Below are 68972 nucleotides of genomic sequence, written 5' to 3'. Positions count from 1 at the left end.
TGCGGCCGCCCCCAGGATCGAGGACCCCTCCGTCAGCGAGGGCACTGCTGCCGGTATGGACGAGGTCTCTGACGACGGCGGCATCACGACGCTCTCCTCCATCGATGACCTCTTCGATCGCCCTGCCTCTCCGGTGCTGGTTACCCCTGCACCTGTGCTGCCGCCAGCGCCTGTTGTGGCTCGCCGTCGCAGCGCGCGGCTCTGCGCTAAGCCACGTATCCCCGCGGTTGACAAGGCCATCGGCGTCCTCCACAAGAAGCTGGGCTTGGAGCGCCCGGGGATGCCACTGGAAGCTGCCCGTCAAGACTACATCAACTTGTTCAAGGAGCCCCTGCCCCCTACTGCTATCCAGGCGCTCGGGGCCCTGTTCAAACTGAGCCTCCCTGCCACCGGTGAGATCGATGACGCCCTCATTGGGGTGGGCACCGACGGAGCGCTCGAACAACAGACGGCCCCGGCGGCTCTGGTTTCCTAGATGCATCGGCTTCCCCCTTGCTGTGTGTGGGCCTCTACGGCCAGTGGATGTAAGCCTTCTGGGCTGCGTTGTATCGTAGGTGTGCGTCTTTAGTTGCGTTGTTTTATTTGTATGAGAACTGGCCCCGGCCTCGTCGTCACGGCTCCTTCCGTTTCATTCGTCTGCACTGCGCCTTTCACGGCTTCGACGTCTGCCAAGTTTCCATGATTGGACCAAACCTCAACATCCTTAGTTGGAACGTCCGCAGACTTAATGACCCATCGCGCTCCGTCCACGCCACATTGGCCGCCATCTCCCAAAGCGACGCCAACTACATTGGTGGCTTCCGGCTTGCTAAGCACGCCCACCTGCCGGCCGAGGGGACAAGGGGCAGCATCCTCCTGCTTTGGGACGAAAACATCGTTGTCCTTTCCGACATCTCCTTCGGCACCTACTCGGCCTCGGCCACGGTAACCATCCTCGAGTGTGGCACCTCCTTCAAGCTTTCTTCAGTCTATGGCCCGTGCGCCGACAGCGCGAAACCTGCTTTCCTCGGTGAGATCGGGGCTCTTGCACCGGCCGCGGAGCAAAAATGGCTCATCCTCGACGATTTCAATCTCATTTACCGCACCAGCGACAAGAAGAACAGGAACCTCAACCTGCGCCTCATGGGCCAATTCCGCCGTGCGCTCAAGGACTGCAATCTTAAGGAAGTCAACCTACAGAACCGGAAGTTCACATGGAGCAACGAGCGTGAGTCCCCCACCTTGGTCAAGCTTGATCGCGCCTTCTGCAACAACGTCTGGGATCTGGCTTTTGACAACCACACCCTTCACACTCTTTCATCCTCGCTCTCCGACCATTGCCCCATTCTCCTGTCCAACCAGAGTGGCCCCTGGCGCCCCCGCCAGTTCAAATTTGAGAACTTCTGGATCAAAATGCCGGGCTTTATGGACGTCGTTTCCCAGGCTTGGAATGAGGCCTCCTCCCACACTCAGCCGATCCACATTGTCAACCACAAGCTCAAGCTCACCGCCTCCCGCCTCCGCTCTTGGAGCAAGCTTCTCTTCTCCAACTCCAAGCTCCCCTCGACGTCGTCTTCTAGCTCGACATCGCTCAGGAGGATCGTCCGCTTTCCCCAGAGGAGCGCGGTCTCCGCTCGGATCTCAAACGCAGGATCCTGGCGCTCGCCTCCCTCGAGCGGGCGCGAAAGAAGCAGTCCGCCACCATCGCCTGGCTCAAGGAAGGGGATGCTAACTCCAAATTTTTCCACATTCGAGCTAACGGCCGTCGCCGAAAGAACCACATCCAGAGGCTCTGTGTTGGAACGGCTGGGTCTCGACGCACGACGATAAAGTCACGGCGATCTTGACGCACTTTGCTTCCGCTCTCGGAAGACCAGCGCCTCGCTCGCTCGACCTCAACTGGGCGGCCCTCGACCTTCAACAACACGACCTCGACGACCTCGACCTCCCTTTCTCGGAAGAGGAAATCCTCAAAGCCATCGTCGAGTCCCCTGCAGATAAGGCCCTGGGTCCGGACGGGTTCACGGGCAATTTCTTTCGTGCTTGCTGGCCCATCATCAAAGACGACATTATGTGCCTCGCCAACGCGTCCGGGAGACAAGAAACCCACAATCTCCACATTTGCAACACGGCCAACATTGTCCTCATTCCCAAAAAAGACGGCGCCGATTCGATCTCAGACTACAGGCCGATTAGCCTCATTCATGCCATGGCCAAGATCCTCTCTAAGGCGATGGCGCTGTGCCTGCACCCCAAGATGCATGAGCTGGTCTCTCTTAGCTAAAGCGCCTTCATCAAAACCAGGAGCATTCACGACAACTTCATGTTCGTCCGTGGCATGGCCCGCAGACTTCATCGGTCCAAGTCGCCCGCCCTCCTCAGCAAGCTCGACATCGCCAAAGCTTTCGACACTGTTCGTTGGGACTTCATCCTCGAGCTCCTGCAGCGCCGCGGATTCCCCAACCGTTTTCAAGCTTGTTTGACTGGCCTCTTCGCCTCTGCCACCTCGCGTGTCCTCCTCAACGGGTCCCCGGGTGAGGCTTTCTGCCACGAGCGTGGCCTGCGACAAGGCGACCCGCTTTCCCCGCTCCTGTTCATCATGGCCATCGACCCGCTCCAGCGCATCCTCCAGCTGGCTACGCAAGAGGGCCTGCTTAGTGAGCTCCCCGGGCGCCTTGCCTCGCGCCTCCGCGTGTCTCTCTATGGCGACGATGTGGTGATCTTCCTCTCGCCTACTGCCCCTGACCTGGCCAACTTGTCAAACATCCTCCAGAATTTTGGCGAGGCTAGCGGGTTGCGGACGAACGTCGCGAAGAGCTCCATCGTCCCGATCCGCTGCGACGCCGCCGTCCTGGATGAAATCCTCGTAGGCTTCCCCGCGGTGAGGGTTGACTTCCCTATTCGATACTTGGGCCTCCAGCTTTCTCTGGGCCGCCTGCGACGATCGGATTTCCAGTATATCATTGACAAGGCGGCCGGAAGACTGGCTATCTGGAAGGGCAAGTGGATCACCCGTGCGGGCTGCCTCACGCTGGTCAAGTCTATCATGACCTCTATCCCCATCTTCATGCTTTCGGCCATTCACCCTAGCAAGGGGTTCTGTCTGACTTCGATAAGCTCCGGCGCAACTTTTGGTGGAGCGGCGGCGACAAGGCCTACGGCGGACAATGTAAGATCAACTGGCAAGGTGTGTGCCGGCCGAAGAACTTGGGCGGCCTGGGCATCCTAAACCTCAAGAAATTCTCGCGGGCGCTCCGTCTTAGGTGGCCGTGGAACTCCTGGACTTTGCCCGACAAGCCGTGGGTGGGCCTCGATCTCCCGTGCGACAATATCGACAAAAGCCTCTTTGATGCCTCCACCAAAATCACTATCGGCAACGGGTGCACAGCTTCGTTTTGGTCCTCGGCCTGGCTCGATGACCAACGGCCTAAAGATATCGCCCCAAATCTTTTCCGGGCCGCCTGTCGCAAGAACCGCATGGTCCGGGAGGCTTTGACTCCCAACCAATGGGCTACCGACCTGAACCTTGCTTCATTCACCCCAACCCACATCGGGGAGTTCGTTGACCTCTGGAGCAGGCTTCAGAACCGTGGGCTGCTTCCGGATACGCCGGACAGCATCGTCTGGACCCTCACGCGGAACAGGATCTACTCGACCAGTTTTGCTTATAAAGCACAATTCTTCGGTGCCACGGCTTGCAACTTCCACTGCCTCATCTGGTCGTCTTGGGCTCCGCCGAAGTGTCGCTTCTTCGCCTGGCTTGCCATCCAGAACAGACTCTGGACTAGCGACCGTCTTGCGGCCAGGGGATGGCCGCACCAGCCTCTCGGCAAGCTCTGCGGGGCCTGCCCGGAAACGGACGCGCACCTCCTCTTCAATTGTCGCTACTCCAGGCGCATCTAAGCTGGCGTTTCCACCTGGATTGACGCCCCGGCCCTCCTTCACCCGGGCACCGCGACGGCGGACTCGGTGGCCTCTCGATGGGTTTCCCTCGCGTTCCCTCGTGGCAGACCTCGGAAGGGCATCCAGACCACCCTCATGCTCGTGACGTGGGAAATATGGAAGGAACGAAATGCCAGGGTCTTCAACAACATGCACACGCTTCCTCACGTTCTCATCGAGCGGATCAAAGACGAGGGACGCGCCTAGGCGCTCGCCGGAGCCAAGCACCTCGCGAGCATTTTGCCTTAGCTTTGTCATTTTTTTCTTTCCTTTTTCTTTGACTTCGGTCAACAATGTTTACTCTTTTTGATCCATATATAGGCAAATCTTTTGCCTCGTTTCAAAAAATAAATAAATCAATCTCTAGACCAAAGCCTCGATCTGACTAATCGGGCCGGAATGACGAAACACCTCGGGCGCATATACGAACTAGGCTTTCTATCGGTACCAGTTCCTACTCTGAAAAAAAAAACAAAAATCGGTACCAATTCCGGGGCACAGATGTCCGACCTGTTTGGTTCAACCCATTTTATTCGTCGTCACAAGAGTAGGTGAAAATTAGTTGCTCTAAAAAAAAGAGTAGGTCAAAATTGTTCAGGCTTTCCTTTTGGTGGCAAATCAAACACTACCCGATGTTGGTACAAAACCGGGCAGATCGACAAATACAAACACAAAGACACGACTGATAGATCAAAAGAGAGGGAGCCAAGAGACGTTCCGCCAGTATAGATAGTAAGACCACACGATAAATTTCATTCCATGCAAACACGTACGGACTCACATACAACCCGAAGCTTAACCACTGGATCAGTAGCCGTTACACGGGAAACACAGAGGGATCAAGACCGATCGCCCTTTCCAACTGTTAATTTCCCTATGCACAAATTAACCAGCCAATTAAACTTTCAGGGTTTTTTGCACGACCACGTACGTGACAGACATAGATCGACACACAGACACATCAGGTACAGCACACTTTTTATTGTCATAGCTTACGCCGCGCCACGTGCGCACGCATCAAGCAGACACGTGTGCTCGTGGGTTAGCGTAATTAAGCTGGGGTTACTAGTAGTGTAGTACGGGTAGAGGCATCAGAGGCTGCTGCTTCAGTGGCCGCAGGTGCAGCTGGTGCAGGTGCAGCTGGTGCCGCACTTGCACTTGCCGTCGTTCTCCGCCGCGGACTCCTGCACCTCGAAGTGGCTGTAGACGTGTGTGTATAGAGTGAGAAGAACATTCTTTGGGAATTAGTAGGATTTACAATGACGATCGAACAGGACGTCGATCAGTAATTCGCAAAAAAGAAAGAAAAAAAAGGATGTCGATCAGGACAGAATGTGAGCTTTGTGTAGCGAGTATTAATCAATAACACATGCAGCATGTCGTGGCGAATCTATCGACGAAGGTGAAGAAGCAGGACACAGCAGTAGTATACCTCTTCTCGGTGTCAACCATGACGATGCCGTAGCCGTTTCCCTTCTTCCTGCACGCACCACAAAATAACACGGTTCATGCATGGCCGTCACAGACTAGTTATAAACACAGGATTTCCGTTTCATAAAATTGACACGGTTTTGAACTAGCTCTAATTTAAATCCGTGCCAATATTTAAGGAACAGAGGAGTAACCCAGCCACAGAGAGGGAGGAGATCCGTCATATGATATGGATATATAGCAGAACCAGCTGATCGATCGATCGATGCTATATAGTATATGAAAGAAGTGATGGATCGACAGCAGATATAGCTAGCTACATACACACACTGGGTCTTGTCAGCGCAGTCGCAGTTGCCGCAGCCGCTCGACATGGTGGCCTTAACTTGCTGGGGAGATCGAGTACACGAATCAGCTGTGTTTTGCCTGTGTGTGATAGCTGTGGTGAGGAGCAATGGCCGCTGCTCGCGGTGGTATATATAGCCTGCCGGCCGGGTTAATTAATTTAATTCGTTCGTTATTAAATGGACGTAATGAGCCGGAGCGTTCGCGCGGGCCCGGTGGAATCAAAACCGATCGTCAATAATACGCCAGCGCGTACCGGCTGTCTTCTTCTACCGGCCGTGTCCGTCCGTCCCGCCTTTCCCAGATACCTCTCCATCGACGGCCATGGGGCTACCTAGCTCCCCGGCATATAATGACCCTCAGCCTTCATTATTTTCATATATTTCTCTTTTCACAATTGACAAAATCAGACACCAATAATCCCTTACCTCATGTGTCATGGTTTTGGGCTTGAAATTGCCATTTCGATTTAGTTTTTTTTCGGTAACAAATTAACTCAGAGGCTAAAAAGAAAGAATGGCATCAATTTGGCAGGCTGACATGGCGGTTCTGGACCCAAAAAACATGACACGTTGGTGTTGAGGCCGCTTTCGATTGTGTGATGATCCATTGGTGTTCGGTTTTGACAGTTGATGGGTGAAAAAAATAAAAAAAAGTTAAATGACTATTTATATATTTTTCAATATATTAAACATGGATCAAACAAAAGTTGAGGCAAAACCTAGAGCCTTTTTTTTGTTTCATACAGGGATTTCAAAGTAGTTATCCTACTAAACCACGGCAATATTATAGACCAATATGATTTACTAAGTATTTATGCATGATCAAGATCTTCAATGTCAAACTAAAGATGAGGCAAAACTAATTACGAGCATGTTTTCGTTTCTTACTTGTGTTTCCCCATAGTTTTTCACTACCAAACTACAACAAGATAAAGTAAAGTGCGGTGAAAAACATTAGGCATCTCATAACCGTGGTGAAAAGATATGGCAAAAGGCCAAAAGCACAAATGAGCTAGTAGTTTATTTTCTGGAAGAAAATGAACCAGGTTTGAACTGGAGAAAACATAATAGGCCAAAATTTTGGATTTTGAAATTTCTTTAGGGCCCGTTCATTTCATCCCACCCCGGCGGGTATCAACGGGGATTAGCAAAATTATAGGGCAATTTTCCATGATTCCCTGTCAATCCTCCTCAAACCCCACCAGTATTTTGGCAACCGAGCAAGCCCTTATGTGGCACTCTAACAGAACTGGTTATTCAACACCTCATCTTTGGAATCTCTTCACACACTTTTTTTTTCTTTTGTGGGGAATTTCTTTATAACCGCTGTAAAAATATTTGAAATTTCCTTTTTTTTACCGTAATCTTTGAAATTTCTTTATATGCCACTAGTACGGAACATTTTAAACCCCCTCACCACGTGCGTACGTCTCTTTCTCAGTTGCGGACTCCTTGTGTACGAAGTCTTCGAGGCTTCCTAATGTGCATATGTCCATCTAGGCCGATGTGCTGACATATGGACTCATTGGAAAGCGGAAATTAGCTTCCCGGGACCATTTTGTGCTGGCATATCTAAATTTCACTGTATAGGTGTTAATAGATTTTTCTTCTTCTCGTTCTTTGCTTGCTTGGCCGGCCACGGCCAGAACTCATCCTCCTGAAGTAGCCATCATAGTTAGTTACTAGCTTCACCGTTTCGTGTAGAGGTGCAACATGGTGATCTTCAGAATACCATTTTATTCTTTTTAGTTCAAACAAATGAACTCCGTGACAAAAGAATAATATACGGTGGCCGCATATTATCCCGGCGCGACTTACTTATCACCTTTGGTCGCTAGCCAGGTTCTCAGAGCTTTCTTTTACAGTACTGCTCTCCTTGTGCCAAGTCCCTGTCCATCTATCCCCCTCTATCCCGCATTCCCGCCACTAGAACGACCTAAAGCACTCTGGGTATCGACCGGATCGATAGACAAATAATCAAAGGGCGAACTTCTTTTTTCGGTTGTTGTAACGATCTCTTGTTCTGAGTCAAGTACGGGGATAGACAGAGAGTAGAGTGATGCCATATCCTTCTCCAGCGCGGGTATCTGTGCCTTATCTCCGGTGAGGTCGATGGATCAATCGCACGGGACAAGGGATGGAATCAGTTCGTGCCTCCCACGCGTCCATCATCCAATTAAGGACCGGTGCCAACTCCTCGCGGGTTCTTTCCAGAGGATGCATCGTTTTTCCTTTTCTTTTTTGCTAAGGGCTTTCCGAGAGGATATATATGTGCTGTCGTAGCCCATCCTTGCCCCGTTTCCCTAAAGGCCCAGCAATAGCAACAGTTTAACGAGCCCATAAAGCCCAGTCCATCTGGGCCAGAGACAAAACAGGCCCATCGCACAGATCTTTCCCCTCTTAGGCCGGCCAACTAGGGATCGATCGCTACTTTTCGCTGCTTACTGCAGAACACTGTACTCTTGCAACTGCAAGGATCGATTAAGATCCGTAAGCATGCGATTTGTCACCCAAAAAAATCCTCAAAAGACGGTTCCCCGTCTCGCTCCTCCCCTAGCACCAACGCCCGCAGAAACCCAGGCGGAGGGGAGTTAGCGCTCGCCGGCGGCAAGGCCGCGGCTCTCCCTCACCTCCGTGCGTCGTCGTTTTGGTGCCGGCAGGTGTGGGGGAGTCCGGTCTTCCGTCCGGTTGGTGTTTTCGGTTCTAACTTTTTCTAGTTTGTTTCCCGGCTGTGACGGTGAGGCGAGAATGACGCTGCTGTCTTGGAATAAGTCCCTCCGGCTCCTTCCTCGTGCCAGTGTCTTCAACTCCGGCGGCGTTGGCGGGCTGGTGAGGGCGGGCTGGTTAGGATCTGTGTGTTCTGCTTCTTAGCACCCTGGTTTTGGAGTGTCTCAATGTTCGTCTGTGGCTTTATGCGTGGGCGACAGCATGTTGCCCGGGGAAGAAGAATCTAGCCGCTTGCTGAAGGGCGGTCTGGCTTCGTCCCTAGGTTCGGAGGACGCCTCCGGCCGATGCGTTTGAGAGGAGTTCATCCTACTCATTGGAGTAGGTGTCTACTGCGGTTCAAGAAAGCTTTTGAGCGAGGGACTTCTCCAGTGCCTGGTGCGTGGCCTACGAGAGCTCGTTCCCTCTGCCGACGACTCTGGCAACGACAGAGGGGATCAGATTTCAGTGGCGTCGGAAGTTGCAGAGAAGGCTTTGGTTTTAGTCCTAATTTTAGTTTCTTTCGGGTTTCTCTGTTTCTTGATGGAGGCTGCAGTTCCTTCCGTACCCTTGTTTTGACGTATTTGTATGTGTATGTTTTCCTTATTATATAAAGTCGGATAGCGTTTGCTGTCAAAAAAAAAAACATCCAATTTGTCCGCAGTTGCTTAAACCATACTAGCACTACTAAATAGTGCATCCATTCATCCAGTGATTTCACAAAGCTAAATCCATCCAGCAGGCAGCAGCTAGCAGCAGACAAGACAAGATCAAACGAAAGACCAGCCGAGGAACGCGAAGCAGACGCAGTGCGCGGCGCCGCCGTCGTCGAGCACCTTCCACGCCACCGCCTTCTCGTACGCCGCCGGCCGGCCCAGCCTCGACGCGCACACCCCGCCCTGCACGCACGCGAACCCCTGCTCCATGATGCCGGGGAGCTCGGCAAGCAGGCTCTTCCCCGCTTGGTCGCCCAAGATCTTCTCCAGGGCCATGTCCTGGAGCGCCGCCAGAGTTGTTTCCAGCATGTCCAGCCCGGACTGGTTCGCGAATGTCAGCACCGGCATCGCCTGCAACACAAACAGTGTTCGTCACAAGCTCAGGGAACAATCTTCAGTGAGGTTTGCAACAACAAAAAAGATGGAATCAACATATATACCTTCAGAGAGCAGCAGAGTATTGCACTGGTATGATGCCACAGGGATTTAAGCACCGATTCGCCGCCGTCTGCGTCTCCAGATTTGATGAGTTCAGCCCCAAAGTGAAACCTGCACAAGCCAACACACCATTGATCAGGACTAACCACACAAACTAGCTACCAACACAAGCACCAGTTCTAAGGTAACTAACTATCCCAAACCACAGACCTGTAGCTCTGAACAATCCATCTGGACAGCGTGGCTGCCTCCGGCGTAACATGCGGGAGGAGGCGAGGGCTGCCATGAGACACGAGGCGCGACGACGAGAGCGCCAGCGCGATCCTTTGCACCGACGAGATGATGCTTCGCATGTACTGCTGCGCCATGGCTGCCACGCTGTCTTGCAGGTGGCTCTCGAAGGCAAACTGGAATGCTATCGTCATCACGGCCTTCATGCCAGCTCCGTTCACGGATCCGCTGCCGGTCATCCTGCCTCGGGGTGTGCCGACCTCCAGGGTGGACGCAAGGTCCAGCGTGCAGTTCGGGCTAGATGTGTCCTGCACAAACATATGCAGGGAGAGATAATTAAGGTGAAACCTTTGGTGGTTTCAAGTTCTAATTGATATCTCATCTTTGGGGTGCAAAATTACTTACAAGAGGAGAATCGATTGGAATGATGCGGAAACCGGAAGGCAGGAGTGGAGAATCATCGCTGAATGATGCATCTATGGGTGCAAAGATAAGCTCTGAACAACTGCCTACGGTGTTCTCATCCACTCCGTTGTACATCTGCCAATTCAATCCAAATACACAAGTTTTACAAACGTGACACAATGATTTCCCAAAAGCTCATGAAAAATATATGTGAATCCAGCTAACCGATTCGGTTTTGTAGAGAGATAAAATTTGATTGCAATTGTGTGAAAATGGTACTAACAAGTAAAGGTTACCTGCAAGAGGAACAGATCGCGATGCATGAGTGTATCTTGATAGTTACTGGCATTTCCTATCTTGATAACTTCCAGGAACTGAAAGAAGAAATCATGAGCAGATGGACACTACAAAACGGGGATTTAGAAATTTACAAAAGAACAGGGGCTTACTTCTTCAGGGTCAAACGTGTGTGCTAAAGGAAGAATAACCTGACCACTAAACCCTCCAAGACGAGACATAGGTAAATTGCAGAAATTGGGTTTCAGTGCAGAAGCAAAGAATGCATCTAAAGTGCTGTCAGCCCATTGTGACCGGTGCTCATGCAAAAACTGCAGGAGTGACGGTGGAGAGACATCCTACAACCATTAGCAGAGTCGATGTTAAAATCAGAGAATATGTTCACAGTAACAAACTTCAAGTAACTGAAACTAACCTGCAATAGCATCGATGCCTTCGCACAAAGAACACCAGCGCTAACTATGGGTAGTCCATCGCCGAATGTTGCATTGCAACTGATCACTTTATTGAGAGATGAATTAACAGAGATGCAAACATCATCCACTCCATCGCTCTCAATCGCGGACCATCCATCATCAGTAAGCCCACAGAGAGCTTCATTGAAACCTCTGATAAAGGTGCAAATTCAGTTACACATTTTACTGAAACAGATTCATGAAAAGAGGATCTGAAATGTCTGTGCTGTTCCAGAGCCCAACCTGGTGAGCTTCTGGCTTAGAGCCCGCAAGGCGGCAGGCTGTCTGCCCCATCCGGTGATTATAGAATGAGTATCTTCATGAGCAAGCTGCCTGAGATAGCGCAAAGCCTGCATTCCCAAAATTGGAATATTCCAAAACTTAATGTTCTATGCCTAAAAAATTAATTATTATCAAGAGCAACAAGTAAAAGAGTATATTCAATGTTACTGTACCGCCATTGACATCTTCTGAGCAACTATGGCAGAAGATTCGTACAGTGGCCTCACAACTTCAGGCACGCTCCTAGGCTGTGAGCACAAACTAGCTTTAGTGTTTTCGTGCTAGATGAACTAAAATGAGAAGCAATTTGTCATTTGTTGCTGAAATTGTTATTACCTCCAGGTCCAAATGGTCAACGATGTGAATCACACTACCTCCGCCATCGCTAGGCCGGATCAAGAACCCGCTGGGAAGCATCTCCCCCCTGATGAAAGGCTGCACAAGGGGCATGCTTGGGCCTCCTTGCTTGCTACTGAGTGATCTTTCACATACCTTTATAGAAAGAACAGTCACACAACCAGCACATAAAACATGCTATATGATACAAAATTGGACAGGAATGCTTGATGATCAGAAATTTACCACTAAGCTTCCATCATCAAGAATGGAGGTGTACCGAAGCAACCAGAAGTCGCGAGCCGGTGCGAGTGTCGTCTGCGCATAGAGCTATAGACAAAACCAAAACTCAAGTTCATGATATCTTGTGAGCTGAGAAGCGTCATATATGGCAACTAAGGAAGCAAGTCCTACCTGCATGTAGAGAAGCTCAATCGTGCCATTACTGCCAGCAGGCAGTACATTCACCACCTCCATCGAGCGGCAATCGCGCAGCCAGAGCGGCCGATCCTTGAGGATTTCAGCAACCTGAGTTGACACGGCTCAACAACAATCAGGAATTCTCTTTGAGTTGCTCAGAATTAAAAGTGACAAGGTCACAAGGGATCGAGTAGTAGAGTAAAGCGAATGAGCTTACTTTGGCAGGCTCCATGCCTACGAGGCCGCAAGCTCGCGCAGCGACACCCGCGCAACCATGCGAGATGGCAATGATTCCAATGGAATCCGGACCAGGCTGCACATGACCATGACAATAAAAGTTGAGCACACACCCCATGCAAGATCTGCATAGTTAAGGAGAGATGGGGAATTCAGAGGAAACTGACCTTCATCCCAGGCATTTGGACCCACTCGACGGCGGTTCCCGTGGCCTTGGACAGAAACTCCGTCAATGTCTCCTCGGCGATAGACATCAATCTGCAGGAGGAAACAGTACTGAAAACCCCACATCTGTACGTATGTCCCACACAAACTAGCTATAGCCTGTACAACAAAAGCTAAAAGGAACATGGCCAAGAACTGAAGGGACAGATCATGTCCGACAGCCAAAGAAACAGGCATACGTACCCAGCCGGGCTCGCGTCGCGCGGCGGCGGCGGAACGACGACGTTCTGCTGCTGGCCGCTGGTGACGACCGACTCGCAGCTCGTGTCCGTCGTGGCCAGCCCCGCCTGCAACGGCAACAGCAACGGGGGAGGAGGAGGAGCAACAAAGGCGTGAGCTTCTCGCACTTGCAGCAGCCGCAGGGAAGAAGAAGAACTCATCGCCGCCGGAGCCGGAGGAGGAGAAGAAGGACGTACGCTGTGGGTGTGCTGCTGGCGGTAGTATCCGTTCTCGTAGACGAGGCTGGAGACCTGCTTCTGGAGGCGGTCGTTCTCCTCCATGAGCAGCTTGTTCATGGCGGTCAGCTTGCGGTTGAGCGACTGCAGCCTGCCGGACTCCCTGCGCTGCTTCTCCCGGCAGCGGCGGTTCTGGAACCACACCTTGATCTGCTTCGGGTCCACGGCGGCCAGCACGGCGCACTCCCGGACCAGCTGCTGCCGCCGCAGCGAGCTCGGCTTCGGGCACTCGTAGTAGAGCCGCTCCAGCGCCTCCACCTGCTCCGGCGTGTACCGCACGTACTTGCTCGCGTCCATGGCCGCCGCCATCTCCCTCGCCGTCACCATGTTAAACTTTTAACCACTACACGCCAATTGCCTATCGATCTCTATCAGAAATTCAGAGCCAATCAATGCCCAAACCAACCGAGTACGCCGACGCCGTCTCGATCAGACTCTCAATTGGCCAGCAGCTAGAAGCCCCTAGAGGTTGTGCTTGGTGGAGGGGAGTGGAGTGGGCGCATGTGGGTGGCATGGGGAAGGGGGGAGAGAGGCCATGGCCGGAGCGCCGGAGCCGCTTGCTTTCCTCTAATGCCCGGGCATCGGCAAGCACAAGGAAGGCCGTGCTTTTTGGGTTGACGAGCTGTGTCGCGCGCTTCTTCTTTAAAGGAAAAAAACTCGATCGAACCAACCGCGGGTGGTATTAAATTTGGAAAAGGAAAGCTCCGTGCGAGCTCCTCCGACCCAATTCCGGCATTTGGTAGCAGTTGTACCACTCGTAATTTCATACTATCCTCCACCAACAACAGTAAATTAAATTTCACCGGAAAAACACAGTATAAATCGATCTTTAGAGTGTTTTTTGTTTTGTTTTGAGGGACTCTTTGATTCGCATGATTCAAAAAGCAAGAATAAAAAACATAGGAATTTGAATATCATGACGTGTTGAATTCTGCAGAAATTGAGAACATGAGAATGTGCAAAACAAACTGTTTGGTTGTATCACACAAACTTGCTGGAAGTATCGATCAGGTGCTTGGCATTGTAGAAACATAGGAAATAAGTTTTCCTGAGGTTAGACTCAAATGAAATTTTTCCTTGAAAGTACATGCATAGTCAATACTCCCTCCGTTCCTAAATACTTGTCGTGGTTTTAGTGCAAATTTGCAAACAAATTTGCACTAAAACCACGACAAGTATTTAGGAATGGAGGGAGTAGAAAAAAATTCACATACAAATAGAGTAATTGACGAAATTTCATAGAAACGGTTCAACACCCACAGAATTTGATGAAAATTCTCACTCTCCAAAAGGGGGACTCGTTATATTGGATCCAATGTTTTTTTAAAACAGTGCTTCAAAAACTCAGGAATTATTTGGAGTTAGTGAGGATAGTTGGACTAAGCAAACGAAGTGAATGACAATTCCCAGTTAGATTCAGTATGATGCATGGTTAGCTTAACAACGGGCCGATACTAGTTTACGCAAATAATTGAAAGCTTTCTGCACATGCTTTAGGAGATTCGAAGCTTTTTTTTCCTTTAAATTTCTTCCATCGGTAGAATACAATCTGCATCTTTTTCCTTTGCACATCACGCACATAGAGGAAAAAAACTGGTAACAATTTAGCAGTGCTTAAAGGAATCTCTTTTCCTTTTTCTTTTTGCTCTCCTTTTAATATTTATGCTAGCACTGTACTCAAGAGACATTCCCCCTGACTCAGGGCGTGAACTCTCGATCCCCTAAAGAACTGGCAGATATCTCTCGTGGATGTGCGTAAATCCGCTAACAATATTGCTCCCTCTTGCACAAGTGCGTCCGTGATTTCTTCTATCGGAACACTCAACTTATTTTTTTGTAAACAACATTCCATTTGCTTCCATAACAAAAACATTCCATTTGCTGGCTTGATTTTTTTAGAAGTTTTAAGCAACTTGACTTGTGCAATTTTATTGATATACTTCTTCTATCGAAGTATGATTTTTAGATTGGGAGTGTCTATTTCACAGCCGACTTAAAAATAGTTATTTTTCAGTCAATGATCATAACCATCCAATTAAAATTTTCACATAATTTGTACCTGTATGAATTTTGCAGTAATCTCAGTGTTTGTATCATACAGTTGTTAGCATCGATTTGAAATAATTGTTTCCCTGTCGCCTTAGGAATAACAAAATCGTTTTAGATTTGCAATTTCTAAGTACTCTAAGAAATGGTTACTTTCAATTCCACGTTACAAAGCTTGACATTGCACAAAATGTGTGCAACATCAGGTATATAAATGTGCGATTTCAGTCTCATCACGTTTGTAAACCTGAAGTTACACATAGTTTGTAAAATATGCAAATACCTTATATTTATTACTGCGGACATAAGATTCGTATGCCTACTTTACTTTTGCATATTGATGATTTGCCCCGCCACGTGTCACTTACATGTGGGCTCTAAGGCCACCTGTTAGTGAGACAAGACGGGTCAAATCATCGAAGATCAATCTTGCCAACTTGTAGTCTACTCTCTACTGGTGCAAGATTTGATTGTTGATGCACTGAGTTTATGTAAATAATGCATACGCTTAGAACGTCCATTCAAAGATGTACTAACAATCACTCCACCTAGCTACTTTGATCATACTCCCTCCTTCGGGATGTCCAAAGGCAAACCTTAAAATTCTGGATAAACAATGCTATTTTGCTTCGTTGATTTAATTTGTGACCCACCCGCCGGCATCTCTAACGTGCAGAACTCCTTCATCCATATCCAGCGTTTTCGTTGGCCAAAACAAGAATCCAAAATTTCTAGCAACCGCGTGCTATTTCCGAGTGTATTTTGCCCAGGTTCTCACGTTGCTCCAAATTGGCTTTGTATATCCGGAGAGGCTGCTCTTCGTCATGGTGATGGATTGCTTAAGTAAAATCCTTGTCTTTGCGCAGCACCATCAGTTAATTTCTCCGTTGGGCCGGCTCCAAATCCCTTTCCGTGCCTCCATCTATGCGGACGATGTCATTATTTTCCGCCTGACGATCAAGAGCTGAATGTGGTCTCTCCGATTTTGAACATCTTTGGCAAGGCAGCTGGACTCCGGACAAATTTCAATAAGAATAGTTTCACTCCTATTTCTTGCAGTAATATTGATCTGGAGGGAATCCACCGTATCCTCAATTGCCCGCTGAAGAATTTCCCTTGCTCTTATCTTGGGATGCCTCTATCTCACAGAAACCTGAAAAGAGCTGATTATCAGCCATTAATTGATAAAATCCTCAAAGTTCTTGCTGGATGGAAATCAAAGCTCCTCTCCATTGCTGGAAGACTCACCCTCGTCACCTCAGTGCTCGCAGCCATGCCCACTTTCCAACTCATTGTTCTCAATCACCCCAAGTGGCTAACCAAGTTGATCGATAAGTTCCGCCGTTCTTTTCTCTGGACTGGTTTGGAGAACTGCTTTGGAGGTCGATGCTTGGTTAAATGGAGCATGGTTTGCAGACCAAAATATCTAGGGGGCCTGGGGATCCCTAACCTTGCATATCAAAGTACTGCCCTTCAGATTAGATGGCTATGGCAATACCATACTGACCCTGGTAAAGTGTGGCACTCTATTCCTATTGTTGTGGACAAAAAGGTCAAAGATCTGTTTGTGGCTGCCTCCTCTCTGAAGCTTGGTAATGGCAGGAGCTTCAAATTCTGGCATGATCACTGGCCTGATGGCTTTATTCTCAAGGAGACTACACCTGAGCTGTTCAAGCATAGTAGGAAAAAAAATTCCTTGTGGCTGATGCATTGGAGGACAATCGATGGATTTCTAACCTTAAAGCTAATCCCTCAGATGCAATCTTGCAACAGTTTGTTTGGCTATACCAGAAGCTGCAACACATTGAACTTAACCCTCACTCGGATGATAGTGTTACATGGAAGATGTCTGCATCGGGTACATACTCTGCTAGCTCTGCATACCACATTCAGTTTACGGGTTCCATTCACTCGCCGCTTGAGAACCTGGTGTGGAAGCCCCAAATTCCTATGAAATGTAAATTCTTCAATTGGGTGGCTCTGCACGGCAAGTGTCTAACGGCAGAAAATCTTGCCAAAAGAGGATGGCCACATAATCCTATCTGCTCTCTTTGCTGGACAAGCAACGAGACGGCTGATCACTTGTTGCTGCACTGCTCTTTCTCTGCGGAATTTTGGCGTCGGATTCTCATCAATTTCAACCTCCCTCTGCCCTCTGTGCTGGTACCTGATTGCTCTCTACTCTCCTGGCGACTAGCAAGTCTTGATGCAATCCCAAACTCTGCCCGCGAAAAATGGAACATACTTCAGATGCTACATTCATGGTTCACTTGGAAGGAAAGAAACAACCGAGTCTTCAATGCAAAAGCATGCTCCATCGATGATCTGCTGCAGAGTCTTTCTGAGGAGCTTCACCTCTGGAGAAGTGCTGGACTGAAGGCCACTAAATTGGTGGATCCCCAGTGAGCTTTTTAAGCTTTTGCTTTTCTGTTTCTTGTTTCAGTTAGAGGATGTAATTATCTCTGTCCTCCACCTCTTTTCTCCTGTTCATGTACAATATTTTTGTTCCTTCTTAATTAATGAAATCAGCGCTGCTGTATTCATCAAAAAAATAAATCCGGAGAGGGGATATTTGATATACTCCGTAGCAAATTTTGACGCAGAACAAACTATGAACACCCAAAGTACCTGAACAAGACCAGAGAATTTTCCTCGAGATTGCAGACCAGACTCCAGAGAACAGAACTAATCTGGGTCGGGTTGTGTGTGTGTGTGCAAACGCAGAAGACCCGGCGAGAAAGCGGATTTTCTCGGCATTTGGAGCCTGGTTAAAGGCGGGGTTTTACGCATCTTGGACTCCGATCCGCTCCCATGCAGATTCCCGTATCAGCACAGGCACAGCACAGCACGGCGTCCGTAGAAATTCGCCCAGGCTTTTCCTCTCTTTAACCTGGCTTCTTTTACCGTGTTGGTTGCTGCCTTACTGTTCGCTTTGATTCCAGAAGGGGCAGAATTCTGTTTGAAAGAGATTTCTTTCGAAATCAGTGCTCCTCCAGGGTACTTGTACGCATTCAGAGTTCAGGCCCAGATCAACTTGGCATATTCAGAACGCAACAATTTTGGGGAATTTGGTAAATGTCATTTTGGCTTTTGCACACCAAACGGATTCTGTTTTGCTTTGGGGCTTACATGGGCAGAAGAAAATTAGGGCCAGATCCTACACCCCCGGGGAGTTTAGCTGTTGTCTGTGGTATATTTTCCAAAAATGGATGCTATGTTCCCCATTTTGCATGTGGTTGCATGTGGGTCTACCTGCATGTAGAGTACTGATTTTAGTGCATGTTTGAAGTGGCTTTCTCCTGATCCCTAGAATATTTGGAAGCAAGTTAGGTTCTTGAGGATGGTATGATCCTATTTGAATGCAGGATTACAATTTAAAAAATAAATGTAGGAATTATCATGTACTCTTAGTCTCTTACACATTCCACTACAGAAAGGTGCCAATCCCAGGTGATTCTATCTGCGGTCTTTTTCTCTCTAGGATCTAACTAATGGCCTCTTTGAAATGCAAGAATTTGAAAAACAAATACTCTAACTGAGTACATGGATTATATAGGAAAAACAATGCCGCACAATCAAATAAGATTGCTTGCCCTCTAAAGAAAGACGTTTGGATAATCAGGATTGCTTCCATGAGGTCTAGCCTCCTAAAGCCTTGGAACTTCTAGTCATACCCCGGACGAATTGATTAAAAAGGATGTTTGGAGGATTCCAATCCTATGGATTTTTTTCCTACATGGATCGTTTGATTCATAGGATTTTTTCTTAGAATTCATTTGTACTAGATTTCATAGGAAAAACTCCATCCACTCCAAACTTTTTGTAAGAATTATACGTTTTTCCTGTGCAAATCAAACATCATCTGAATCCTGTAATATTCAAGATGACATGGCACTTTGGTTCTGTATTTTTCCTATTCACGTGTTTTGGAAATCATGTGAATCAAAAGGCCCGAGCCATTTCACAGTTATTTATACGAATGTGCAATCATAATGGAGTAAGTACAGGTAATGTATTTTGTTTCATTTAATTTAAATGAATCAAGTTAATTTGTTAATTTTCCAGATGTACTGCTCTTTACTTTAATTTTAGCGGTATACACTTTTGTTTGAATAGGTTATAGGTTGCAATGATACAGTGTTAATGCAGGTAACCAGAAAGGGGGGGTTGCAGGCTATCAGCTTGACAGCTGCAAGCCAACCCACTCTTGAGTATACTGGTCCACAGGGCACTTGTCAAGACCACACTTTCTCTCATATCAAAACTCAAAAGAAGATACTCCATGTTTTCTTTCCCACTCTAAGGAGAAGAGATACTCTGTGGCAACCATATGAAAACGTTTTTCTATTAAAAAAACAGCGAAAGCTAAAAAGCTAGAGCTTGTCCTATCCCACTACCAACCACTAACCTGGTCTGACGTGTCATGGCCTGGATATGCACACCTTTTGTGTTATTCTAAGCTAATCACCCATCCATGCTCCCATTTGGCCTCCCCAGATTTGAAGAACTACTATTATTTTGTGATCTTATCAACCCATTCTCCCTCCTTTTGAATACCCAACAAACAGCTTTTGTGCTATTCTAACCCACCACCAATCCCTCCTTTTACTGGGCAGTCAGCTTTTGTTAACAATACCACCAAAATCCCACTTTTCCTCCACTTGATAATGGTGGTAGCCAAATGCAATGCTTTGAGTTTTATAATTTTTTAATGAAGGTTATCAAAGAGCACTAAGCACATATTTAAGGTATAATTCGCAAGGAAAAGCAAGAGAACATAGCAGATAATGGAATGGAGTTGAAGGGGAGCAAGGGAGACCTACCGTGGAGGCCATTACCACTTGGGAAAAGGTGTCGATCTGAACAAATTCCAAGACATACTGCTCTGTGGAAAGAATGGTGTCTGGATTGACCACTACTGCAGTTGCAAAGCATAGTTGCCAAATCATTACAGGATCTCTACAGGGGCAGTAACATTCCATAATTCAAGAAGTGACAAATGGTAGTAAGATGCAAAACATATTTGTCGTCACAAAGCATACTAGCCTTGAACTGGATGGGCACAACCACACCCATCAAATAAAACAAGCTTGAGGATACCCCCTGAAGTGATTGCTGCCGCACCTTGTGTCTGGTCCAATTATCCGGTCCGAATTGGCACCTTCCATTTGAGACACCTGGGACAGGCGCTGGATCCTACGACAGGATGCATTTGGTTAGCAGGTGTTCTCCAGACAGTGAAATGAAAAGGACGGTGGAAGTCATTTCTGGCCGTCTTACAACTAGGTAGATAAGGTAGATCGGTATTCAATCAATCGCCTGTCAAGATCGAAATGCTGGCAGAGAAGCTTCTGTAAGAAAGATACAGGCATAATATTAACCATCTGTTACAAAGCAATACCACAAAGTTGGACGACGTCATCAGTACTTATTATGGTCGAATTTCACAATATGGCCATTGAGGAAGACTGGATAGCTAACCAAACTTTCAGGAGTTGTTGTAGCTTTGATATGTTTATCACATCCCTATTCAGTGCGTCGATTGAGGTACAAAACCAGATAACCAACTTGGATGTTTGGTCAGAACTAAAACGAAAGGGGGCTGTGGCGTCATAGCTTTTTTAGGTAGGCCATATTTCAGTTATTTCACTTTCACACTTTTCTTTAACGGTGAGATATATTTCCTTAAGTCCAACACCCACTACCTTTTTAAATTTTTGTTTCAGGAACTAGAGTTATCTGTTTCCCACAATTGGGATAACCAGATACATCAAAACTAAAGTTGAATACTGAAGCTCTTCAAACAAAACAGGCAGTCCTAATTCCTAATGTGCATTTATGCTTAAAAGTAATGTATTTCCACTATTCTTCTAACTGAGATATTAAATCTCCTGCTACAGGCCAGTTTGATAGAAATGGTGACATTCCGAAGTTATATAAAATCATACTAGTTCACACAAAGGGAGAGATTATTCAATTTCATATCATAACTCATAAGAAAAGCAATGAAGTATTGAAATTAAACCTTAGTAACTTTTGGCATGAATACTTTTGTTTCATTTGCAATTTCCGGGAACCGAGCAACTTCAGTCACCTTGTCGAACAGTATATAAGTGGGATGATGATCTGTTAATGAAATTCAACTGAGAATGTAAACCTTGCGGGAATGCATGACTAAGAATATTCTGCACACAATCCAATAAAGAATCCATGTATTATATTAAAAATGAAATGCAGGCCATTAAAACCAAGTAAAAGAAAAGAACAGTTGGCAGAGAACTAAAACTAAAAGCTTACCCCACATGGATATTCCAAACTTTGCCGCAGCATTTGGAAAATGCCCTATATCAATTATCCCAAAAGAAATGTTCTTGTTGGAGTATCTGCGTTAATAGAATCAGCAAAATTGAACTTCCAATATATAGAAAGTACTACCCATATTGTGTTCAGAACAAATGATAGGTAATTGATAGATTATTAACTAATAATACCGATATTGACTGGGAAAGCATTAGCTCGTTAACCAGTAAAGTTGTGTATTTTCAAAAGCAAAGTATTGTAAATAGCATGAGAGTGCAAAGGAAAAGTATAAGAACAGCTCATGCTTCCAACTAAGATTCATCCTCCCAGAATAGCAATGTCCAGCTAATGTCTAATCCTAATAGTCATAGAGTGTAGTCTCACCCTTTCAGAATATTAACAACTACCTATACCTAATTGTAAAGGTCAAACATAACGATATAAAGAGGAAATTTTGTTGGAGGATTTAGTCCAAATATAGAGCTTAGAAGTGTATAAATAAATCAACAAAGGAGTAAAACTTACATGTTAGAGAGTTCAGGCATAACACTGCTTGCTTGTATACATTTCCCTAAAAAGGAAGTCCGGAACTCAACCTGTTAAAATTAAAATAACAAATCGAGCAATGAGCAAACTCTGTTTAATACCATAATCACTGAAGGCTTAGCATATACTATGGGGCTGAGATATATTTTATTGGAAGTTCTGCACAGATGAAAAAAAAAGTTGCAAGCAGGAGGCAACCGTTGCTGGTGACAGATAAAGGAGAAAACGAGCATGTAAAGGAAACTACCAGCCAAAATCGTGTTGTTGGTTCTTCAGTTAGCAGGCTTTCCAGTTGCAACGGGGTCATATGATGTGTATGGCCTGTGTTAAAAAAAGAGAACATCTTATCTCCGATTTAAGAGAGAACTGCAGTGGTGCTCTAAATTCGAGTAAAAATGAGTAAATAATAGCTATAGGGAGTGAGAGCATCACTTTGAAAACTAGTATGTCACTATCACTTAATAGAACAGATATGATTCAACAGCATCACCGTTTTGGCACTTGCATGTATATATATGACTCATATAATATGAGTGCTACAATAGAAAAGTGTAGTACTCGCGCATAATAAAAAAAACGAGAATACCGAACTAAAAAACAACCAGTAAGCACAATTTATTCAACTTGTAGGTGTTACTTACTCATGATCTTCATTCGGATCAAAACATTATGTCAAGCATGTTGTCGCAGGTTTGCAATATTGGTAATCCCCAGCAAAATTCAGTTCTTTTTTACGAAGGTTCAATTTACTGATTTCAGATCAAGGCCTTTTAGCCCTAGTATTCCAGTCAGTACACGACCACATACTGTCAATGTCCAGCAAGGTATCAGTACAGCTAGAGGTGCTTGTGGATCAATGTCCAAATCCAAATACAGCTAGTCTAACAAAAATCCAATTAAAATCGACTTAATCCATATCCAATCCAAAGTCCAAACTCAAGGGTTGCTATCCAAGTCCTAACACATAAGGGCCACAAATATCCAAATCCAAATGGATCAACTCGTCTACAGGTGTGTTCACGTTCTACATACAGCTACTTCATCTTGATTGTAACCTCCTGTGTGTAGAAATTCAGCTATCACTTATGTGGCGGCGGCGGTGACAAAGAAGCCTTGCAGTCTGCAACTCTGGGAACTTCATGGCTGTCAAGAAACATGGTTCCTCGAGGTCCCTGAGAAGATGCCGACTCTCGTCACGGCCTCTGGTGCCGTGGCCGACACAGTGCTCTGGGACAAAGAGACGCCAGCTGCCATGACGCTTCAAGACAAGGAGCTGGCGAACTCTGCGCCATGAGACAGGAAGCCGCCGGCGGGTGCTGCGCTGAGGTGGAGAGCTGCCAGCCCACGGCTGTCAGTGCTGCAACAGGTTACAGGATACGGAATGCTATGACTAGGAGAGGCACACTTTGCCCATTGGATCGTTGGCTATCCAATATGATGCAAAATGAGTATCCAATGCAAAATGGATCTTAAGCTTATGGATGTCCATGTCCAATAAGAACAATCTAACATGATCCAAGGCAACTGGAGTCCAGAGCCCATTGGACCGTACATGTCCAATTCCACATCTAAGTACAGCCTACTTACCTATAACCAGTGTCGTTCAGGGTTTCAAACTCCTATCTCTGAGACAGCAGGGAATAAAGATGTCACATTCAGCTTTATTGAATAATCAGTGTCGTTCAGGGTTTCAAACTCCTATCTCTGAGACAGCAGGGAATAAAGATGTCACATTCAGCTTTATTGAATAATCAGTGTCGTTCAGGGTTTCAAACTCCTAATCCACAACTAGTGTCTCCCATCGTGAATAATCTCTCCTTGGCAGTACCAACGTTTTTGCAACCATGATTAGCATGATGGCTCACGGAACACATTGATTAAATTTTACTTAAATCAATAAGTGAAATAGCACATCAATGGTGCAGAACAAAGATATAAATACAAATTGAAAGCATACCATCGAACTTTACAAATACAGTCCACTGCTTGAGAGTTATTGCATGAACATATTAACATGACAAGACCAGGGAACAACACAATGCATAAATTTCCATGTAAATGTTTAAAATAGAAAGTAAAACATACCTAGACCATCATAAGGTGGTTGTTGAGCTACAGCATATATAACTGCAGAATAAGAAGAAATGAAAAAGAAGAAAGGGTTAAAAAGTTCAAATGATAACTTTGTGAAAAAGGGTGAAAAATGAAGTTCAGATTAGCATGAACAGCACATCCAAAGAGTATCTCAAACTATACTGCCAGGGAAAACTTCTGTTGGAATTGTGATATAAAGTGAATGCCTACTTCCAGAAAACAGGAAAGCTCAGAGGGGTAAGTAGGTAATCAAGAACCAGTGTATCCCATGTTACTATATAAGATATCTCTCTCCTAGCATAGTGGTTCATATAACAAAATAATTAAATGTACACTTGATATTGTGCCTTAGTGACTGCGAGAACAAGTGATCATGTCAAATATGTACTGCAAAGCCACTGGCATCAGCATTGCCACTAGTCAATGAGGATCTTGCTGGATCTGGGAGCATCTTGCCATGCTAAATATCAAGGTTTTTCACAGAGCATGAGCTAGAAAGCCAAACACATTGTTACCATCCTGCCTAAAGAAGGTGGGTCCAATCATCAGCGGTTGAATACCATCTGTTTTGATCCTTCGTGCTATGCTAGAAGCATGGGATGCATAATTTGCTAAGACCTTTGGCGAAGATCGCATCAACTGACACTCGTAGCATAATATATATCCTCCTCAGTGCTAGGGTAGGAAACGGTGACCAATCTTCTAAGAACAAATCTGCGGCACTATAACTTACATAGTCTAAAAATTCCACTTATCGGATATCAGCTTATTTATAGTCATTTAGGCGGTTGGTATATCATGGCTACAGCTCCTTCATTGTGTAAACTTGGGATGGGTGTTTGCTGGTCAGGACTTCAGTCTAAGGAACAAACAGATTCAAATATGCAGAACAAATTTAGATCAGTCTGATAAAAGAAAGGGAAAGCAGCATTTGATGGATATGAACATGAATCCAGCTAAAACATGAACCTCAGAATGAGCCCTATAGGAGTTTCAGATAAGAAGGGGTTTCCCTTTAAGTGCCCACAAAACTTGAACTGTAAATAAATTGTTACGGAAAATAGAAAATCTCACAGTTATTGTACTTCGTTCTTCATATACAAGTATGACCATGAATGTACAATAGAGCCCAAAGATAAACGAAATCATACCAACAAATCCCAGTAAGTAGCAGAGAGCCAACCAGTAATCAATAACCATTATAACTGCCAACAATAGGCCCTACAAAGCAAAACAGGAAAATGAGGAGTCCTACGATATTCAGCAATATTAACTGTAGTAATAAACAGCAATGCAGTGGCCTGAGTCCCACTTTCCAGGCTCCCGCACATCAAATAAAACCAGAAATCATGATTTATCATTTCACAGGTCAATGGGCCACAGAGTAAGAGTACCAAACCATTTATGTGAACACACCTTTGCGTAGAGCAATGAATCAGCAATGAGTGTTTCCCAGTTTTCCTCTTTCACAATCTGCTAAGCATTATTGTTCCATTAGCAAAGAGTGAACACCTTCAGGAGCCTAGAAATGAAAATGGCTCCTTTTTCCATACATTTAGAGGTACTTTTGAGGGCTCTGAAAAAAAAATCCCCCTTCCACCCCGACCAATTCGTCGAAAATTCACAAGCAAACGGTTTTCAACTCCTACACGAAATAAGTGAAGTCTTCTGCTAATCATGACATACATGCGTGCAGGAATGTTCAGTTTTCCTCCTTCAAAATCTGCTAAGCATTGCCATACATATTATAGGTGGTGCATTTGAGGGCTCAAAAGTAAAATCCCTCTTACACTATCCACTTTGTAGAAATATTTTAGTTTATCTCTTAACACAAAATAAAGTTAAGTGATCTGTCAATCCACATGATAAATGTGTGATAATAAAGCCGTACACAAACATGTAAAGTCCAACCACAGAAGACCATTTTCATTTGAATAACAACAAAGTGTCAGTTTAGGAGTCCAGCCTCCTACAGCACACAATGTTATGCACTATATCAAGCAAAAGTTATCTTGATTGCCGCAATTTCATATTTCACCACAACAAATTATTCATTACCACCAAAAACAGACAACGCATGCCCAGTCTTTTTGAGGAAAAGCATTCCCAGTCTCTTTGTATATCTGAAATATTTTAGGAAGTGCCCAAAAATTAAGAATGTGGTTTCAGACATTGATACTGTATCAGTGGAGTGCAAGTAAAGCAAATCCTCGCAGTGGAGTGCACTATCCTTGCATTTCACAAGATGATGCTGTATTAGTTTTCTCAAACATACAAACAGCATACCAATTTAATTCCTCCACACATCAATACACCTACTGAATAACATGAATATTCAAGTTCACTCAAATCTGGAGTCAAGTTTCATCTGGAACTGTTCTGATGCGTCGTAGGCCTTGTAGCCTAACGGGTCATGAATGGAATGCTCAGAAGTTGCAAAAACAATAACTATTGAGCATTAGATCGCATAATGGCACCAAGCTCACGTTTGCCTCGCCTAGAAATTGTACGTTAGCAGCTCTCAACACCCCAACTAATCTAATAACCAAATTCAGTACAGTACTCGGAACCTTGTATGCAGAAATACTAATCGTAATTAAACACCGTACCTTCACCGTGAAGAGCACCAGGAACACGAGCACCGCCTGGATCTCCTGCAAAAACACAGGGACAAGCACCGATCCACATGAGCCAAAACAGTTCAAGCACCAGCGAATGAGGCGATCCGGATCGAGATGCGGGGATCACGGGATCTCACCCGTCGGATGAGGCGGCTGTGGAACTCGACGTCGTCCTCGGCCGAGGGCGCTGTGGTGCGGGCCGCGAAGTAGGAGAAGAAGGCGACGAGGTGGAGGAAGTAGAAGGGCTCGGAGATGGCCAAGTCGAGCCACGGGAACGGGTGGCTCCGCCGCTTCGCCCCGCCGCTCGCCGCCGGCGCCGACGCCTCCGTCGCCGTCGCGACCTCCATTTTTGTTCGACTACGCGAAACGGGTCCCGCTTTCGCCGTCGAAAATGATTACGCCTTCGAAGTAGCCTCGCGTAATTCAGCTTTAGAACTTTGAGCCAGATGTTTTTCTCTACCCACTGACAGGTAGAGACAGGTCGTCAGTTGGTGAACGTTCGATAACACCCGAAAGCCCGCACTCTCTTTGACGAAACGAAAAGCCCACACTCTCTAACGCTCGATCGTGTGACTGCTTCTACTAGGGTTTCTCCTCCTCGCCGCCGGCGATGAGCGCTACAAGGCCCGACCACCGGCGGCACCACCCGCCGTTCCTCCGGGACCTCTCATCCCCGGTATCATCTTCCTACCGCCTACCCCCGGCCTCCCTGCGCCGCGAGACCCAGACCTCCACGCCGCCGCCGCCTCCCCCGCTGCTCTCCCTCGATGACCTCTCGCGCCACTCCCCTTCCCCGCAGCACCACACTCCTCCGCAGGTAACCATGACTCCGTCGCCTCCTCCCCCTCGTGGCGGCCTCTTCTCCCCGCTGCGCTCCAATGGCTCCCCCGCCCCCTCGGCGTGGTGGTCCCCCTCGGTGGATGACAAGGCTAGGGATAGTTCCCCGGCGGACGGAGTCGTGCATCACCAGCAGTCCCCGACGACGGTGTCCGGGCAGCAGTCGCAGTCGCAGCAGCAGAAGGTGGCGCTGATCACGCTGCCGCCGCCCAGGGAGGTTGCGCGGCCGGAGATGCCGAGGGATTCGGTGCTCTCCACTGGCCGGGTCGACGAAGAGGAATGGGTCACGGTTTTTGGGTACGTCCCCTCTCCTACTGCTGATTCGATAGGACAAACGCACTAGATTTGTGGTGAAATTTGTGGCGTTGGATTCATTTCTTATAGATTGTGTATGTGGTACAAGCGATTAGTAAGCGACTAAATGGATCAGTGTGTAAAGAATTGGTGATTATGTCTCCTACACATGTAGGAATTGCATGCGACCAAAGAGAAGTAGAGACCGGAAATACTCCCTCCATTCCACAAAACAACTCATATAATTTTTTCTCGTTTGTTCCACAATACATCTCATTTTTCTCTTGGCTCCCGCACCCAGCCAATAACTACTCACATCCCTTGCTTTTAATCCAATAGGAATGGTCAAGCACAAGAAACAAGAGCTTCCGTGGTCTAAGTGCACAAATCTATATGAGGTGTTTTGTGGAACGGAGGGAGTACACTGATGCAGTTATCAAATCAGAAATCATATATTCTGTGACATCTAATTGTGTTACTGTCTTACCGATACCAAGATTAACTATATGACGTTACCAGGAAACTTTTTAGAAATGATCCTTCGCATTCAATTGTCCATCTTAATATTCAAAGCACCATCCAAATACCATTAGGCTATGTAAAAATGTGATGAAGAGCTGGGGTCAAAATCAAATGGTAGGCAGGTTGAAACTGGGGAGATCCGTTAGCCAGAGAATGGTCAACTTTTGGACACAGTACTATTAAGCTTCTACCTACCTCTCATTCTCTTTCGTTGACCAAACTCATAAACTCTAGCTGATTCAGTTCTGCTAATTTTATTTTATTGAACTATATTTTCGTGGTTCAGATGATTAGTGTTCTATCAGTGTGGAAATCTTTTAGTATTCATGTTTGTTGATTTTTGTCACAGAATTTGGTTCAGTTGTAATTTGAGGGAGAGCTACTCCTTTTGACATTGTACTTCATATAGTTGTTATGAAAAGAATTGCCTGACTATGCTGGAGTGGAGTAAAGTCTAAAATAAACCTTGAACTCATAGAGTCTGTCGAGATTGAACCTTAAACTCCTAATCCTGGAAACCAGCACTCTGATCTTATTGTTCCCGGTCTAAGATATCATTTAGGTCATTCCCAAGCAGGGGATTGCTGACATAGGCACCGTCGTCTCATCTCTTGTCAACGACACGACATCCATGGCCCGCATGGCATATCTATCGTCTTCATCACCTCGCTCTGTGAATCTTTCCTTTTGCTCGATCTCTCCTGTTTGTATTCACTATGCAGCGCCGTGCACCCTAGTCGTCTCCCTTCTCTCTTTCTAGCAGCTGGTCCAGATCAACAGGGATGCGGCGTCTGGATGCGTGCTTCTGCGGCAGACGGCGAGGCGATCCTGCCGTAGAGGAGGAACGGAGGGGTGACCCAGCGTTTACCGTTGCCGCATCAGCAAATCCGGTGGAGACGTGGGTAATAACTGGGAACGTGAGTTTAGGGTTCTGATTTCAGGGATTGGAAGTTCAGGGTTCGATTCTGATCACCCCTTTAAACTCAGTGTTTAAAATAGACTTTACTCGAGGGAGTGCTATATTTCTCTTGTTATTTCATCTGTGTATTAGGCTTTAGCTAAAATTTCTGATCAATCCATGTTCTCTCTATTTATGTCTTTACTTAGTATATTTATGATTAGATGCAGTTGCAAATTTGTAGGTTTCATGCTAGTTTATCGCTATGGTTAGGTTATTTCTCTTATGGATCATAGTTTTCAGAGACTGGGTGAAAGTAACGTAATGCCCATGTACAATGGACTGATTTCCTGCTAAGAAATGATGTATGTTCACTTTCTCATTTGCGAATTGTGGCTACACTTTTTGTGGGGTTAGAGTTTTGGGTGCACAATCTAAGTAGTTGGGGAACGAGAAACGCAGACAATCTAGGTACACACAGTTTTAGAAACGTGTTCGCATCTATATTTTGGATGCAATATACAGTCAGGCATAACTTCTGGATACATCTACACTTTAATTGTTGCTCCTTTGGGAGATATTTCATGAACATATACATAATACCGTACCCCTGCAGTGCCCGTTACACCCTTGCATCTGTTCTGATTTCAGTATTCAGACATTATTCTAGTTGTTGTATGAATGTATATTTTCTTGAGCTATGTCATTTAAAGCAAATCTTATCTTTAGTGCATGATCTAGTTTATTCATTGGTTTCGCTGTCCTAATCAAAATCATAAAATGTGCTTAGGCTCCGTGATGTATTTCATTTTGATAATGTCTCCTGCCTTCTTTGTGCCAGTTTTTTGCCTGGCGATACAAACATGGTACTAAGGGAATTTGAGAAATGTGGGATAGTCTTGAGACATGTTCCTGGTCCGAGGGATGCGAACTGGATGCATATCTTGTATCAGGTAAGCATTGATAATGTAACTGTTTCAGCATTGATAATATACCGGATCTCTGTTCTCTAATTATGATGATAACTTCGTGATAACAAGATATCAGTGTGTGTGCTTGTGTGCTAGTTGGGAGGTGCACTTTATCTTGGTTCAGAATTTCAGGCGCCCTTTTTGTTATATGCTGGATACAAATGATATGCTTCTCCCTTTTGCAGCTGTGGACACTCCTTTTCCTTGTCCCTTTGCTTAAGACTTGATTATAAAAATATTCGTCCGTCGCGTAAGCAACTAGCCAACTAATACACCCATTTTCTGCGAGCCTCTGTATTTGGTTCAGAATATAAAAATATTACTGTTGAAATGAAATACGTACTGAAAGTGATGATGGAAATGAGGGTCAATACATTCATTTAGTTTGATACTTAGATGTCCTGTACATGACACAGTGCCTTGCTATAATAAGCTTTGCCTACCATCAATAATTTCTCTTGTGGGACCTTGCTATTGTGCATAAACTGAAATATGTCAACAGTGTATATGTATTTGCAAACTTCCACTGAAGGCCAGTTTTCTTGGTTGTGCATCTAGTATTTACTCATCCACTGATTTGTGTCTTTTTTTATATATTTTAGAGCCATCATGATGCACAGAAAGCTCTTGCTAAACATGGTCATCAGTTAAGCAGTGTTCTTATAATTGGGGTGAAGCAAGTGGATCCATGGCAGCGACCTTATCTGAAGGACAACACCGATGAGAACTACCAGGGCAGCGTATCAATTCCATTTCCATCACAGCCTGTAGTGCCCAGCGGGTTCGCCACCAGGAACGCGCTAGCACCTTTGCCTAGCAATTCCATGCAAAATGGCAGCTTCAATGAGAGCAGCCATGGTGCTTCTGGAGCCATCGCTTCACCTGCAAAATCCGTGTTGTCCAAAGTTATGGACTTAATGTTTGGCCTCTAAAATCTGTTGTCAAACCTAATGGTGGACGAACACTTTTGGCCATTTCATGGCACGAGGATCACTGATCAATGTTATGGTTCTAGCACTTTTTACTGTTGGTAACGTTGATTGATTATTCCTTGCCAAATTTACGTGTTTGCTGCCGTTCTATCATCCTGTTGTATCAGGCGCTCAATTTGGCGCTGTAGAAGTTACTGTTCTGGCCTCTGGCTTACGTGTGTGCAGTTAATGGATGCATCTATTCTTAAAAAGTGTCTAAATACATGTAATATTTTGACAACAATTTAGGATCAGAGGGAGTAAAGCGTTGGAAGTTGGGAGTTAGGTTTCACCTGTTCACGCCCGAGACAGCAAAATGTTTCACATCCTGGTTTTTTGACCTGCTTCTAGAGTTAGTTGGCCTGGTCTGTCTGTTTTGCACGTCCATATAAAGTTTACATAACGCAAAAGAAATGATATCTTGTCGTCTGGTCAACCTGATGCGAATTGTTTCCCGTGTGGAAACAACGAATCCGGCTTTGCTCTCGTTCAGTTATTCCCTGAATCTTGCAGGAACGAAACTAAAGAACAAGAATTGGACCTTTGTTAGTCAGCTAGGGTTAGACTTTCTTAAGTCTTCATGATTAAGGGGGTCAACACGGGCCACGATTTGGAAAAGAATTAGACGAAAAGAAGTGGCAATTGATCATTCGTTGACATAGCATGGTCAAGTCAATCCAGCTCACTAATCCAACATGAAGTACTTAGCAGTACATGTTAGGAATATTTTGGATTAATGATTAACTCGATGCATTGAACAACATCAAGTAGTACGCCCAGGCCAGAGTTTGAGCACGTCCATTGAGCAAATCAACAATAAACGAAGTACAGAAAGACTTCAAACAAATTATATCTTAGTACAGATAAATTAAACTCTCCGAAATTGTGGGTTAGTGTGGGCTGACAAACGTGTGAAGCCACCACATTATTTGCTCCTGCACAAAAATAAAAATATATATGTCAACTGTAGGTATGCACTAGCGAACATTAGTTTAAATAAAACCCGTACCTCTGTCGTACCAGAGAATTAAACTTCATAAGTTAGAACAACAAGATAAATTTATCTATAACGAAAAAGATAATATTATGCAAGAGTGCCTCCCACATCATAATAATTTATTTTCTTTCTCTTTTGGAATTGTTATTCCACTCCGCAGCCGGCCAAGTGTCGCGCGCAAAGCTGTCCTCTTTGCCGAATACCGTACACAAAATATTGCATTTTATACAGGCATCAGGATATCTTGTGTTGCCAATCCTGGACTTTTTTTAATCGTGTGGAAGCAGAGAGAGCACGTACTTAGGACCTATAATTTATATGAGCACTCGATATACGTAATCAGCTCGATTAACCCAATATTATTAGTTTATGCATAAGGTTATCATTGGGGCTTTGCTATGACACAAACCTCCCAACAGAAAAGGAAACATCCAATCAAGTATAAATATTCTTACTTAAGAAATGCTAGTGACCAATGTACTAAAATAAAAACTGCTTACCCAATTGGGAAGGCGAAGTGGGGGCTTGCCGTCTTCAGACAAGTTTATTTTTTCGAGTTAGTTTGGTCATTAGCGCTGATCGATCTTTGTCAAAGAACTTAATTAACGACCCGGTCACAACCGGGTCACTTATTAAGTAGTTTAATTAGCTTAAATCTGCATGAGACACCGTATTACCTACTCGTAATTCTGCAAACAAAAATGCACAACAATACTAAATTCCTTTTAGTTAGGTGGCCGCCTTTTCATTTGGTGCTGCTCGCTATACAAGTCTATATCAATTCGGTCAGATCTTTTATTTATTTTTCTTTCTTCATTCGAGGGAAATGTTCTTTTGGTTGTAGCTTCAAAATATGTGCTTGTGCGTAGGCGTATAAACATAACATTAATATAAATAGAAAGGAAGACAAAGTGCTTTTAATTTGAAGCACCCGTATACGCTGCTTACATATGCCTAGCCGTCCTGAATTTGAGGAAAACGTTTTCCCTAATATACACAAATAATGTGTCAGTAGTATTGTTGATCAAACTGCATCATCAACATTAATGTTTACATAGTATTAATCTTGATAGCTAGAAATGCGGCTGATGACAGCACATGACCGTCACGCATGGTCGCCCCAACTCAGCCTCGACACAGTCAGTCATGGATAGATCACGAAATATGGGACAATGATGGTTTAATTAGTGTTTGAGTTGAGCATTTCCATCGGTGTACTAATTAACAAGACGATTTCTTTGTCGCCGATCTACAGGACAAAGGTACTTAGAAGATTGATATATTTCTTAGTCGTAGTGTACATTAGCTAGCTTTCGTGCGTACATGCACACTTGCGCGAGGACATGCTATACTATTATCTTAATTGGAGACGGTTATCTTAGTAAACAAACCAAACCTATGTCCTTTATCAGTGTTTAATTGTGCGTATATGATTTTTGGACCGAGTAAGTGTACTAAATGATATACTATTCAAGAGGGCAATGAATTGTAATGTTTTCAAGAGGGCCTTTTGGTTCCAAGGATTTCAGATTAGTCTTGAAGAATAAAGATTCTTATGAAATTTTCCTGTAGAAGTTATCGGTCATTTGTACTTGTCATTGATTTAGTACAGTTTTGTACTAAATCTGAGACAAGTAATATGGATCGGAGGAAGTATCATATTCCATAAAAGTTTATCTAAGAATTCCTTTGTACGACTAGATTTTTTGTTCAATTGTTGGTTAAGAGTATATTTGATCCTCAACTCTTGATTGGAAAAGACGCAAGAATATGATAAATGCAAAATTGCAACGTCATGTCTATTTGATTACCATAGGATTTTGTTTGCATCAAAACTTGTTTGATTGCACCACAGGTAAATAAAAGGTTAGTGTGGAAAGAAAGTTTCAAATGAAATGTAATGCAAATGAATCCTTAGAAAAAAAATCTATAGGATTCAATCCAACAAAGAAACGACCTAAAAAAAAAATTCTGATCCTCCAATATTCCACTGAAAATCATTTGAATCAAGGGGGCTTAAAACAGATATATCCTTCATCTTTGTCGCGGCCAACATGACACGCGCGGACCGAGAAACTGTCCAAATTAGGTTTTGTGCATGCTCACTTCTCTTTCAAAAGTAAACAATATCCCAAGTGTTCACATTATCTTTTGTGTGTTGGTATACACTTGCACGAGGCCACTACTATACGTATTATCATCTTAACTATTCCAAACATGAATCTTCGGTACGTATTCTTTCCTTATACATACTAAATGGCAAAGTTGAAGCAACAAGGGAAGTGCTGGCACAGCACCAAGATGACACGCACGCACAAATCGAGGAATCGTCAGAAATTTCTGCTCATCTTAAATACAGATCGTCTCCAAAATTAAAGGGGTAAAGGGGATCAATTTTGTAAGGTCAAAAGGGAAGAAACGACCATGATTATATTGAATCCTTTGCACACCAAGCCACGCCCATCAGCTAGCCCATCACGTACCGATCGAACATTCTAGGCAATTTGATCCAGCTCGGACTACATTCAATTATCTGAGCGCTACGGCGGGCGCTCCCGTTCTTGTACAGGTGCACCCTCGACGCAAGACAAAGCTCGGTTAGTGGCATTCATGTACCAAATCGAGCCAAAATCTCTGGTGATCTCGAACCGATCCGGTGGGCTACACGTGTGCACAGGTGGCAGCTTCGCCATGCACTGTTGATCGATGAGCCAAGATTTCACGCTCCACATGTTTATACAGGTGTGTGGCGTGCATTCATGTCTAAAAAAATGTCCAACTCATTTAGCACGACTGCAGGGAGGGAAACGCTACACTCGTGTATCCGGTTAGAATTTTTTTAACCATCCCTTTATAATTTCACAAAACCACACCTATGTTGGCCCGAACCGTAAGAAAAACTGTCAACTCGCTTAATCACATCATTACGGACTTGTTCTTACATTGTGACTGAAAATATTTGGTTTTCCAAACAGATTAGCAAAAGTGATGCCTGTGTGAGAAGACTATCCCAATATGTGTGGTTTCGTGAAATTTACTCTAATTTTGACGGTATTTATTTCCAATAGTTTCTGGAAAACAATTAATGTCTCTACCCTATCATGTGTTGACGCGTAGGTACACGTACGACTTTGCATGATGCATGTGGATGTGCCGCGCGCGCGCACAAGCGGAAACCGGAAATTAAAGAGCGCTTCATTTGAATTGCAACGTGACCTGGAGCCGCCGTCCCTACAACCACGATTGATCGAGTTGATGGGGGCTCTCTATGTATCGATCGATCGTGCTCAACGCCTCTACGACCACCTGCACAGATGGCAATTATATTATTGAATCCGCTGCGCCCGTCTGGCCGACCATGCGCCCTTGGCCGTCGGATCCACCCACAAAATACATAAATTCGGACAGCTTAGCTGTGATACTTGTTTGGATCTATATATCGGCCGGCCGATCGATACATGCATGCACCCATTTAACTCTTTCGTGGCGCCGATGAATTTAACGCCTGTGTGGAGATCACATTCCTTAACAAAAATTGGAGGATCTCCGAGTTGTCAAAATTTAATCGGTCGATGCGGCGGAAGAATTTAAATGTTTCCCAAGGTTCTTCGGCTCTGGCCAGAATCAATGGTTCATTTCTGCTCCTGCTGTATAGAAAAGTGCTAGCTAATTAATTACGAGATATATAAACTTATTCGCAAGAAAAAGAGATGTATAAACTCGAAAAACAAATTCAAATATGCATTTGTTAACTGTAGCATAGGTGTATCAGTGAGAAGAAAAAAGAAGGAAAAAAAATAAAAACATATCCCAACACAAACAAAATGCATGGCGCAAGGTGTTTAAGAAGGTGCTTATAAATTAAACTGATTTATTTTAAACACTAGTGCTTATTTATATATCAGAGGTACCTTACCAAGCACTTGTTCTCAAGAAACAAGCATCGGTACTTAAACATCTTGCATTGCATTATAGATGCCCTGTCTTAAAACGGAAGCTACAAGCTAGTCGCGATGGAGTGACGTAATCAAGGAAAGCAATCTGACCAGGTTAGCAGAGAAACAATTAGGCTCGACACAGATGATAATTGTTAAGCAAGGCGTCGGAAAGATTTTTCTCGCCGTGCTGCAAAACCAGCTGTCATCATTCGAATGTCATAATCGAGCGATTACATATCTGAATTGGTTTGGCGGGTTTCGTTCTGAAAACAACATCGCATTGCAAAGTCAGCAGAACTCTGTGGCCGTTTCCTTTCACCCATAAAAAAAAAGTTTACCATCATTTTTACGGTACCTAAAACCTCATAATGCACATGTTCATTAGAGATCTCTTTGTCCGGACTCAACCTCACATCTAAACTAAATTGCTCACAAATATCAACTTAATTACAAGTCCAATCCAACACAACCAAAGAAGAAGAAGTGCCACGTTAAGCTTAAGCAGCACTAGGAAACCCACACAAAGATTGGAAAAAAACAAACAAATAATAGGTCTTGCGCAAGAAACAAACAAGCCTAGTACTCCCAGAGGAGAGGCTGGAAGCCGACCGGGTCGAGCCCGAGCGCGTCGTAGGCCGCCGTCCAGCAGTGATCCGACGGCGCGAAGTCCACCACGTCCTCCACCCACAGCGGCGCCAGCTCGTCGAACACCAGCTCCTGCGCCTCGGCTTCGGCTTCGGCTGTCTCCTCGCTCCCCCGGCTCGGCTCGTTCTCCTTCGTCTCCGGCGACGGCGACGGCGACGGCTCGCCACCGCCGGCCAGAGGAGCGTCGTCGTCATCAATGGCGCCTTCCTCGGCGCGCTCCGGGTGCATGAGGGCGGCGCGGGCTGCGGCGGCCTGGACGTCGCGCGGGGCGAGGGATGCCGGGCGCGGGAGCGCGTGGGCGAGGTCCGGGAAGTTGAGCACGGCGCGTGCGCCCTTGACGCAGAGCGCGGCCGCGTCGTGCGCGCGCGCCGCCATCTCCGGGCACGGGAAGGTGCCGAGCCAGATGCGGGACTTCTTCCGGGGCTCCCTGATCTCCGACACCCACTTCCCCCACGCCCGCATCCGCACGCCCCTGTAGTTCGCCGATGCCGATGCCGATGCCTCAACGCGCGCTCGCTTCCGCTTGTTGTCGCCGTGCTGTGTCTGCGGCTTGTTCTGGATGCCGATTGCGGCATCGGCATCGGCGTCGGCAGTGCTGCGAGGCGAGCACGAGGACGCCGAGCAGGAGGACGACGTTGTCGTCGTCGTCGAGGAATTAGAGTCCGAGCTCTGCTCGCTCGCCGCCATGCCCGCGCGCAGAGATCAATCGATCACGGCGTGTGGATTGCTGGAGATCGGCGCCGGGCCGGGACGTGGCCGGCAATGAGAGTTAGCTGGAGGTGCTGGTGTTTGGTCGAGAGGGGGAGAGGGAGGCAAATGCTGTATATGTAGAGGAGAAGGAGCTGAGGTGAGGAGACGGCTGGAGAGGCAACGTGGGATAGCAACCCATGAACTACAGCTGACTCCTCTCCATCATCATTAATTATCGGGCCGGGGCTTAACTAGCTAGCCACCTCCTCTCCCTCCTCCCTCCAGTATATACCTCCACACTCCATGCCCTGCCTGCCACAAATTAAACTTATAGCTACATCAGCTTATTCATTTTTCTACAAGGTGTAGAAAACAGTTAATAATGCTCGCACGTTCTACACGATGCCTAGCTTGCCGTTCGACGGCTAAAAATGCGAGCTAGATAGGCTGTTTTAGTAGAGGGGTTTCTGCGCAGAGTTTGTACTAATAAATTTGTGGTTGTGTGCACGATATATACAGACCGATATATATCGAGTGGTTGATTAATTGCACTGTCTTGGCGCGGCAGCGGAAACGCAATAAATCCTCCCTTTTGTCTCAAAATGAAGTTGCAAATGTAGTACAGCAAGTAATTCTTCGGTGCATGCGTATATATTTGCGAGAGCAGTGGGAAGATAAGATATGCTGGTGTGTCAGAATGTTAACAACATGCACTCCGGCCATTGATTAGCAGCAACCAATTATAGTCCCCCCTTTTGGCCAAAGACAGTGATGAGTCAAGGGATTAGTTCGTGCAAACGGACAAATTAACTACAGCTATATATAATCTGAACCCGTTGAACGTCACGCATGACCCACCGTAACTGACCAAGGAGCTTCTTCCCGGAAACGGAATCCTCTTCCTGTTGATGTTAGCACGAGTCCAAGAACTGCACAGTACATTCTTGCCTCATCTGGAATCAATTTCGGATGACGCTGCAACTAACAGTTTTTTTCCGAAGAATTAATCGTGCTAACAACCAACAATATCACAATTGTGCATGCATACATATAGATAGACAAGCGTGCGTGCGTGCGTCCATGCCTAACTGAATCTGCACACAACGGCACGATTAATTACTACTCCGTGGTTTGCTGACATGCTGCGATCGATATACAGGATTATATTAGAATTACTATTTCTGCGAGAAGATGATCAGATCGGTGGCGCCATTTCTCGTTCATTTTTAGGACCATGGCGCCGTTTCATAATATGAGCGCTAGCTAGGTGGTGCATGCATGCACGGCTTTCCCGAATGAGATGGTACTAGCTTAGCATTTTGTGAACTCCCTCAGCCCACGCAGCCTTGAAGGCAATCATTCTGGGGCTACCAACCAAACCCCCCTAGGAAGATCCCAAATGTGGTGGGCCAGACAAATTAGATTGCACACCCCCTTCTCCATTTGAGTCCATGTGCGAGACAAGAGCACACATCACCTTCAATTTGGGGATCAGCCTAGCTAGATGATCACATCACCAGGTGAGATGAAATTCACCGACCATTTGACTTAACCAGTGGTTCATTCCTCACTGAATATTTTTGCAAAAACTAGGCGTGGCCATATTTAAGTTGCTTGATTTTTAACAAAAGACTTAAATCTAAGTTGACGGATCAGAACCGTTGGATTAGTATCTACTATAGATCTTATTTTACCATTTTTTATCATCAATTTCGAATATTAAAGCACAAGTCATATCCAGGCTAACAAATTAACTTATCTCTTAAAAAAAACCAGACAACTTAGATATATCAGAATTCAGAACCATTAAAAAAGTTGATTAACACTTTTTACTGCAGGCACCACTTCACTTGCATGCATGCATTTTTCAGTACGTTTCTACCACGACAGCATGTCATGTACTACTAGGGAGTACCTTTTCCCCCATCTCCCAGCTACTGTACTTGCCTGCGCTCCTGGCTTGGCCTGTTAATTTCGGCCTCTGCAGAGGCTTTGCACGCTTGCAGGCAGGCACGTACTTACGCAAGGGTTAACTGCGCTGCTGGGGCTGTGTATATATGCACGCGCATGTGTGCGTCCGTCGATGACCAATTCAGCGTAGCATGGGTTCGTGTTCCCGGATTCTCAGTAAAGGACGCCCCTGCATGCTTGATTATTTTACTTGTTGTGTTTTTACTTCGGTGAAAACGTATGGCTTCTTCACTTATTTTCTTCTTCTTCTGATGGAGTACATTACAGTATAGTTCTAGGCTTCTAGCTTAACTCAACTGGCTCGTGCGTATCCATAATCCATGTATGTATATATGCATTTGTGTGACCCGGCCGGTGGTTAGGAAATGGCCGGAGATGGGGGATGGATATATGGATCGACCTGCAGTTGGGGGCGAAGATACGCATCTCAGCAGGCACATCTGGAAAAAGAGACAAAAGATTACAGGCGTGCGCGGGCCGGATAACAAGTCTAACAAGTTGCCTGCATGCATCCTCCTCTTTTGGCACCAAATCGATCAAATGGAAGAAGATCCCTTACACACGGGTGCATTAGCTGGGTCATGAAAAGGGCCAGTCTATATGGGTTGTTCGGTGTTGGGGGTTCTCTCAGAGACAATCATCAGCCGATCGAGTCGTTGCTAACCTAGCTAGCTCACGGACGCACCAGCCAAACGGAAACCAATGCCAACACTCACGCACTTTGTGGTTCGTGTGCACGCACGCACGCACACATGGGATATATCATGGCTGATTAATTCACGAGAAAACTCAGAGCTAGCTTGTGATTGTGATCGACCCACTTGGCAGCCGGTGATATATGATCACCTTTGAGATTAAAAGGCTGATGGATCGACTCTGAATTTAATCGTACATGGCTCCCGATATCTCCAGTTAACATTTTTCTTCTCCAGTGTGTTCGGTCCCCTGTACTGTACCCCTCGTCTTTGCCTTGAATGAGCCAATGCAGGTTCCCTGCTTCCCTGAAACAAAGAACTCGACTGACCCAAGGATGCAATGGGCAGGCAGGCAGGGGCACGTATACATGCATATGTACAGACAGATCATGGCCACTTTGGCTTATGAATCCGCGGCCGTACGCACACATATAGTGGCACGCGAGTGGCGCGCAGCACGCGGCCCATCCGCTCATGCTAGCTAGTTCTCGTGCATCTCGAATTCTCGAGACCCCGTGCATTGCATGGGTGGGTCGTCGATCCGGTCGATTGACCCATGCATGGGCTGGAGTACTGGACTCTGGCGAATTTACTCCCGACCCGTGCATGGGCTGCAGAGAGCAGTAATGACAACCACAGTGTATCGATCTGCACAGGTACCAGTACCTACGTGTCCACCCAGCGTGTATGTGTACTATGTAAGAATTTGTAGGAATCGATCCAAAAGCAGCACCGAGAGTTTTATGGTTTTATTCAAGGCCACAAGGGGAAATGATGGGCACCACGCATCGGTGGGTGATGAGCCCAAATGCTCTGGCTGCCGTTTTCAACAACGTTTGGGCCTCCACCGGCCGAATTTTCCATTGTGAAGGCACCGTCTTTGGGCCACCACCGGCCTTGTGAAGGCACGGTCTTTGGGCCTCCACTGGCCGAATTTTCCTCAACGGCAAAGCTGGCTTAAGCTGAAACTTCCCACTTAAGGCTCGTTCGTTTGTGGGTTTTTCAGCGGGGATCAGCGGGATGATCAACGGGAACTTGTGCTAAAATCTTGATAATTCCGGTTGATCCCGGCCTGGGACAAAACGAACAGGGCCTTAATGTGAATACAGCTAATGAAACGCGCAACGTTGTGCTTCCTTTTACACCGCGAGCATAATTTTGACCCCAAACACGCATGCACGAATACTTGTCGTTGCATGACCACCTCAAACCAAAGAAAACGTCCCTTCCAAAAAAAAAAAGGTCGATGCATATCTTTTTTTTTCCCGCGGTTCAAGAGCATCTGCATATACATGTCGCTTAGCTTTCAGTTCATACAATAACCACGCATATATCGATCTTTATGCATATGCACGTGCGATATTATCATGCACGCGTAACGATTCACCTGTGCAATACCACCATTAAACTAAACATGCTTTTCTTTTAGGAAACTAACTAAACATGCTTAATTACGTACACTCGCTTTTTTTTTTCTTGACGGTCTTAATTACGTACTCCTGCATCGATCTGAAGGCACGACGGTAGTACTATTAGTTTCGTGAGGCCGTGGCCCATGGGCCGAACGCGTTGCCGGTCTCACGTATCAGCACCATCGTCACCGCCGGCCACGTCGGACAGGAGGAACCGCGGGTCGCAGCTGGCCGACCTCGCCAGCGCCACGGCCCTAGAAGCCGCCGTCCGGAGGCTTCGGTCCTGACAAGACGCCGACGCCAACCCCGCCCCCGCCGTGGTCCTCCTCCGGTCGAAGCTCCGCCGCGCGATGCCCCGCATGGATCCCGCCAGCGACAGCGTCGGGTTGAGCCGCGTGGTGGAGTTGAACTCCCTGCACTCGTCCTCGTGGGCCGCGAGGGCCGCCTCCACGCGCAGCCCGTCGGCCAGCATCCGCTCCTTCACGGCCTCCCCGCACAGCCCGCACAGCCAGTCCCCGCAGAAGGCGGCCCGGACGCGGCCCACGTACGCCGCCGTGCACTCCTCCGACACCCCGCAGCACGCGCACCGCGCCGTCGTCTCCGCCTCCGGTGGCGCCTCGTCGGTGCCGGGGACGACGACGAGCTTCTCCAGGTTGCTCGCCATTTCCGAGTAGGCGCGCCGCAGCTCTTGCTGATCCTCCTTCTGAATATCCAAACAAGAAATAATTAAATCATGATCAGTACACAGTAGTTGTACTGTAGTACACTTCGAAATGATCTACGTACTTCATTAATAACAGAGGTTAATTTGAGGTTTTGTTGGTTAATTACCTTGGGTGGAAGCCTGCTTGATCCATTAATAATAACAGAGGCTGGTAGTGTGGCTTTGCTTTGGGTAGTAGTTGCCATGTTAAGTTCTGCCGACTCAAGATCTCGATCTCGTTTCGTAAGTACGTCGAATTATTAAGCTAGGGAGTGTGATGCAGATTAACATGCATGCTGATCAGAGCTCCTATTTATAGGCAGATCGAGAGAGTGACTAGCTACTGAATGGGTAGTTTTCTGCTCAAAGTGTGAACCGTTAACCGCTAAAGTTAAAAAGGAAGTGCAACTTGAACCGCTTTTTCTTGGCAACTAGCTGAAGCCAGCTGATAGATATGTGCTTGTAAATGCAGGCATCACATCTTATTTGTGAAAGAGAAATTTATGGCGGACGCGAAGCGAATTAATTAGCTAGCTAGCTATAGGGCTTCATATTTGTGAGGCCCCGGACGAGTGCAAAGGGGAAACTTCAGATTTACCAGCATGGCACTGTGCAACGTACGCCTCCAACTGGAGCCGCAAAGCGAGCCTAGATCCTAGGAAAACGAATGCTTCTGCCGCATGCATCCCATGCAAAACGATAGCTTCGTTTGCAGTTTATGGATGGATCGACCGGTAGCAAGTTTCATAAGCAATCATGCACGATGCAAATTGCAGAAAAGGTGTAGAAAGAGAGATCCATGGAAAGCGATGGTATGTTAATTCATTGCAAATGGATGTGAGGACACCTTTTTGTATTTAGTTTGCATATGTAAAGCCTAAGCTGGCTCCTCTAGCTAGCATATATGAATGTACAAATTAAAGTTGTAATCATACGTAGTGTCATAAACGATTCATTATTATACATAGTCTTCTCCAAAGCTAGTGTTTGATGAAATTCATGAATGTCACCATGCAGTACCGCAGAGGAGCCAAGTCCGATATATCACGTGAGATGGAAGTGTTTAATAATAACAACTGAAAACCTTCATTCAGTGAAAACATGAAAACTTTTAATCCCGACCATTAGATCTCGAATAGATGGATCACGTGAAAGGTGGAACCTCTAATCACTTAAACATGTTTTATAAAAAAAAACCCATGTGATTAGAGGTCTAGGACGTTTCATGAAATTAATGTGCTTGAGTGATGAGAGATTCCACCTTTTATCAGATCCATTTATTTAGGATCTAATAGCTAGGACTAAAAGTTTTTAACTTTTCAATGAATTGAGGTTTTCACTTGATACGTTCCCATTTATCTATACTTAATTTTTGGTTATCAATTGTACTCGTGTGAGTCTCACTTGACTAAAATTAAACATGATAAGACAAAAATTAGACAGAAAGTTTGAAAGGAACATGAAAACATGGAGGTAGCCCAGTGAGAGGATGCCGGGCTTTAATTACTATATACACATATTGCTTAATTAGATAAGATAACTATCTCCATCTCCATAATTCTTAATGCCCTTCAATTTAGCCTACTTTCAATCAGTTTGTGGCATTTTGCTTTTATTCCTCCCAAATCTAGCTTAATTTCTATTTTATTTTATTGATGTAATTTCTACTTTTGTGGAATCTCCACCACTAGCCATGCGCAAAAGACTTAGAAAAGGTGACTGAGAATTCCAAAAGGACTTTCGATCATGAGAAAAAGACAAATCCAATTTTAAAAAAAAAAGTGTGCAAAACATCACGTCATCCAATGTTTTTAAAAAAATATTACATATCTGAATTGATTTGCCAGCTTATGGAAATTGCACACAAGGAAACCAAAAACAGACGAAACGTACAGACTACAGAGGTATAGATGCATCGCCTCCTGTTCATTTGCACACTTCCTTTATCATGACGAGCCTTTTTTACCTCTCAACCAGTCAGTCAATATCGAAGTAATTAATGAACTGCCTCAAGTTGGCCAATGTAGCTACAGGAATGCACGATGCCCTCGTGTAATCTACTGCCTTGCCAGTTGCCACCCTAGGTCCCTTGCTAGTGTTCAACATGCATGCCAACGATCGGAGCAAAGTACATGTGTATGGGTATGGACAATTTTAGAGGTCTACACTACCCTCTGTACGAGGAAGCAAGCAAGGGGCGATTTTAGGTGCTCTATACACTTTGCTTTTCCCGTTTTAGAGGTCCTGACGAGTGATAATAATCGTAATCGCAGACCATTTTCAGGCCCCACATCATAGGCGTGATGGATCCTAAAATGTGATGTGTGTAGTGAGAGTTAACTGACACCTTTCCTGGCCTGGACATGAATCTAACGCAGCTGCCCATCATGAGCAGGTCATCTTCATATAATCATGAATGCGTCTCTGAATACAACCGGTAGTTGGAAAGCAGAAAGAACAAAACAAAGGCGTGTAGAGCGCCAATGTTCACATATCCTACTCGCCTAGGTTCGTCGCTACAACTGCAAGTGTTGTGCAAGCAACACATGCATCTCGCGGGTGGATCAAAATGATGGCCTTTTCCCAACATCAGCATATCTGCAAAGTTATCTTTAGTACTCTCTCCGTTCCATAAAGATTGACGTGGTTTTGAACTAGGTCTAATTCAAAACCGTTTCAATCTTTATAAAATGGAGGGAGTAGTCCTGTGCGAGCGCCAACCATTTCCCCAATATCACCAAAGTTCCAACGAGATGAAATTATAGACCAAAGTTAATTGAACGCGACCGTAACAGTAACCCCCATATGAACATCAAGTCATCAGAAATTATTTGCCATAAAGTAAAATGACAGCAAAATTTTCTGTTATTGATACCCTCTCCCATCGTGTGATTTACATAAAATTCTGCCAAAATTTTCCCAGCCTTTTTTCTACTCTGAACTCGAGTCACCCTTCCACTGGCTAGAACCAGTAGGTAAGACACATTTTGATAGTCGAGAAGTTTAGCAGACAATTACAGTTAGTATGCTTAGAATCAAGCCGGATAAACAGCCAAGTTAGGCTGAAGGATTTTTGAGAATCTCATCCACAGACGACAGAGGTTTTATTTATCTGCTTTTGCCAACACTGGGTGTCAAAAAAATGTCAATAGAATGGACAGCCCGTGCTCAAGGCTTCATATATTGCTTCAGATAATCATCAGGACCCAATTCCTCAAGCAATCTTGCTTTCTCCAACACACTATCTTCCAGATTTTGTTGATATTTATTCATCCTGCAAGAAATACCATAAAATCAGAACTAGTATAGTACAACTGCCAGAAGAGTTACTGCACATAAAAAAAGTAACTAAATAACTACACAGTGACCATGAAACAAGGTTTGGTCAGGGCATATCTAGCACCCCTCCTGCTTACCAACGCTCTACATGAAATGTTGTTGCAATAAAATACTATAATAAAGCAGCTCTTTAACATGACTAAATAGTTCACCCGAAAAAGTTCAATAGCAAATAATGTTCCAACGAAAGAAGATAGCAGGAAAAAGCTTCAACATACAGGACCAGTCCAAAACTAGATGAGGACCACAAATGGATTAAATGACAGTAAAACATCATCATCCAGGTCAAATCCTCTACTCATTAGGCACCAGTGCCCAGCCGCAACACAACCCATATGCCATATCTGCAAGACTGCAACACTCCCAATAGCTCAGCCCACACAGCCCAAGTCACCAACAGTTCAACCCCGCTGCTCAGTGCTCGCCCCGAAAACCATCTGATACCAGCGTCCACCACCTCCCTCCCCCTCAGCCACAGAGCCACTGGCCTACACTAGTGATGGAATGGACGAGCATGGAATCAAAGAACCTGTGTGTCTTCCTCTGACATCGCGTCTGAGTCGGACTCCACTTCCTACTCTGCATTGACGCCAGCATACAACCATGCAATGATTTGCCCCTGTGCCCTGTGGCCCATGGCTCTGCCTCCCTAGGCCAACGAGCTGTGCCAGACCAAGGTGGCTGGTTATCTACCTCTAATTGTAGGTGCTACAAGTATGAAAGTTGTTGTAACAAATTACTGGAAAGACTTGCTGCTTCAGTCAAATACGTGATGCATAGATCAATTTTTCACAGATACTGCCGGCAAAGCGCATTGCGAGTACGGATTGTTAGTTTAAGTCACTTCTGTCAACATGTCCTTTTGCACCACATGAAAAAGGCTGGTCCAGAAAACAAAATCTCAAACGACTTCGAAAAGCTTAATCAGCAAATTCAAGTAATGATGTTGACTGACTTCAATTCTTAAATATCAGCATTTTCCTGATTGTAAAAACAGTTTTTTTTATCGAATGTCATTTTTTAAAAAGAGATAGCTGAACTGGTCAACTGTATCAATTCCATTGACTAGCTTTTGTTGACAACTTTATCCATTACCGGGGGTCTGTATCAGTTATCACCAATCTTCCACTAATCACCAGTGATCAGAGTTGGAAACCACTGGCTTGTCATGCAAATTTACACACATGGGGGCTATTACTGTTATATCAGTTATATTATATACCTTGAAATTTGCAAGAAAATAGCATTACAAATGAAACATACCTGTCCGACAAATCAGGGTCTCTTGAGGCAAGCATTCGAACTGCCAACAAACCTGCATTTTCCGCATTTCCAATTGCAACAGTAGCAACAGGAATACCTTTTGGCATCTGTGAATTGGTGAGAATTTCAATACAAGAATCAACTTTGTTCTTAAGTAGGACAAATCGGTTAAAAACTTAGAAGGCTTCTGAACGTGCAAGAAATAAGTGTGCATTGAAGAACTGTCACAACTTAAGATTATGTGATGTTTATGATGTTTAGTGTAACAAACAAAAGGATTAAACACTCACCTGCACAATAGATAGGAGGGAATCCATTCCCTGTAATGACTTAGTCCAGATGGGGACTCCAATTACTGGAACAGTAGTCAATGAAGCCACCATCCCTGCAACAAACAGTTACAAGATGTCCTTAATCGATTGCAACAAAATCATTCATTAGACTATGCGTAAGGGACTGGTCAACAGTTCCAATCTTGCCTCCGTTTAATCCATAAACACTACTTCCATTTCTAAATGCCTGTACATTTGGGGTTGTTCTGAGTCAAGCTTTGTCAACTTTGACCGAGTTTGTAGATAAAAACACCAACATATTTAATGCTACTAAACAAATGTAATATGAAAATATACTTAATAGTAGGCTTACTGATACTAGTTTGGGGTTACATATGTTGGTGTGCTTTCCTACAAAGTCGGTCAAAGTTGACAAAGTTTGACTTAGGACAACCCCAAAAGTACAGACATCTAGAAACAGAGGGAGTATATTTTAGCTTCTCCAGCACACGATATAACCGAGAATAGCATGACCCCGTTAAGTGATTATATCACATTACTGTCCCTCTAAAGTACTCACCATGGAAGAAAAATGCCCGAAACAAAATGCTGTTAAAACGTAAATTACCACAATCTCAACCAATCACGAGCATACCAGCACACAGCCACACACATAATTGTACCATAAAATGTATGCTAAAAAAGCACTATGGTGAATTCGTGTGTGTGTGTTTTCTGTCAACTGACACTTGCCTGGTAAATGAGCTGCTCCGCCTGCGCCCGCAATTATGACCTCTAAGCCTCTTTCCTTAGCAGACAATGCATACTCATACATCCTCTGTGGTGTACGATGTGCCGATACAATTGTAAGCTGCAAGTTTATCAGCAATCCATCATGTTGCATCATTATGAACTTGACTGGCATACAAACAGCCTATAGCTTGTCAACAGAATGGTTTCAAAAATCAAACCTCAAAAGGTATATTGAATTTCTCTAATACTTCTTTAGCATCTTTCATTACAGGAAGATCAGAATCAGAACCCATTATTATTGCAGCACGAGGTCTCACTGCAATTAAGATGTCACTATAGACCTCATTAGTAAGTGTAATGAATAGAATGAGAAGACTTCAAGTAAAGGCGGTTGGCAGGTGGCATAACAAAAGGCTGAATAATTTCACCATGGCAACTTCATGAGGGTGCTAGATAAAACATAAGGAGCCTCAACCATTACATCCAATTTAGAAAGACCAGATAATTTGCATACATCGACAGTTTGGCACCAATGGTACTATGTTTTAAAGTGGCAATTCATTATTAAAATTCATCTGCCTCATGCACATCTTTCCAGAATCCTAATAGACTGTTGTTTCAGTATTGTGAACTATTTGACGAAGTTTGAAATCAACCAGGTTAGTGCGTAAGCAAAAGCAATAATCCATTCAAAGCCATGCTTGTGGCAATTGGAAATCGATCCGTATCCTCTTTTAATAAATAGATGGTGAAAACTGTAACCAACGAAGTTATCAAACGGAAAAATGAAAGGCATGCATAGGACTCAGCAAAGGTATTACATCCGAAAACAGCAAGCTGAAGATATGAAGATGGTGTCAAATAAATCTAACCTTTCGTCAGGCCATCATTGTCTCTTTGCAGCAACTTGTCCAATCGTGCTTTTACACTGAACATAGATGGCCCCACAATTGTAATATGACCCATCTTTCTTTGCTTTCGCATCTCTGGCAGAACAATTCTTTAAATTATATTTGATGGCACAGGAAAGCAAGAAGCAGAATTGTCAACTCTCTGCAGCAATAGGTAAGTATGTGGGCTGAACAAACCTGGCTTTGCATACCAATGGACCGATGCACCTGGGATATTTAATGCCCTCCCAATCATCTGATGAGCTAAAACAAATCCCGACTCACCCTGTGGTAATTGGTGTTCAATATATCATAAAAGTAACTGGGCGAAAAAAATATAACATGTTGAATTATCAAATAGTTCAGTAACTAACATAATCTAGCAGCTATTAACCTAAGCCATGTTTTAAATAAACCATAATAGAAGGATCAAATCAAGACACGCAAAAAACATAAACCATAACAAAAGGATATATAAACACAAAATAAATAAATAAGCACATTAATTACCTCATCCTCGCCCAGGATATTGTACATTACTGCGGCAGGTGCTTTCATTGAAGGATCGCCAAGAGGAAAGCCAAGAATAGCACGTAAATGCTGCTCGTATTGGGAAGTGTAACATGCCTCAATTGTCTGATGTCCACTATTGTGAGGCCTAGGGGCTACTTCATTTAATAAAACCTAGTGAAATAATCAACATGAGGGAAAGACACCAACATCACTACAGGAGGATTAAATTATATATGTTATAAGTCTTCCAACAAACCTGATTATCATTTGTTAAAAATAGTTCTACAGCAAAAACACCAGCGCCTTCTAAAGATTTGACAGCTTTTTCAGCTACACCAGTAGCTAACGTCTTCATTTTCTCAGGTATCTCAGCAGGAGCTTCAACAACATGACAGATGTTATCCCTGAATGTTCCAGACAAAGGCTTCATATTTTGCAAAATTTGGGAATAGAACAAAACATAAATAATACTCCCTCCTTCCCCGTTTATAAGGTGCCCACGCATTTCGCGATTCAACTTTGAGCAATGAAATGTGGGTTATGTGCCACAAAAATTATGCTATGTGCATTCACATTCAAAATAAGTTTCTGATGGTGTATTTTTTATGTCGAGTAACTCATATATTAATTGTTTAATGGCCAAAGTTAGGTCTTGAAATGTGTGGGTGCCTTATAAACTAGGAAGGAGGGAGTACTAAGCACCAAGATAAGATAAATAATAATAATAATAAACAAAAGGAACATCTTACTTATGAATGGTTTGAACAACAGGATAGCAGACAGTAGAACCATCTCTACTCCTTGCCACAATTACCGAAAGCTCCTAAACAAAGGAACGATAAGGAAATGTACAAGTACAACAATCAAGATTGTAATAATCAACTATAACGCATGAAAATATTACAGCTATTGAAGCAATATGTTGCTCTGTTACTTCCATCATCTTATTCTCTAATAAACTTCTAAAAGAGACCAAACAAACATCTTGAAATAAACTTGCAGAACTTATCATATATTCGTCTTAAGCTTGCACGTACGAAACTGCCAGATGCACGAGAGTCAAGAACCAATAGTACGATGGACATGCAGCTATCAAGAAATACCATGGCAGTACAGAGGTAAGGACATTAGCAAAATTTAGAAAATGTTCTATGACTAGACAATATGTGACTAATAACTATGAATAAATATCCATGTTAACCATAATACTAGTGGGGCTTAAATGAAATACTCAGAAATGTAGTTCAAAAAAGATCTTAGAGAATTCAGAAAGATAATATCTACAGAAAATTTAGATCATTTAGTAACACTTTTAAAATAGAGAAAATATAGATCATTTGGTAACACTTTTAAAATAAATGAAGTGACAAACACATAAAAAGCTGCGGAGTTTGACAAAATTTAAACACGCATTTAAAGAGCTTAGTTTCCTTAAGGAAATAAAATCAATCTAAAACTAACCTTTGCAAAAGGTGTCCACCTCTCCACATACAAGCCATGCTCAAACCCACCCAGAGCTGCAGAAAATAAGAAAAATAATGAACATTAGTTTCGTCATCGTTTCATTTGTCTGTACACATGATTTGGTCATACACCATGGTAAAAAAATATGTGCCTCCAAATAATGGCTTGAAAAGGTCAAATGCTAGCTCGCCTTATAGCATGATTTTGGAAACCAAAGAAAAGCTTCTGATTTTAGGAATTCAATAAGAAAAGATTGTGCCTAAATCATCGTGCTTACAAGAAACAACAGAAGATAGCTCTCTTTTATTGTGAGCAACAGCATTCCCACGACCATCATATGCCAATCTTTTGCTTTTTACCATTAGAGGATAGCCAAACATTTCCCCAGCTTTCTCTATACTACTTAAATTATCTACCTGCAAAACAACACCACGATTTTATATCAAAACACTTAAACCCCCAATCATTTCACAAATATAAAAAGTTAGTGCATTACTTGAACAAAGTCGGGTAACGGAATTCCAAATTTTGAGAAATGCTCTTTCTGCCTGTACTTGTCCTGCCATAGAGTATCAATACATCAAACATAGCATACGAAAGGTTAAAATCCATGTGCGGTGAGAAGCTAAGTAGACTATTAACTGTAAACGAAGTTGTCCGGACAGGAAGACAGTTGGCACGAGAAGGGAAAGATTACCTGAATAATCATGATGGTAGAGGCTTTCGGTTCACAAACAACACCCTGTTTTTCAAGCTTCTCGAGTGTTACAGCATCGACATGCTCAATTTCCACAGTCAAAACTCCACACCTAAAATTAACCAAAGGATTTAAGTTTGTGAACAATAGTAATGTGTAGGGATGCAGGCTCCTAATATACCTCTTTGCGAACTCACGGACCGTGTCACCATCATCGAAGCTCCCGATGACATGCTCGTGACAAACTGAGCTTGCCGGGCAGTTCTCAAGGGGGTCCAGGATGGCCACTTTGATCCCCATCTGGCTGGCTGCCTGGCACAGCATCTTCCCCAACTGGCCGCCCCCCAGCACGCCGACTACCCTGTTAGACACGCCGTGCACCGGTGGGTCGCTCTGCCTGGAACACCGCCAAAGCAGAAGCAAACCAATCAGGTGAAAACTCTGCAACAAAGCCAATGGGACACAGAAATCGCCAGCAATTCACCGACCAGCGAGTCCCAAACACAGCAATCGGCACGAATTAACTGTCCACGAAGTGCTTACCCCTCGGGCGGAGCGGGCTCCATCGAGGCGCGGGCGCGTAGCGAGAGAGGCCGCGGCGGCGAGGTGGAGGTCCGGCTGGGGCGCGGTTTCCACGAGGCGCGGCACGGGTGGTCGCCGGCGGAGGGGAGGGATGAGGAGGAAGTGGCTGCGGCGGAGGCGCGGGACGGGGCGCTGAGGAGCCTGGCGTGCATCTCCCGGAGACGGTGGCTAGGGTTCAACCAGGGGTTTAGGGGTGGGGCGCGAGAGGTGGGAGGAGACTGTCGCGCCGCCGAAGCAGAAAGCTTGTGCGTAGCTTTGGGCCGCCGCCCGCTGAACAGTGGTGCTCTGGGAGATTTTTTTTTCCTTTTAAAAAAATAGATATTTTTTCTTTTGTTAACTTTTTTTATGCACAAATTCTTTTCTTATTGGTGTCCATGGAATGCAGAATCTGATCTTGTGCAGCATTTATTCGAAGAAAAGAAAACGTTTGCGATGACTAAAACAGAGGTCCTAATCTTCTTTACAAGTCCAATACTTTATATAAACAAAAAAATAACTAAAAAATTACTACCTTCGTCCGGAAACAAGTGACTTATATTTATACAAATCCACGTCATTTATTTCCGGACAGAGTGAGTAGCATTTTACGAAGGAAAAAACAGAATTCTTAAAAGAAAAGGTGTACAAATGGCACGTACATATCAGTAGTGGTTGGTGTTTTATGAATTATACAGAGGGAGTATATGACAATACCTATGTGAGCCAGGAAATAAAGATGTTCCCGCAATCACGCAGATACCCCGTGCTAGTTTAGCCAAAAATTAGAGAGGTTGTTTTTCCCTAAAGCTCCATCTCCTTTCATCCATTGGCGTAGCTAACCTAATATTGTAGCCTAGCTAGGCACTTGAAACTTTTAAACTTAGAATTTTTGTCGTCTGACAACAGTAGATTGATCGTTGGTTCTCTTTGGATGCGCGGCGGAAAGCCGGGACAACTACCCGTGGTGTCCTACGGTGGATCTGTCGGTGTTTTTAGTAATTTTAGAGTAAGAATAATCGGATAGCCAACCGTTGACTATAACATGTTGCCATGTCATTTATAGCCAGTCTAATAGTCAACATGTGTTATCTTATTAACACTTGCCCACAACTCTCTCTCATGGTCTATCTAGTAGCTCGTGCTGCATCTGGCAGTTAGCTTGCAACAACCTCATGCTATCTCTTTTCCAACTAAGTCAAAATGAAATATTTAAATTCTTTTCCAATAAGCTGAGAATGCTTTTATGTCATATAAAACAAAAATGCTTCTATAATCCCCTAAGAAGGAACTGCAAAATGCACGTGGTGTCATCTGAATTAAGAAAAGAGACAAGGAGAAAAAGGAAAAAATAATGTTTGAACCATCGACCGGCTGACTATCGAATATCACTTGCTTAGAGCATCTCCAATGGCATCTCCCAAAGCCATCCCAAATGTCCTATTTGGGGGATATGGACATTTTGCCCTCAAAATCATCTCTCAATGGCATCTCCTAAACAGACAAAATGTCATGTTTGTCCGGACACATCCCTCAAACTTGCCCCAAATTTGGGAGAGGTTTGTGGTGTCCGGACATTGTCCGGTGCTCTATTTTATCCGCTCCGGCCCCACAACAAAAGATGAGAAAAAGAGAAAAAAAAGTGAAAAAGAGAGGAGAAAGGATAAAGAAAAGGAAAAACTAATTTGGGATACAAATTTGAAGAATGTGGTTGGGTAATGAGGACGGAACATGAGGAGGACACATGTCAATTTTGCTTCTCACAAATGACAAAAAAAATATCATTTTGGGACAAAATTTGGGGAATCACGTTGGATTTGCTCTTATCGAGCTTGCAATCCTATATGACAAAATTTGGTGATGAGGACAAAATTTGGGGAGGAGGTGCCAGCTGCAGGGTCACGTAGCTAGGGGCAATCCTATATGATAACAAGTAGAGCTCTGGAGTGAGACGCGGTGAGTCCAACTGACAGCGAAAAGCGCCATCCATGCCTGCGCATCTTCTCGACGCCTAATCAAGCTGCCTCCCGTGAACCGGACTGGCCACCTTGTACGTACGTGTTCCCTTTTCACGCAAGACACGGCAAGTCGATCGGCTCGCACGGTCCTTATTACTGCTCTGCTCTGCTTCGTCATCAGCCAAGAGAGAAGCTTGTGGATATCGCACAGTGGCGCGGTATATGGTCACAGCAGTAGCGCCCGTGAGCCATGAGCCCATGAGGCCGTGATCGATTCATTACTCGATTTCCTTTTGATTTGATTTCTCTCAATTTTGGACCGTTAGTATACTAGTACTACGACATATCCAATCTATTGAGAGGTGATTGGTTCGGAACAAGAAAAATGTCCGTTGTTGTTCAAAATAGGTACTATCTTGCTGTGTGTAAACTGTGCCTGGTCTCATCCTTGAACTGGCGCGTTAGTTTAAAAAAATCTAGAGCAGCCTGTATACTGTACTAGTCCGTATGCAGTTTCGATCTGCTTTGCTTTGTTTTCAGTTTCTAACAGTAAGTGGTGTAGGTGAGAACAGATTAATTATACGGAGTACTACTTCATAAATGAGTGGGTTTAACCAATTTCCGAGTGTGCATATGCATGGACTAGCTAGGTTGTTTCCTCAAGCAAGCAAGCATCAGCCGTACGTCGTTTTTCATCGCGGAGCGAGAAGAACGGACAAGAAGTAACCACAGCTAGAGCGCCATGCATTTCCATTACGTACGATCGCGATGGAACTGCAAGTTGCGTCCACTGCATAAATGGCCCTAGATCTTTCTTCCGGGGATCGATCAGTATATGATCCTCTGAAAAGCATGGGCAGTAATGAACCAATGATGACTTGCGATAATAATCGTGGATCCTTGGCCAGGAAATTTCGATCCGCTAGCTAGCCTGCAAATCCAAAGCCCTAAGTAAGCTTAACCGTTAATTTCTCGGTCGATCTTGGCCATGCATACCGAGAAATCTAGCGCTCTGTATCCCCCGTTTCTTCCAGCTGCATCTTGTCACGAGCTACCGACCCGTCTGCTCCACACATACCAAGCTAGCTTCACTTTTTTCCGTGTGCGGCAAGGTGATGCATACGTACCCAACCCTCGGCTGTATATAAAGGCCGCCCCCTCCTCCCAATTGATTCAACTCACATTTGCAATCGACCAAAGAGCATCAGTAAACTTCGCTGGTGTCCTGCGACTCCTGCATCAACATCGAGCTAGATAAATATATAGAGATGGCGCCTAATGGTGACGCGGCGGTGGCGGCGAGGCCGCAGCAGACGCAGAAGCCGGCGCCGCGGAGGAATATCTCGATGGGCGGGCTGCAGCGCGCGATGTCGGACCTGGCGCTAGAGTTCATGATCAGCAACGACATCATCACCACCACCGGCAACAGCAAGAAGCAGCTGCCGGCGGTGTCGGAGCAGCAGGAGCAGGAGGCGGCGGTGGGGGAGGCGCGGTGCGAGTGCTGCGGGATGACGGAGGAGTGCACGGCGGAGTACGCGGCGCGCGTGCGGGACCGGCACTGCGGGCGGCTCGTGTGCGGCCTCTGCGCCGCGGCCGTCAGCGCTAGCGGCGGCCGGACGGAGACGACGATGGAGGAAGCGCTGGCGAAGCACATGGGCGTGTGCGGGAGGTTCAACCGCGTGGGGCGGGCGAACCCGGTGCTCATGCAGTCGGAGGCCATGAGGGAGATGCTCAAGAAGAGCAGGGGCAAGTCCACCAGCCCCAGGGCCGGCGCCGGACGCCTCGCCAGGAGCTCCAGCTGCATCTCTGCCATCACCAAGGACCTCAACCTCCGTCAAATGAATAATTAAGGAGTGGATCCATCTTCGTCATAAAAAAAGCAAAAAAAGAACCATATGTACCAAGACAGTACTCCGTAGTAGTATTAGTAAAGCTTCGATTAAAAAGGCAAAATCTTGTGTAGGTGCGAAGCTGTTTCCCTGTTCTTTTTCGTTCTACACTCCATCTGATGTGTGTACCATGTGTACGCTTATTAGTTTTTTTTAAGTACCGTGTATATACATGTACATACTTGGCACCATGTATTTTATAAGTATACACTCATGTATATATGTTGAACGAAAGTGCCGTGTGTATTCTCAATCTGTTTTGTTCGGTTTGGATTTTCATGAAAAACAACCATCGATGGAATTCCTACAAAAGAAAAGGTTAAACGAAGCACACCATTTCGCCCGCGCCACCTTAGCGGATTGGGAACCCCCAATCTCGCTCACTTTGGCCGGGCCCTTCGGTTGCGCGGGCCGTGGTTCGGTTGGACGAACCGGACCAGGCCGTGGGTGGGCCTCGCCACCCCCTGCGACGCTGCAGATTTGGCCCTCTTCCGCGCCTCGACCAAGATCACGCTTGGCAATGGGGCCACGGAAAGATCCTCACCGCCGACAACCTTGCCTCCCGCGGGTGGACGCACAACCCGATCTGCCCGCTTTGCAACATCCACCCTGAGACCATTGCCCACCTCTACCGCGACTGCTTTTTCACGAAGGAGGTCTGGAGGCTCGTCCATACTTGGAGCTCCGGAACCCCCACCCCCACGCCAACCAACTGTTCGAGCTCCATCACCGGCAAGACCAAGAAGGAAAAGGAGTTCAGTGGCCGTTTGATCTACACCTGGTGGGGCATCTGGAAGGAAAGGAGAACCTTTCGAGGATCGGCGATGCCACCCCTCCAGGTGGCCCACTTGATTTGGGAGGACTATAGTGGTTGGATCCGCGCTTGTTCAGCGGACTCAGGGGGCTAGCCGACTTATAAGACAAAAAAAGATGATTGTAGTCTACATAAAAATAACAAGAATGAGGAGTACAAAAATAGCTTGAGCTGTTTTTTTTTGGTGTGGCTATATCTTAGTCGCCTGCTTTTCAAGAAAAAAGCTTAAATTTCAGTCGACATATCACAACCATCACATATCCACCCCCTCTTTCTCCATCATTCGTTGTGAATCTTAAAGCACAAACTAGATCCAACGGTTGATATCTCTAACTAAAAACCAGGCGACTTAGATAAAACTCGGTTTTTTTTCACATGTCGCATTTTGAAATACCGACAACCACATGAATACACAACCCCACAAAATGTTTACGGAAAACCAAAAGTCATAGAGTTTTGAGATTGCTGAAGTCATCATTAATGTCTCACGATCAACCGTTGTGTCGCCTACTACCTCTCAAACTAAAGTTTGATGATTTCTTATTTTCTTTTCATAGATGTCTGATTCGTTGATTTTCATACGAGATTGATTAGTCATTGTTAATATCTCACTGTCAATGAATAAATTGATAGATAGTCCAATTTTATAAGACTATAATAAGATATCAAACTGTCTGAATCCTTCAATTCTCAATAGAAAAAAAAAGATATGTTTGACTCCTAGTGGGCTGGGCTGGGGTATAATCACCCTTCTCCACCCAAACCAAATGATTTGCTACGTGATCAATGCAAATATAGTACTACTTCCGTTCCATAATTCTTGTCTCGAATTTGCCCAAAAATGAATATATTTATTCCTAAAAAGCGGTAATATTTCGACAAGAATTATGAACGCAGGGAGTACTACTTTGTCCCAAAATGAATGTATTTATTCCTAAAAAGTGATAATATTTCAACGAGAATTATGAACGTAGGAAGTACTTTTTTTCTTTGACACACGATGGGTCCATACATCCTTCACATCCAAAAATTCTGACCACAAAGGAGCGGTAGCAGTACTACAAGAGTAGAATTTCAGGGGCTGTTTGGTTTGAGTCCGAACTTGCCCTACCAAAAATTTGGATAGCCAAATAATTGGTGATGGTTTTGCTAACCTACGAGTTGGTCAACTTTAACAAAAAATTGAACTAAAGTTAGCTATGAGACATTTACTAGTCAAATATTTGACCACTATCCAAACAAACACCAAATTTTTATCAATGACCAAAAAATTGGTTTGATATGTTTTGGTAACAAACCAAACACACCTAGAGACACCGCGGAGAAGGCCGAAGTACGTACTGTACGTTGGGTGCTCTGGAAGTCTGGAGTCGTACATATCATCAAAATTTGATTTGACATTTCTTAACACAACCAACCGAGCAAACGACTGTAAAGAGGAGAGGAAGGATCGCCAGAAGGAAGCTGAGAAGGTACGTCCCAAGGCTGGTCTTAGCGTCTTAAAGCGGGTTCCATCATCATCGTGGCCGTGGGTGCACTTTACGACGTCTTTTAAAATGAGCGAGACCGCTGACGCCTCCAGCACCAAGTAAACAAAGATGAAAGTCTGCCGTGAAATCAAGAGACAAAGATCAAACAATCGTTCGTACAAGTATATATGCTTGCTGCTGGTAAATACTGCTTCCTCCGTTTCATAATTCTCGTTGAAATATTACATATACCTATACATTTTTTAAAGATAGATACATCCATTTTTAGACAAATTTGAAACAGAAATTATGAAACGGAAAAAGTACTCTACAGTACTCCATAATTAAACTGCACATACAAGACATATTGGGGCTCAACAAGGGTGGTCCTTTTTTCCTTCCTCTTCCCTGGAGGCGGTGCGGCGACGCAGACGGTGCGATGCGGCTGCTGGGTCCTCTCGGCCATGTCGTCGTCGATGGATGATGCGAATCCGGCCGTCACAAATGGCGTTGGATATTTTGCTCTATATATACGCAGCACCTCCTCCTCCTACATGTTTATATATACAGCTGAAATATGATTGTCAAGTCCCAGGTTTGTTCATTGGAACTTCCGTGGATTGATGCTGGTTTCCTAACAAAATTTGAACCTTCCATGTATAGTCCACATTTCCTAAAAATAATTTCGAGCCTTGCACGTATAGCTCGGGTTTCCTGAAAACAACAAAAGGGGCGGTGAGCCTTCCATATGGTAGCGCTGCTACTACTACTAGCGCACCGACCGGAGGGTTTGGAAAAAAAAAGTTACGAGACCAAGTCTAACTCTCTAGGAGGTTAGCCCCATACTGAAAAGCTACACGTGGCGTATCAATCTCAAAGCACTCGGTTTACGTTAATAACGGACTCCAATCTTTATCTTTGCTATTCTTTAATTTTCAGTTTGCGTCCGTCCTCCGTTCGTCGTACGTCTCGGCTTTTTCTCTACCTCGCAAACTGAAACGCCCGATCCCACGCATGAAACAACCTCCGCCCTCTCCGGTTCCCCACGATCTCCACCAACGACCCCACCCCATGAATCTCTCTGCCCGACTGCCGGCCGGACGGAGACGATGGAGGAAGCCTTGGCGAAGCACATGGGCGTGTGCGGAAGGTTCAACCGCGTGGGGCGGGCGAACCCGGTGCTCATGCAGTCGGAGGCCATGCGGGAGATGCTCAAGAAGAGCAGGGGGCAAGTCCGTACCAGCCCCAGGGATGGTGCCGACGCCGGCGCCGGACGACTCGCCAGGAGCTCCAGCTGCATCTGCGCCATCACCAAGGACCTCAATTCCGTCAAGTGAATATGGAGTAGATCCATTTCATTTTCATCATATAAATCTTCAGGAATTACCATATGGACTGTTTTAGAACGAAGGAATTATGTGTACGTTCGAAGCTGTTTCTCTGATCTTATTCGTTCCACACTCCGTCTGATGCGTACCATGTGTATGATTAGTTTTTACGTACCGTGTATATACATGCACATACTTCTGTTTTATGCGCCATGTATTTATAAGTATACACTCATGTATATTTGTTGAACGAAAGTGTTCTGTGTATGCTCAATCTGTTTTGTTCAGTCTGTATATTTGTTGAAAGGTTAACAGAAACACTCCGACTCTAACCTACAAAGGGTAATAATCATAAGAAACAAAATAATGATTTGTAGTCTACATAGAAATAACAAGAACGAGGAGTACAACAATATTTTGAGCTGCTTTTTTTTAACATGTTGCATTTTTAAATTCCTACACAACCCCACAAAATGTTTAGTGAATAAAAAATCATATAGTCCCGAGTCTGATGAAGTCATTATTAATGTCTCACGATCATCAGTTGTGTCGCCTACTACCACTCAAACTTAAAGTTTGATGATTTCTTGTTTTTCATAAATGTTTGATTCGCGATTTTCTCATGAGACTGATTAGTCACTATTGATATCTCACTGTTAATGAATAAACTGATACATAATTCAATTTTATAAGACTAGCAGGATGTCAAATTTGATTCCTTAAATTTTCAATAAAAAATAGATACGTTGACTCCTAGTGGCCTGGCCTGGGTTATAATCACCCTTCTCCACCTAACCCAATGATTTGCTATGCATTTTGGAGTATTGTTGAATACTTCGAAGAAGTCATTGTTTTTCTTTTTGAGATCTAATTTGTCCGATTTCGTTGTCTGTCTTTAATAATAGAAAGTCTATTTCCCGTTTTTAGTTGTTTCTCGGTCGACAATAATATACATCCGGTTTAGATTTTCTCATCATTTGTATTTGCATAATTCTTACACATCTTAGTGATTGAATCAGACGGTTGTTAACATCGGTTTGGATATAATTATTTTTCAATCGCTTTAAAAATAACAAACCCGTTAATAATATAGGATTGTGTGCATATGGGCCAACGGTTTATCTTTTTTCGGGAGAAAAAATAATACCACTCTGCATCACTGGAGAGTAATGAAATAAAGTTGCGCGAACGTGTCATGTAGAGAGAGATTTCTCACCGGGGACTCTAACACCCACTCTCGATGACCTTTCCACTCCTACAGTACTTGAGAGATCACACTCACTAGAAGTGAACCTACAACTTTATTCACTCTCATAATATTAGTACACCACTTCTTTAATGACTACCCTATTACTATACAATCATACTACTCCATCGTGGTAGCTCACTCTCTTCTTGGTATGGTACACTACTCGTTGTGGTTGTGGTGATTGTGGTACACTTCATGGGGTGAGGGAGCACCCCTATTTTTATACTTGTACAGAAGATCATGTGGTACATCCTAAACATTCTACTATAATTTTCTAAAATACTCTACAAGTACTTGGTTCTAGAGGATTCTCCTTAGAGCATGTACAATGCAAGAGGATCAAGGTAGTGTTACAAAATTAAACCGGTTTATTTTCTCAAGCATCAGTGATTACTTCTGTACTAAAGGTGCCTAATTAAGCACATGCCCTATAGAACACAAGCACCAGTGCTTAGACAAAATACGGTTTGTTTTATGCAAGCACCTACCTAAGAACATCTTCAATAGGGTCCCTAAACAAGGCCCCTACTCACTTTTTAGGGGCCGAAGCCAAAATAACGCCATCAACAGGACCCTTGCTCAAGCTTCTAAAATAGGAAGTCCCTAGATTTAGCCTCTTGACCCCATTCCTGGGGGCTCTGGAGTGAGGCCCCTGTTCCATCCCCTCCCATGCCACGTCAGCGGTTTCCCTGTATCTGTCTCCCGACCGCCACCTCGCACCTCGCCGCCGGCCGCCGCGCCACCGCCTCCTCGCCGACCGACCTACCGCCCACGGCCGTTCCGCATCCTCGCTTCGTCAGTCCGCTGCCGTGCCTCCCTCCTCGCTGCTGCGCGCCGCCGTTCCGCCATGCAACCCACGGCCGCGCGGCCCCGTTCCGCCGTCCCGCTAGCCTCGCCGTATTTTTTGGCCTCCCGCAGCCCGTCGCGCCGCCTTGCTGGCCTCCAGACGCTCGCCGCGCCGTCCGACGCGCCTCGCCCTAGCCGCCCCGCTAGCCATCGACCTGCTCAGCAAAATGAGGAAAGTGAGGAGGCCGAAGGAAGAAGATGAGAGGAGAAAAAGAAAAGAAAAGACCCAATGGCATGCGGGTCCCACTAGTCATTGTAATAGCAAAACTAAATAGGGGCTGATATTTAGGAGCTACTGCTGAAAATTGAGTTGAAATAAGCGCTGAAAAATTTAGGGAGAAGTCCCTAAATAACAAATAGGGGCCATGTTTTAAGGGCCACTGTTGAAGATGCTCTAAGCACCTTGCATTGAACATGCTCTACCCGGTACCTTACATGGTAAGTAGCAAAACTTTTCGAGTAACATTTCAAGGCTTCTTGAATATTCCAATCCTCTCGCGACACTAGAAGGCTCATTGTAAATATTTTTTCCTCCAATATCCAAAGTATTCTAAAATCTTTTAAGTATGCATAGCTAATTCTCAATACTCTTTGGTTATTCAGAGTATTTCTCAGCCTGCCATTATTGACTGCCGACCTCAACACACTCACACTGCCACACTGGTCCGTCCCCGTTTGGCGCAGCTGCGCCATAAGAGCAAGAATAATAAGGGATGCAGCAGGCTATAAGGATTTAAATATGTTATCTTTGCTTAGTTGGAGGGGGGAGAATATGAGAGAGAAGAGGAGTGGGCTATTAGGGCATCTACAACAAGGTGATACTTAAGCCATTACTAAGAGGAAAGTGAATATTTTATTTTGCACTAGTAACAACACCTCCAATAGATGGTTACTAAGATCTAGTACTAAGATTGAAAAAAAAAATAGATGAATGTGAGAGGATGGGACCCACAAAATAAGATTTTAGTAACAAGAGATCTCTCCAACAAGTGTTTTGTTGTTACTTATGTCTTGGTACAAGAGCCAAATCAGTTTTTTATACAAGTAACCACTACTTCACTTTTCATGCATTTTCATTTCCACATCATCAAAAGTCTTACATGACACACCCTTAGTACCTGCTGACATGTACTATTGAAGATGCTCTTATCTAATAGTCAACTGAATCACGTGCTCCTAAGAACCATGTGAGAATGCAGCGTGGGCCATATATTGATAAAGTACTATAATCTTATAACCAACTATTATACATGGTAGCTATTGCACAAACTATGGATACATGGCACCAGCTTTATATCCGAGTGTTGGCATTAAATCTTGCGCTAACCGACGACGAAAGCGACACGTCTATGCAGCTTCTACGATGCCGCCGACATAGTTGCCCACGATGCCACGATCTTTCTAGGAGAGAGGACTTGGATCTTACGCTCATTAAAAAACAATATTACTCCTCCTATCATCTTGTAATCCCAAAATAAATAAATTATGAGGCTCACCACTTATCATCAGACAGACAGTGAGACCACTGAGACGTCATTCTTGACCATTGGTTCGAAGAACTAGCAATTGATTTCCCTTCGGCCCACAAATCATCGGAGATTTCGATTTCGATCTGATGAGTCCACGCCACGGTGAGCGTGGGCGCTGGGGATTTGGTAACGTTAATTCAGAGCTGCGCGCTTCAACTGGTCGAAGCTTCCGCAATGGCTTGCTCACTTTCGTCAGCCACATCCTCCATAAAACCTGCACCGATTCAGGATGTGAGCACGGCCAGCCGCATCTCAGCACCACAAAGCACAGCACATTGGTATCCGGGGACAAGCCAAAGGGAACCAAGTACCCACCGTAGCCAATCCAATGGAGTCTGTCGCCGTGGTGGCGGTGCCGTTCCCGATGCAGGGACACCTGAACCAGCTCCTGCACCTCTCCCTCCAGCTCGCCTCCCGCGGGCTGGAGCTCCACTACGCGGCGCCGGCGGCCCACGTCCGCCAGGCCCGCGCGCGCGTCCAGGGCTGGCCCGCTGCGGCGCTCCGCTCGATCCATTTCCACGAGCTCGGGATCGCGGCCTTCTCCGCCCCGCCTCCGGACCCGGACGCCGCGTCGCCGTTCCCCACCCACATCATGCCCATGTGGGCCGCCTACATCGCCGACGCGGCCGCCCCGCTCGCCGCGCTCCTCCGGGAACTCTCGGCCTCCCGCCGCCGCGTCGTCGTGGTCCACGACGTCCTCAACTCCTTCGCCGCCGTGGAGGCCGCCCGGCTCTCCAAAGGTAACGGGGAGTCGTTCGGGCTCTACTGCGGCGCCGTGTCCTACATGGTCGGGATGATGCACGGCGCCGGGCACGGGCTCCTCCGGGAGAACGGGCTCGAGTACGCCCCCATGGACGCGTACGTGTCCAAGGAGTTCATGGACTGCGCCAGGGAACAGTCCAGCATGGCTCAGGCGGTGTCGCGCGGCGGCGGCATTATCACAAACACCTGCCGCGCGCTCGAGGGCGAGTTCGTGGACGCCGTCGCCGAGAACCTGGCTGCCGCGGGGCAGAAGCTCTTCGCCGTCGGGCCGTTGAACCCGCTGCTAGAGCCGGATTACCGCCTGGACGCGACAGCGCATGGCGATCAGCAGCCGCGGCACGAGTGCCTGGACTGGCTGGACAAGCAGCCGGCGGCGTCGGTGCTCTACGTGTCCTTCGGCTCGACATCCTCGCTCCGAGGGGCGCAGGTCAAGGAGCTCGCGGACGCGCTGCACGGCAGCAAGCAGCGGTTCATCTGGGTGCTCCGCGACGCCGACCGCGGCAACGTGTTCACGGCCGACGCCGATGCCGACACCGACAGGCACGCGAATCTGCTGTCAGAGTTCACCGCTCAAACCAAAGGAACGGGGCTGGTGATCACCGGGTGGGCGCCGCAGCTGGAGATCCTGGCGCACGGTGCCACGGCGGCGTTCATGAGCCACTGCGGCTGGAACTCCACCGTGGAGAGCATGAGCCACGGGAAGCCGATGCTGGCCTGGCCCATGCATTCGGACCAGCCATGGGACGCGCAGTTCGTGTGCAGACACCTCAAGGCCGGCATCCTGGTGAGGCCGTGGGAGGAACACGGCGAGGTGACGCCCGCGGCGGCCATACGAGCGGCGATCGAGACGGCGATGGTCGGCGAGGAAGGGAAAGCGATGAGGGCGCGCGCCATGGCGCTCGGGGAGGCCGTTCGGTCCTGCGCGGCTGTGGGCGGGTCGTCGCGCGAGGATTTGGAAGTTCTCGTTGCTCACGTTACTAGGTGAAATGAAACTTCTCTAGAATTTGAGCTATGTTCGATTTTAGTTTTCAAACTTACACTTTTACAAGTCATGTCCGAACTTTGGACAAAATTTTGAAATTGCAATAAAAATGTCGGAAGTTTGTAAGGCTGAGGGCCTCTGTTTGGACAGAGTTGCAATGATCGAAACAATGCTATTGGTATCCTTCAACACCTTGAATCGTTCGTGTAAGAAGTATACGACCTGCCATGTCATGTTGCTGCAGTTGCTCGAGTAATTATCAATCAGTCAACTCACGGCACCATAATATATGTTTTTTTAGGGCAATGCACTATGTGAAAATGTGATCCGATACGATATCGTCATTGGAACTTGGGCTCGCAAGTCGCAAGCTGACCTTCTTTAGAAAGTTGCGCGTTGGCCACGATTGGATTCTGTGACACGCTTGCACTGAATTTTCGTATTTGTGGTTTTGTTTGAGCGGATGGTTAATTTTCCTATTTTTCGGTGATCCGAAAAATTCTTATTTCCGCGTCAAACGATTATTCTGAAAGTGCAAAACAAAATTCTTAGCGCCAGTCTAACTGCAATTCTCGTTGGACAGCCCGTGCGTGAGAGCTCAGAGAAGCTACAATTGAATGTCGATTTAGAGAATAGTTCAGCAGTGGATCATTGCGCCATGTGGTGTCCTACGGCTGTGGGTCTCACCAACCAGGTTTGCCAAGATGCACCATGTCAAATATTTCTGTTATAATCGACTTTTTGGTCTTTGTTTTAGTGGTAGCCGGCCAATATTTTGGCTTGCCAATGTTCTTTTACCAACTCATTTTTTATTTGCCAAAATTAGCCAGCTCATTGGCAAACAAAAGGTTCACTAATATTTTGGCTAGTCTCAAATTTTTATAAGGGCGAGTTGAGGCTGACACACCTAAATCTCATAATTTTGGTACCATGTATGTGCTCCATTGTCCCCATAGTTGTGCTTAAGTAAAAGGATCCAAGGATTACGGTTTTGTGAAACTAAAACCACAATTGTTCTGGTTCCTTGATATCTACTCATCTCATTTTCATTTGTATGAATGAATAAGATAGATCCGCAACTCGGCGATTCCGGGTGGCCGATGTTGCAATCCTCCTACGGTGCTTCTAGTCGCAAATAGCAAATCAAGGGACACAATCTTGATTCAACTTGTTCTAGTTTGGTCCGAAGTCAAAATTCGATCAAGTTTGTAGACAAAAGTTATCAGCATATGCAACACCAACTTAGTATCTTGAGATATGCCATTAAATATATTTTCATGTCGTATATATTTGGGATTATAAACTAAAGTTATGTAACTCTGTCGATGATGAAAAATATATATTCTTAAATGGGACTCTCTCTCCCTGGCTCATGGGAGAATGGGCCAATTTTTGTTTTTCGAGAATAGGGCGAATGGGCCATTAGGTTGGGTCATGGCTCTGTTTGAGACGGGCTGTAACCAGCCCGCGTATAAATAGATAACAGGCCAGTACAAGGCCCACCTTGCCTTGCAATAACGCTGGAGTGACCTCCTTCGGCCTCGATCGTCGTCATCGTGATCCTTTGCCATTTTATTTCACGTACGCGACAATACAAGAGATCTCGATTTCTCTCTGCTGTCTACTCCGTTCAACAAACGGACCAGGCCGCACATGATTGGCGACGGTAGCGGTTCCCAGCAAAGCTAGCTATCTGCATATGGCATCAAGGTCACCAACGCCTTCATCAGCCACTGTTACAGACGTGCCAATCCTTTTAACTCAACTTTTGCAACTGCGTGCGTGGTGCTCTCTCTTCTTTTGTCTTTGCTGCAGCGTGTTTCGTCAATGCATGGCCACACATATCATTGTCAACTGCAGAGGGCCAGACCAGCCGTAGCTCGCAGTGCTAGGTGTCGATTCCGGCCTGGCATTGCCTTGGATTTGATACGATCGGATCGGCGTGTTCAATTGGCTCCATATCCACGAATCCCGGCTGTGTAAATGTTCGTCCTCACAAGTCACAACAACCCACCGTACTAATCTTTCGGATCGATCCAAGGACGAGGATATATCGGACGATGCAACCGATGGGAGGCGAATGGGCAACACGACACGTTGCTGCATGTGGACGCCGGCCGGGCCGGGACCAAGAGTGATCGGGAGTACGCAAGTACGTGCAGCTACCTAAGCTTTGTGGCACAGCTTCAATGGATGGATCTTGGAACTTGGATGGTTAATGCCCAATTATTAGCTAGCTAAAGCCTGCCGGCCGGTACAAGCAACTAGCTGCAGCATGTGTAGCTACACGCATGTAGCTACACGTATGCCGATGGCACTGTTGGCTAGCTGCATCCCGTCAATCCCCCAACGGCATATGTAGCTACACGTATGCCGATGGCACTGTTGGCTAATTAGTTTGGTGTGGGCGCGATGGCTGGCTGGCTATGGCTATGGCTGGACAGGGACGCGACGCCGACGGACGAGCCACATGAGACGGGGCTTAAGACGGAGCATGTACTTGATTTGGCACATGAAACGTTTCCGAGCTTGTTTCGTTTCTTTCCATCAGTGGAAGGAAGGTTGATGATGCTGGTGTGTGTCTCGCGATGCAGAGTTGTACTGCCGATCCGGGCTGTGTTGGTGTGGTTGGTTTTGCCGCCCGGTGCAGGCCGGAGAGACGAAGGATCGATGGAGAGTATGCGTCGCGTTCTGGCTGCCGCATCGGGCCTGCAGCAATAACTGCACGCGGCAGGCGCCGGACAGCAGAAGACAGTGATATTTCATCGGACGCCGCTGGCAAGTTCAATCTGGTTAAGCTGTGGGAAAAAAAAGTTCAATCTGGTTGACATTAGGTGCCCCTCGCAAACAATTTTTTTTTTTGGTGTTGGCAGCGACGAGTGTGTTTATGTCTTCATTAAGTTAATATGATAATTTATGGAATTTAAGCTCAGAGCATTTTTGTTTGGCTGTGATATGACACGGAGAACTAAAGTTGTCACCCCACAGAATTAAACGTTCGCTCCTTAGTTAACCTTCTGGCACGAAGAACCAAAGTTGACATGCGCAATGAACTAAAGTTGTCATTCTCAAAAACAAAAGTTCTCATTCTACAGAAGAAAGTTGACACGCCATAGTACTAAAAGTTGTCACCACACAAGACGCGTGTCGCGATCTCGCATAACCAACCGATCGTTCGCTCCGAGAAATTAAAGAGCGAACATCCGCTCACTATAAATTCCATGAAGGGAAATTAAGAGTACAAAATACAGCGGTGGAGAAAGGACAAAGATGAGCGGAGGGGAAAGAAAAACGGGATGAGGTCGTTCGCTGCCTACAACGAGTGAGCGAACGCCAGTAAGCCCGGTCCATGGTGCAAAGCAACACGCAACGGCCCGGGGAGTGAGACACGCACGGGCTTATCTCAATGACACATGGGACCATGATCTAGCAGTACTAGCTGTTTTAGCTGCCGCTGTAACTGTTTGTCCGTTTCAGCTCGGCTCAGCTCAATGACACATGGGACCACGCAACAGCCTCATTAAAAAGGATTAGAAAACAAGACAAATGAGTAGTAGCATGATAATTCGGATTTTCCAGGAAGGGAACGGCAAACCCACACGCTCTCGGCGAGCGAGCCGAGTCTTTCCTGCCCCTATAAATCCGCGGCCCGGGAACTCCGGGACCGCGTAAAACGCGAAGGAAAAGTAAAAGAAGAGGGAAAAAAAGAAGGAAGGAAAAACGCGAGGAAGCGATGGAGGTGGGCGGCGACGAGATGATGATGACTTCGGGCGCCACGGGCCGGATCGTGCCGGTGTTCCGGTCCGTGCTGTCCCGCCGCACCTTGCTCCGCGTCGCCGTCGCGCTCCACTCGCTCTTCCTCTGGCTCGTCCTCCTCGTCGGCCGCCGCCGCCGCCCCGACGCGTCGCCTGCGGGGGCGGCGGACGCCGGGATGGGCAAGGCCGGCAGGAGCCGGAGCCGTCGCAGCCGCAGGGCGCTCGCCGAGGAGGAGGACGTGCGCCGACGCAGGGCGCTCGCGGAGGAGGTGCCGATGGTGGAGGAGGATGAAGCGGACGGGAAGGAGGACGCCGGGAGGAGGTGGGCCACGTTCGTGATCCCCGGCGCCAGGAGGAACGCGCTCTTCTGCCGCGTCTGGACGCCGGCCGCCGGCACGGAGATGAGGTGAGCCCGTGACGTTCGCGATCCCGTAGCGGTTTGGGTTGTTGTGGAAATTTGTGGTTTTTATTTTCTGTTGGTTTATGTGGATTTCGCTTTCGTTGTCCGTATTTCAGAGTTTTTTACTTCTCGCCTTTGTTGTATCGGTGGAGTAGAGGGGAACGGTTGGTTGTGCCTGTGATTACGCAGAAG

The 68972-nt window shown here is 45.7% G+C and overlaps 9 protein-coding genes across 12 annotated transcripts in view; 4 read left to right on the top strand and 5 right to left on the bottom strand.

Moving 5' to 3' along the window:
* Positions 1-9028: 9028 nt before the first annotated feature.
* Positions 9029-19896, bottom strand: LOC100837244 (homeobox-leucine zipper protein HOX29). 2 transcript variants are annotated; one of them, XM_024458403.1, is made up of 17 exons: positions 19769-19896; positions 12861-18251; positions 12628-12731; positions 12387-12477; positions 12200-12295; positions 11977-12090; positions 11809-11892; positions 11563-11718; positions 11400-11474; positions 11188-11294; positions 10905-11097; positions 10642-10827; positions 10489-10566; positions 10193-10327; positions 9767-10095; positions 9559-9667; positions 9029-9469 (listed from the first exon to the last, which is right to left on the bottom strand). In XM_024458403.1, exons 2-17 carry the CDS (start codon positions 13224-13226, stop codon positions 9173-9175), a joined length of 2520 nt encoding a protein of 839 aa, XP_024314171.1. In that variant the 5' UTR covers positions 13227-18251; positions 19769-19896; the 3' UTR covers positions 9029-9172. The 2 variants fall into 2 exon arrangements, with proteins under 2 accessions (XP_024314171.1, XP_003565084.1); XM_003565036.4 differs by lacking the exon at positions 19769-19896 and having other exon boundaries at positions 12861-19652.
* Positions 19806-26929, bottom strand: LOC100839800 (thioredoxin-related transmembrane protein 2 homolog). Of its 3 annotated transcripts, XM_003565045.4 has the most exons (11): positions 26644-26920; positions 26495-26539; positions 25302-25358; positions 25037-25106; positions 23877-23918; positions 22039-22112; positions 21771-21841; positions 21243-21328; positions 20971-21071; positions 20226-20296; positions 19806-20141 (listed from the first exon to the last, which is right to left on the bottom strand). In XM_003565045.4, exons 1-10 carry the CDS (start codon positions 26851-26853, stop codon positions 20228-20230), a joined length of 825 nt encoding a protein of 274 aa, XP_003565093.1. In that variant the 5' UTR covers positions 26854-26920; the 3' UTR covers positions 19806-20141; positions 20226-20227. The 3 variants fall into 3 exon arrangements, with proteins under 3 accessions (XP_003565093.1, XP_024314172.1, XP_014754455.1); XM_024458404.1 differs by lacking the exon at positions 20971-21071 and having other exon boundaries at positions 19832-20141; positions 26644-26927; XM_014898969.2 differs by lacking the exons at positions 19806-20141; positions 20226-20296 and having other exon boundaries at positions 20988-21130; positions 26644-26929.
* A 99-nt stretch (positions 26930-27028) lies between these two features.
* On the top strand, positions 27029-31150 carry LOC100842837 (nuclear pore complex protein NUP35). Its single transcript, XM_003565055.4, has 3 exons — positions 27029-27640; positions 29899-30010; positions 30631-31150. Exons 1-3 carry the CDS (start codon positions 27117-27119, stop codon positions 30958-30960), a joined length of 966 nt encoding a protein of 321 aa, XP_003565103.1. The 5' UTR covers positions 27029-27116; the 3' UTR covers positions 30961-31150.
* Positions 31151-36122: 4972 nt separating this feature from the next.
* On the bottom strand, positions 36123-37484 carry LOC100834892 (ethylene-responsive transcription factor ERF039). Its single transcript, XM_010234704.3, has one exon. It carries the CDS (start codon positions 37264-37266, stop codon positions 36511-36513), a length of 756 nt encoding a protein of 251 aa, XP_010233006.1. The 5' UTR covers positions 37267-37484; the 3' UTR covers positions 36123-36510.
* Positions 37485-41166: 3682 nt separating this feature from the next.
* On the bottom strand, positions 41167-42325 carry LOC104583038. Its single transcript, XM_010234703.3, has 2 exons — positions 42179-42325; positions 41167-42050 (listed from the first exon to the last, which is right to left on the bottom strand). The coding sequence occupies exons 1-2, from the start codon at positions 42254-42256 to the stop codon at positions 41514-41516; spliced, it is 615 nt and encodes a 204-aa protein (XP_010233005.2). The 5' UTR covers positions 42257-42325; the 3' UTR covers positions 41167-41513.
* Positions 42326-44867: 2542 nt separating this feature from the next.
* LOC100840405 (phosphoribosylaminoimidazole carboxylase, chloroplastic) lies at positions 44868-52105 on the bottom strand. Its single transcript, XM_010232283.3, has 16 exons — positions 51785-52105; positions 51423-51638; positions 51242-51353; positions 51041-51103; positions 50822-50960; positions 50542-50597; positions 49830-49903; positions 49337-49484; positions 49078-49251; positions 48766-48853; positions 48550-48663; positions 47896-47993; positions 47678-47795; positions 46943-47037; positions 46653-46759; positions 44868-45324 (listed from the first exon to the last, which is right to left on the bottom strand). The coding sequence occupies exons 1-16, from the start codon at positions 51973-51975 to the stop codon at positions 45219-45221; spliced, it is 1899 nt and encodes a 632-aa protein (XP_010230585.1). The 5' UTR covers positions 51976-52105; the 3' UTR covers positions 44868-45218.
* A 2656-nt stretch (positions 52106-54761) lies between these two features.
* Positions 54762-55899, top strand: LOC100840103. The gene has a single exon (XM_003565417.4). The coding sequence runs from the start codon at positions 55026-55028 to the stop codon at positions 55605-55607; it is 582 nt and encodes a 193-aa protein (XP_003565465.1). The 5' UTR covers positions 54762-55025; the 3' UTR covers positions 55608-55899.
* Positions 55900-62828: 6929 nt separating this feature from the next.
* LOC100828778 (putative cis-zeatin O-glucosyltransferase) lies at positions 62829-64823 on the top strand. Its single transcript, XM_003565008.4, has one exon. The coding sequence runs from the start codon at positions 63210-63212 to the stop codon at positions 64626-64628; it is 1419 nt and encodes a 472-aa protein (XP_003565056.1). The 5' UTR covers positions 62829-63209; the 3' UTR covers positions 64629-64823.
* A 3456-nt stretch (positions 64824-68279) lies between these two features.
* Positions 68280-68972, top strand: part of LOC100826638 (monoacylglycerol lipase) — a 3742-nt gene continuing 3049 nt past the window's right edge. Inside the window, exon 1 of the mRNA XM_003565001.4 lies at positions 68280-68786. Within this exon, the coding sequence (XP_003565049.1) occupies positions 68359-68786 (428 nt within the window). The 5' untranslated portion in view covers positions 68280-68358. The remainder of the gene's footprint in view (positions 68787-68972) is intronic.

The sequence above is a fragment of the Brachypodium distachyon genome, chromosome 2, assembly GCF_000005505.3.
Source record: "Brachypodium distachyon strain Bd21 chromosome 2, Brachypodium_distachyon_v3.0, whole genome shotgun sequence".
In the NCBI taxonomy this organism is placed as follows: domain Eukaryota; kingdom Viridiplantae; phylum Streptophyta; class Magnoliopsida; order Poales; family Poaceae; genus Brachypodium; species Brachypodium distachyon.
The sequence above is the reverse complement of the archived record's forward strand: the minus strand, read 5'-3'. Positions and strand labels throughout refer to the sequence as shown.

Bases quoted from the DNA above. Each gene is read 5' to 3' on its own strand.
- LOC100828778 (XM_003565008.4), top strand. From the start codon at position 63,210: ATGGAGTCTGTCGCCGTGGTGGCGGTGCCGTTCCCGATGCAGGGACAC.
- LOC100834892 (XM_010234704.3), bottom strand. From the start codon at position 37,266: ATGGCGGCGAGCGAGCAGAGCTCGGACTCTAATTCCTCGACGACGACG.
- LOC104583038 (XM_010234703.3), bottom strand. From the start codon at position 42,256: ATGGCAACTACTACCCAAAGCAAAGCCACACTACCAGCCTCTGTTATT. The intron at 42,051-42,178 runs GTAATTAACCAA...TTGGATATTCAG, and splicing joins CAAGCAGGCTTCCACCCAAG to AAGGAGGATCAGCAAGAGCT.
- LOC100842837 (XM_003565055.4), top strand. From the start codon at position 27,117: ATGAGCGCTACAAGGCCCGACCACCGGCGGCACCACCCGCCGTTCCTC. The intron at 27,641-29,898 runs GTACGTCCCCTC...TCTTTGTGCCAG, and splicing joins GAATGGGTCACGGTTTTTGG to TTTTTTGCCTGGCGATACAA. The intron at 30,011-30,630 runs GTAAGCATTGAT...TATATATTTTAG, and splicing joins GGATGCATATCTTGTATCAG to AGCCATCATGATGCACAGAA.
- LOC100839800 (XM_003565045.4), bottom strand. From the start codon at position 26,853: ATGGAGGTCGCGACGGCGACGGAGGCGTCGGCGCCGGCGGCGAGCGGC. The intron at 21,842-22,038 runs GTAGTTTCCTTT...TAATTTTAACAG, and splicing joins CAACAACACGATTTTGGCTG to GTTGAGTTCCGGACTTCCTT. The intron at 21,072-21,242 runs GTAAGCTTTTAG...TTTCATTAACAG, and splicing joins GTTTGGAATATCCATGTGGG to ATCATCATCCCACTTATATA.
- LOC100840103 (XM_003565417.4), top strand. From the start codon at position 55,026: ATGGCGCCTAATGGTGACGCGGCGGTGGCGGCGAGGCCGCAGCAGACG.
- LOC100837244 (XM_024458403.1), bottom strand. From the start codon at position 13,226: ATGGTGACGGCGAGGGAGATGGCGGCGGCCATGGACGCGAGCAAGTAC. The intron at 12,478-12,627 runs GTACGTATGCCT...TTCCTCCTGCAG, and splicing joins CGCGACGCGAGCCCGGCTGG to ATTGATGTCTATCGCCGAGG. The intron at 11,719-11,808 runs GTAAATTTCTGA...CTTTCTATAAAG, and splicing joins TTGATGATGGAAGCTTAGTG to GTATGTGAAAGATCACTCAG.
- LOC100840405 (XM_010232283.3), bottom strand. From the start codon at position 51,975: ATGCACGCCAGGCTCCTCAGCGCCCCGTCCCGCGCCTCCGCCGCAGCC. The intron at 50,598-50,821 runs GTAAGCACGATG...TATTTTCTGCAG, and splicing joins GCTATCTTCTGTTGTTTCTT to CTCTGGGTGGGTTTGAGCAT. The intron at 47,994-48,549 runs GTTAGATTTATT...TCTTAATTGCAG, and splicing joins CAATGATGGCCTGACGAAAG to TGAGACCTCGTGCTGCAATA.